Below are 72,089 nucleotides of genomic sequence, written 5' to 3'. Positions count from 1 at the left end.
GATACACTACGGTTTTGTGTAACAAATGCCTAACAACCCGCTACTAGTTAGTCACCAGTTTATATGAACATTACCAAATCCCCAAAATATTTTTTTCTTTTTGTAAATCAGTTAAAAAATGACTATTGATTTTTATTATCATAAACCGCATCCATCTCACCGATACCAACCTCTGCATTTATTGCAATAACAATTTAGAAACTACAGTGCATACCCTTGTTCGATGCCGAGTAGTTGTAACCACTTGGAACACCCTCCCCCCTCATCTCTTCAATCAACCAAAAACCACCCGTACTAATATCCATAACCACATATAGAAATCCTCCAAATATTACGAACAAAAGTATGTACTTATATCAGAACCTCATGTTGTTATGTATTTTGGACCTTGTGGATTGTCAGGAATGAACTAATTTATCACCAAAACAAACCCTGCAGGGGGCGCTTAAATTTTAGTAGAAGTTCACCAAGGAAAATGGGGCCTGCATCATGTGTTACCAGGTATGCCACCTATAATAACATGGTATACAAAAATTATCTCGGCAGGCTAGGTCACCCATAACCTAAAGTAGATTAAGATTAATATGGGCGGGCCGGTTAGGGGGAACCACGAACATGCGAGTGCAGATTTTATATTCAAGAATTCAACGTCAACTACTTCGGTAGTGACGACACAACTTGTTAGAGAAATGCTCGGTCGAACTCGCAAGCGTTGCTATCTCAAGCTTGTTTGTCAAGTTTAGTTGTCAAAACTATAAGTCTTGATTTCTAGTCTACTTATACCTATATTTCGTATTAGGATAGAATGTGTAGTTGAGATTTAGGCTTCACGATGTTCACCGATTGAAGATGAAGAACTACTAAGGGAATCTTGTGGAACTTTATCAACAAAAGGTATGTGGAGACTTGAACTCATCTATCACTCAGAAGTCTATTCCTTTTTTATCTCCTATTGAGACAAAAGTCGTATAACTATATAGACTTTACATTGTACACATTTGATATTTCGAGCTGAGTTTAACTCGCTTATATCTTTATCGAAATATGTATTGGTAAGCTTTCGATTTAACAAAGTTCATCTTTTATTCTTGACGAAAGTCAAAAGATGATCATGTGAAAATCGTCGGGTAACATCTTACATATTAGTGTGAGACAGTCATTTGATGTAGACTTGGAATGTTTTGTATTGATCATTTGATCACTTTAAAATTACTTTGAATCTAATAGTTTGTGTGAGACATCTATTCTCGTCTTCCAAGAATGTTACAATGATTGAAATAGGAGTTTAGAGCAATTAACCTTTGATTGGATATAGCACAGTATGCATACTTTTATGCTAACTGTTGCATGTGTATTCCAAGTCCGGGAATTTAGTAAGCATAACTGTATGCGTATTGATTCAACAGTTGAAGTGCGGAAACTATAGTATGAATACCCGTATGCGTACTGATTTCAACTGAGTTAGGTCATGAATGACAGTATGCGTACCCGTTTGCATACTGGAGAGCAAGACCAAGTCCGAGAACTTAGGTATGCGTACCCGTTTGCATACCTGAGTGGGTTAATTTCTAAAATCGGTTATATATGTTTACATACTCATGAAAAATACATTTATATAATAAGGAATGCAATCTTTGCAAACCGTGGCTATAGTGCTCATGAATCGAGTGAATCAAAAACCGATTTTGCATCAATTGTGTCTTGTATACTTCTATGAGAATATAAACAATTGAACAACTCTATAAATAGTTTCATTTGAGTCATTTGAACTAGTTGTGTTTAAGATGAACAAGGTTGATATGAAAGTGTTCATATGTCTAACTTTGGATAACTATTGTTGAGCCAACCAAGTGTACACGTTTAGGTACGGTTACCCATATCTAAATGAAGGCACATTTCATTTGTGTATAACAAGCTAACTCAATCTAACGGTTGAAAGATATTATCTTGATTCGAATCAGGTTTTCATCTAACGGTGAATATTGAATGCTTTGTTACCTAGGTAACATTGATTGCAAACCCTGATTTGAAGACTATATAAGGGAGAACCCTAGCAACTGGGAAAACAAATCGCCACACCTCATGAGTGATACTAGTTGCGACTAGAGTCGATTATCCTTTAACCTAGGTTTTTCCTAAAACCATTATAGGTTAACGACTTAAAGACTTTATTGGGATTCTGAATCCAGACCCAACTATTTTCTCTATAGTTGTGTATTCTGATCGTACTTTGTTCTATCATATTGAGTACTATCTTCTCTAAGATTTGCTCGAAATTTAATCTCCGATAGGTAAGATAAAAAGTAGTCAAAAATCTGTTCGTCTCATTCTTTGTGATTCCACAATATCTTTTTTCGCTACCATACGATTAAGATTATTGTGAGGTGATTGATATTACTAGGTTCGGGAATATAAGTCCGGTGTATCAATTGCTTCCTGTTCACCTTGATTTATCAAAAGACGGAACAAAAAATTCGTAGGTATTTATGTGGGAGACAGATTTATCTATTCAATAGATTTTTCTGTGTGAGACAGATTTGTTTATCAAGTCTTCGACTTTGGGTCGTATCAACTCTTGTGGGTGCGATCAGCTAAGGGAATCAAGTGTGTAGAGTCCTGCTGGGATTCATAGGCGTAAGGAACACGACTGTACCTTAATCAGTGTGAGATTGGTTAGGGCTTAACTACATTCCAGTCTGATGTTAACTTCTAGTAGGCTAGAGTCTGTAGCGACTTAATACAGTATGGTGTTTAAATCTGGACTAGGTCCCGTGGTTTTTCTACATTTGCGGTTTCCACATTAACAAAATTTCTGGTGTCTGTGTTATTTCTTTTCCGCATTAAATTTTCTATATAATTGTGCATAGTTCAATCAATTGGTGAATCCAACCTTTGGTTGTTGTTGGAAATTGATTGACGCTTGGATATTGGTCTTTGGTACCATCCAAGTTATTTCTCTTATTAATACGGTTCACAGATTTCTATCTGTTCGATTGCAGATTGATTTGAGAAATTGAGATATAACTCTTGGATATATTTTCCTTGATTAAGTATGACTATCTAGTGTATTCTCTTGGAATTTTATTGGAGTTAGTCCATACAGATTTCCCAAACGAAATATTGGGTGTGGTTGTTAAACTCCCGCTTTTTCAATTGGTATCAGAGCAGGAAAACACATTTATGACTTCATAAGTCTGTGTTTGTAGCAGGAAAACACATTTATGACTTCATAAGTCTGTGTTTGTTGAAAATGTCGTCTAAAATTTTTGATTATGCCAAATTGGTAGGACTCGAAATGATCCTAAAAATTCTAACTGCAAGTGCACAGTGTCGGCAAGCAACACAGGGCAAGCACAGGTCAGTTCCACAGGGACAAGGGGGTGCAAGTGCTATTTTTCTTATTGTAACCAATTTCTAACTGATTACACTAACCAGGGCAGATTACTAATCATGAGACTTTAAACAAGAACAACAAAAGTGACAGTTGAAGCAAGTTCAACACTGACAGTTGAAGCAACAACAACTGACAGTGAGGCAAGATGAATAATGGACAGTGAGTGTGTGAAACAAGTAAAGATTGTGATGTTAAGACACCACAGTGAGCATGAGGGGAAACAAAAAGTGAGCAGTGAAGGTAAAACAAGTGAAAGAAAACAAGAAAACAAAGCTAAACAGTTGAAGATGGAATTGTGGATGACAGGGAAGGTTGATGGCAAACTAGGGTTTAGATTCCACCTCTTAACCTAGACTAAGTCGGAAATTCCAATTGCAACTAAATTATCCTCCCAAAGTACTAGCTATCTGATTAGATCATAACTAGTCTAAGGTTTGGACCATAATCAATTAACATGGGCTGCTGCACTTTCAATCACAGGGGTATCCTAACTACAATGTATGCCTGACATACAATGTGAGAGCAAAGTGATGAGAGGCCAGAATTGTAGTCTCCTACACAGTGGAATTAAGGTTTCATCTTCACCCTAGTGGTGAATTAGAACATGAACAGAAATTGAAATTGAACTTGAAATTGCTTTGAAATGGAAATTGAAATTAACCCAATTAGGGGGTATCTCGGATGACCCAAGAACCCCTTTTACATCTCATACACATCCCCTTTTATAGTTTTACAAATCCCTAAAATTTCTACAAACCCTAATTTTGAAAACCCTAAATTGATTTTGGGGAAAATCAAATTTGACATACCAATTGGATGATTTCGACCCAACCCATGCTTTGTACTGGCTTTACGCTGCTCGAAATCCCCTATTCTTCGTCTTCTTTGCACTGCAAACCCTATCTTGGAGCGAAACCCTAAGCCTGCCTCTCTTAATCTTAGCACCTATGTGAGAAGAAGCTATGAGGGAGAGAGATAGACTAGGGGGTTCGATAGGTCTCTTGGTCGGCTGGTTGTGGAGGTGGTGATGGAAGAGATGGTGGTGGCAGTGGAGTTGCAGGCGGTGGCAGGACATGGTGTCTCTGCAAATGTCGGGGGAAGAAGAGAAATTTGGGGGAAATGAGTTTTGGGGAAGAAGAAGGTGGGTGTTTGTTTGGGTCGATGGGTTTGATGGCTAAGGTGTTGAGCGGGATCATCTGAAGTTGATGCGCAGCGAGGAGATCCGTCGGATGTGAAGATGGTAGGTGGATCTAACGGTGGTATGAGAGATGAATCACTTCGACCGTTGGATTGTGAAATACAACAAAGCTAACGGCGAAGATTGAGGTTAGGTGCTGTAGTGTTAAGCGGAAGTATCGAGATTTGATGAGCAGGCAAAGAAGCGACCGTAGGATCTAAATGTGATCTAATCTGAAGGCTTAGAATTTAGGTGCTATGGTGTGTGATAGGAGCTTCAGATTTTGATGCGCGATGAAGGAGCGACCATCGGATGATGAGATGGATCCAATCCGACGGCTGAAGATGGAGGCGGTTTTGGTTACAGAAAATGGGTTTGGGTAAGGGTTTTGGGACTTGGGTATGCCAAGCCCATATCTTCTTTAAGAACAATTCTTCCTTCTTGAGCCCATTTCTACCCTTTTGGTCTTGTGCACAACATTCTTCGCGGCTTCCTTGTGTAATTCCTCCCGGCTTTTCACTACTTTTCTGCTCTTTTCCGCTCTGCTATTCATCCAAACTTTATTTATTACCTAAAAATGCAAAATTAAGTAAGAAAAAATATTTATTCTTGAAAACAATGAAAATACAGAATATGGGATAAAATGTAGAATTAATGCGCAAAAGATGAGTTAAATGCCAACAAAAAGGGATAAATATATACAATATTTGGCACTCATCAAATACCCCCAAACCTGAATTTTACTTGTCCTCAAGTAAAACAAAACTAAGGAAATCCTAACTATACCACTGTCGCTGGTCTCTCGAATGCATTTAGCGTATGCACTAAGCCTTTTAAACCACTAAGTGTCCCTAGTGGACGAGTTGAAGTCTCGTGAAGGTTTACCAGAGGTGTGCCTACAAAACCTAAGGACAAAATATAAGCTCATATTCCATCAAATGTGACATGTGCAAAACAGTTTAAGCTCACAGCAAAATGGAGATGTCAATCTAGCTATCGAAGGCACAATCCTAGCACTGATAACAAAAAAAGACATGTGATAAGAGTGTAAAGTGTATCTACACATGTGTAAAGAAAGATCTGAAGTTATGACTACTAATCACCAAGAGATAGTTTCTCAGGCTAAGAACTGAGGTCGAAATCTAGCTAGCTGTCCGGACTTTACGAGAATTGTGAATGAGTTGGAGGTATTTCACAATTACTCGCGTTGTACATCAATGGCATACACCCTTCCTTGCTTATTACAAAAAAACAACAAAATAACTCTTTACATGACTCTTATTTACATTGACTATTCTCTTTTTATTTTTGGAACAAGAGATGATGGAATTGATAAATACTTGATTTTTTTTTGTATTTTTTTTTTTTTTTTTTTTTTTCTGAATATATACATCGTTTTTTTTTTTTTTTTTTTTTTTTTTTTTTTTTTTTTTTTGAATAGGAAACACTTTTGATACATATACAAAAGGAAACAAAAGATTACATGACACTTTGCAAGAGGTAGCCCTTTTTGATGCACCCAGTTAAATTCGATGGTTGTCTTTCTTAATGTAACCTCCACCTTCTATCCCAACCAACCAAAGAACAAGCTAGTCAAGTTTCGTTCAGTATTCTAAAGTGATTGGCAATCGTAACTTCCTATCAAACACCTTGAAGATCGAGGCCATACATGTATTGGTAGATCGTGCGCGTGCAAATTTCTTATCACTATGTGAATTGTGCTAGAATCAGGGTGCCTAAATATCTAGACTAAGACTCCTAATAAAAATACATATTTGCACAAGAGTCAACATTTCAAGGTAAATGAGCTCCATTTTTTATGATTTTTCATTTTTTTAAATTTTTTTTTGAATTTTGATTTTTCAATTTTTTTGGAATTTTTCATTTTTTTTTCAAAAAGAAGAAGGAGTTCATTTTCAATTATAGCATATTATCATGGTATCTACTCTATACCCCCAAACCTAAACTAAACATTGTCCTCAATGTTTCAAAATATGGAAAGAATTAAAATGCAACATATGGAAAGGGACATGCTGAGTAGAGTAAAAGGAGAGAGAATACCCGATTTCGGCGAAAGCAGAATTAAAACTCCGTTATTCAAGGCAAAAATCCAACATATTTCAGCCGAGATCATATTGGATTAGCAAAATATATACAAAAGAGAAAAAAGGGTTTTTAAAATTTTATCTACTGATTATATACAAAAAATTCACCATACACCAAAAGTCTAAAGAGTTGAGGATCAACCCAAAAGAAAAAGTGTAGACATAGAAAGTTTCAAAACACTAAAATTGGACTTAAATGGGAGTGAGAGTGAAAAACCGAATGAATCACCCCTAAACCTAAATTTTCAACAGGTTTACTTTTAAGCACAAAATCTAATTTTAGGGGTTCAGGATTCAAAAGGTCTAACTCATAATGGACTTTTTCGGGATGGGCAAAAATGCATTCCAACTGTGGCTCTTTAAAAGTGTTATATTTTGAAGCAAAATAGTCCAAGAGGACTTGGGAGGCACACAGTTCCAATCCTAGATTAGGAATTTTCAGAAAATCGGTTTGACAATATGGTACAAACCAAATCTAGGTTGGGTGGAAGGCCATCAGATTGTGACTTAGGTAGAAGAATAGGCATATCATTATCAATCAAATCAAAATCTTCTAACTCATCTACACATGTCACATCATGCTCACAATCATCAATCAAATTGGCAAGATCACAATCAGAATTATCAACATCATCAACAGATTGATTTATGCATCGGCAATCAGGGGAAACATCACATGGAATACTAGAAGAAATATCATGCATTAAGGTCGGGGCAGAGAAGCCTAATGTATTTGAACCCAAAGGTTCCATAACATTTTCAGTATAGACATGTTCTTCTAACATAACATCATAATCATCATCATCATCATGATAGGAATTTTGCAATCTAGGATAATTTTCAATCCTAAGGTCGGAGCTATTACAAGAATAAAACTCTAATTCATGGGGTGACTCATATCATGTGGTGTTGTTCCTGTTTCCCTAACGGATTCCCATTGATGGGTTTTCTCTGCAATCTCGGCTAAAAAATTCCATGCATCATCCACAGATTTATCAATAAACTCACCATTACACATAGACTCAACCATGGTTCGAGATTTAAAGTCTAGTCCCTCATAGAGGATGACGACAAGTCTCCACTTCTCAATTCCATGGTGCGGACATTCACTCAACAAATCATTAAAACGTTCAAAATAGTGAAAAACAGTTTCCTCATCCAATTGGACAAAACAATTGATACTTTGACGAATAGCGATGGTCCTATGATGTGGAAAAATTTTTGGAAAAATTGATTAGTGAGTTGTTCCCAAGTGGTGATTGATTGTGGTCTCAAACCGTAAAACCATGTTTTGGCCCTTTCCTTTAAAGAAAATGTAAACAAACGCAATTTCAGAGAGTCTTCGGACATATGATCAGGTTGCATAGTCCGACAAATTTGTTCAAACTCTCTTACATGAGTATAGGGGTTCTCAGAATCGAACCCTCGAAATATAGGAAGTATTTGTATCATGCTTGCATTTATTTTAAAAGGGTTATTGGTTTGAGGTAATACAATACATGATAATGGAATTTTTATTGACGGATACATGTATTCATGGAGAGCACGAGGTTGGTCCATTTTGAAATGACACAAAGCCCACTATTTGGTTTTAATGGGTTTTCAAAAATTTGGTTTTTGGGTTTGATTTTTGGGAAATTTGGTTTTGGTGGGAGAAGAAAATTTGGTTTTAAAATGGGAGAAAATAAATTTTTTTTTTTTTTTTTTTTTTAAATTATCCTAGCATAAATTAGCACAACCCATAAAAGAAAATAAAAACAACAATAATAATTACAAACCCATAAAAGAAAAAAGAAGAAAAAGAAAAATTATTACAAGCCCAAATAAAAAAAATAAAGAAAAACAAAAATTATTACAAGCCCACAAATTAAAAATGGAAGCCCACAGGTTGGGTTCTCTTAATGGGTTTAGGCTTACCTTTGAAGCACAGCCCAGCTGTTCAGTTAGGTTGCAAAAGCCCAGTTGGGCTTTGGATCATCCTAAGCTTTGGCTTTTCTGAGGCCCAGTTGGGCTTTGTTCAACTTGTGCAGCTTACAGCCCAGTTGGGCTTTGGTTCACTTTCTTCACCTTCTGCAGCTTACAGCCCAGTTGGGCTTTGGTTCAGCAAAGCTGCAAGTGCACAGGGTCAGTTGGCCTGGCACCAGGTGCAGCAGATTTGGTTCAGCAACAGGTGCAACAGCTCACAGGGTTCTTGGCCTGGCACCAGCAGGAGCACCACAGCAGCACAAGAGCATCAGCAGCAGCAACAGCAACAGCAGGTGGTTCAGTTCAGGGCTTGCAGGCAGGGCAGCAGCAACAGATTTTCAACAGCACCACAGCACCACAGCAGATTTCAGGCAGCAGCAGCAGTTCAGTGGCAGACTTAGCAACAACTCAACAGGAGTTACAGCAAGCAAAATCAGCAAGCAAGCATAGGAGTTACAGCAAGCAGAGTTCAGTAACAACCCAAAAGAAAGAAAGAGCAATTGCGCCGCAACCGAGTCCCCGGCAGCGGCGCCAAAAACTTGGTAACTCCTATAAATGATCCTAAAAATTCTAACTGCAAGTGCACAGTGTCGGCAAGCAACACAGGGCAAGCACAGGTCAGTTCCACAGGGACAAGGGGGTGCAAGTGCTATTTTTCTTATTGTAACCAATTTCTAACTGATTACACTAACCAGGGCAGATTACTAATCATGAGACTTTAAACAAGAACAACAAAAGTGACAGTTGAAGCAAGTTCAACACTGACAGTTGAAGCAACAGCAACTGACAGTGAGGCAAGATGAATAATGGACAGTGAGTGTGTGAAACAAGTAAAGATTGTGATGTTAAGACACCACAGTGAGCATGAGGGGAAACAAACAGTGAGCAGTGAAGGTAAAACAAGTGAAAGAAAACAAGAAAACAAAGCTAAACAGTTGAAGATGGAATTGTGGATGACAGGGAAGGTTGATGGCAAACTAGGGTTTAGATTCCACCTCTTAACCTAGACTAAGTCGGAAATTCCAATTGCAACTAAATTATCCTCCCAAAGTACTAGCTATCTGATTAGAGCATAACTAGTCTAAGGTTTGGACCATAATCAATTAACATGGGCTGCTGCACTTTCAATCACAGGGGTATCCTAACTACAATGTATGCCTGACATACAATGTGAGAGCAAAGTGATGAGAGGCCAGAATTGTAGTCTCCTACACAGTGGAATTAAGGTTTCATCTTCACCCTAGTGGTGAATTAGAACATGAACAGAAATTGAAATTGAACTTGAAATTGCTTTGAAATGGAAATTGAAATTAACCCAATTAGGGGTATCTCGGATGACCCAAGAAACCCCTTTTACATCTCATACACATCCCCTTTTATAGTTTTACAAATCCCTAAAATTTCTACAAACCCTAATTTTGAAAACCCTAAATTGATTTTGGGGAAAATCAAATTTGACATACCAATTGGATGATTTCGACCCAACCCATGCTTTGTACTGGCTTTACGCTGCTCGAAATCCCCTATTCTTCGTCTTCTTTGCACTGCAAACCCTATCTTGGAGCGAAACCCTAAGCCTGCCTCTCTTAATCTTAGCACCTATGTGAGAAGAAGCTATGAGGGAGAGAGATAGACTAGGGGGTTCGATAGGTCTCTTGGTCGGCTGGTTGTGGAGGTGGTGATGGAAGAGATGGTGGTGGCAGTGGAGTTGCAGGCGGTGGCAGGACATGGTGTCTCTGCAAATGTCGGGGGAAGAAGAGAAATTTGGGGGAAATGAGTTTTGGGGAAGAAGAAGGTGGGTGTTTGTTTGGGTCGATGGGTTTGATGGCTAAGGTGTTGAGCGGGATCATCTGAAGTTGATGCGCAGCGAGGAGATCCGTCGGATGTGAAGATGGTAGGTGGATCTAACGGTGGTATGAGAGATGAATCACTTCGACCGTTGGATTGTGAAATACAACAAAGTTAACGGCGAAGATTGAGGTTAGGTGCTGTAGTGTTAAGCGGAAGTATCGAGATTTGATGAGCAGGCAAAGAAGCGACCGTAGGATCTAAATGTGATCTAATCTGAAGGCTTAGAATTTAGGTGCTATGGTGTGTGATAGGAGCTTCAGATTTTGATGCGCGATGAAGGAGCGACCATCGGATGATGAGATGGATCCAATCCGACGGCTGAAGATGGAGGCGGTTTTGGTTACAGAAAATGGGTTTGGGTAAGGGTTTTGGGCCTTGGGTATGCCAAGCCCATATCTTCTTTAAGAACAATTCTTCCTTCTTGAGCCCATTTCTACCCTTTTGGTCTTGTGCACAACATTCTTCGCGGCTTCCTTGTGTAATTCCTCCCGGCTTTTCACTACTTTTCTGCTCTTTTCCGCTCTGCTATTCATCCAAACTTTATTTATTACCTAAAAATGCAAAATTAAGTAAGAAAAAATATTTATTCTTGAAAACAATGAAAATACAGAATATGGGATAAAATGTAGAATTAATGCGCAAAAGATGAGTTAAATGCCAACAAAAAGGGATAAATATATACAATATTTGGCACTCATCACAAATGTCCTGGGCTTACCTCAAAGGATAACTCCTTAGATGATTCTTCTGAATCCCGAGGTTGAAATTTTTTGCTATCAAATTCTGATATCACACGCTCTGATGAGACCATTGACACTATGTCAAAAGCTAAAATGGAACTCACAAGAACATTAAAAAAATCTGCTGAGATTAATGATTTTCAAGATTCTAAAATAAATTCTCTTGAAGGAAAACATGCTTAGCTCATTGATGAACTCGAGAAGTCTCTTGGTCGAGAACGAGAACTCTACAGTATTGTTGAGTCTTTCTCTAACAATATCGAAAAACTTTTTCAAGAAACTACCCTAGAACGTGAAAATATTAATGTTCTTGAAGATATTGTTAAAGAATATTCAATTAGAGAAAAACGTTTAATCGAGACTCATTCATCAGATCTGAACAAAATTCATGTTGAAAAAGAGAAACTTTTCGCAAACTGGTCGCATCTCTTCTCCTAGCCTGGGAGCAGTGCAATTCCTTGAAAAAGGAAAACTCTGTCTTAATGAGAAAATCTTCTTCTGTGCAATTTTCTATTTCTCATGAGGGATTACAGTACATGAAGAAAATTACTCCAAAGGAAGCGTCTGCTAATAAATGTTTACATAACTTGCAGTTTTCCAACATGGATATGAGTTTAAAACAGGTTCCTTCCAATGTCTCTCTTCCACGAACCTGTTCTTTCTGTGGGAAAAGAAATCATTATGACTCACATTGTTTTGCTAGAAAGAAATAGATTTCTGATATTCAAAATCTACTTTTTTTGTTGTTGTTGACAGAGTGAATTGTCTGACGGCATCTACAATGGATTTCATTCCTGCATAAAACCAAAATTCTCGTGCATAAGGTTTCCAAAGTCACACTTCTAGAAATCCTTACAGGAGTTGTCCCTCTTAATGGTGCTAATCTTTGTGCTACAAATGTACATATTTTCAGTGCTAATGAGAATAAGTCTGGTAGATCTAAGTCTAGAAAATTGATTTCTCTAAATCCTGACCTTCTGGAACCGATATCTAGAGGTCATAGATTTTTTCCTCAGAAAAATCCTTCTGATAGATGCTCAAAGAGGTTTATGTCTTATTCCTCTGGGATAAGAGACAACCGAAGGAAGGTAAGGAATATGAGGCTCAAATATTTAGATGGTATTTACACCCCATCTCTCAATATTCATGGTGGGATTACATATCACTTAGCTACCTAGATCTAGGTAACTTCATCCTTGTATCTAACTTGAGAGTTACAAGAATGAAATTTGCGAGATGCTCAAGTCTACTGTAGGTTACCATCTGTCTTGTGTTTGATTTAGTTGTCTTCTTCTTTTGTGAGAGACATATGAAAACAGAGTGTATTTCCTTTTCTTCTTTTTTTTGGATTTTTTTGTTGATCCATTAACCTTCCATAACTGGTCCATGAATGTCCGTGCTTAGGAGTTCTTCTAGATTTTTCTTAACAAGGTTTTCCGTATCTTGTTTATAAACATATATATAATATTATTATTTTCTTTCCTTATAAAAAAGAAAAATGGAGAACTCCTCAAGACCTCAAGAAGTGGTGAATCTTGAGATGAAAGAAGACATTAAAGGATGCGATTCAGTTCAAGAACTTGCATTGAAAAAGATGATTGCAAGGAAAGAGTACAACTCCTGGATTGGTGAATCTGTCAAAAATTTAGTTCTTTTTTTCATAATGACTCAAAGGTCGAATTTGCAAATCTTCAAATGCAAATAAATCAGCTCATTGATGGTCAGACCAAAACCTTTGATAATCAAAATGTCTTGATACGGAATCAGAAAAACTCATTGTGGACTGCATCAAAGATAGGCATCTTGCCCGTATTGTTGATCGAAAAGTCCATGTTCTAACCCATGAACATAGAGTCTCCACAGTCAAAAGAATCAAGGATATCAGCAATACCTTTTATGATGGAGCTTTCCAGAGGTATGAAGTTATCAAAGAAACTTGATGTTTTGTCTAGGAAACTTCTTATGAAAATTATTCTTGTATTTTAAGAAGGATAACTAGGGTTTGTAATAGCATATATTATGAGTACACATAGCTATTGCCAACGATTTTCATCTTGCAATGTTTTTAGATTTATTATTTAAATTCTAAAGTTTATTTGGAAGATGATTTTGCAGTATTAACCTTTATTGTATTTATATATTGCAAATAATATTATGGGATATGTGTGTTTACGTCTGTGAACTATGATTGTCCCATAAATACCAAAAGTAAAGTCTATTGTGTCATTATGCAAATATTGATGGAAAATAGAATGAATCTTTGAATATTCCGCAGTATTGATCTTTCCCTGATCCGCTTCTATGTGAAAGTATTGTACGGCTCCGTAAGTTATCTTATGTTGAGCATTTCCTATTAAATTAATCATTATGGTTCCTTTGTGGTTAATTTAATTGAGTTTTATGGACACAAATTCATGTTTCATGTGATTTGTTAATGTCCAAAGAATCCTTTTTTTCTTGCAAAAGTAAGGTCGCTCTTCTTGTTCTTTCGGGAATGACATTTTATGGGGGGAGAGTTCTTAATTGAACTTGTGCTTAACTGCCAAATCTTTATGGGGATTGCGGCTGTGGAATATTGTAGGAGTTTTCTTGTATCTTTATAAACTCCTTGATGAATACACTAAATTTCGACTATGTGAAATCATTGAAACAAAGTCGATATGTTCTCTTCTAGTCATGAAGTATATCTATGAGAATTTCATTATGATCCCGCTAGTTTTCGTACCTTTTCCAATTTATATTGACAAAAAGGGAGAGAATTATTATGTAGTTCACACTAGTAATACATATAGTTTAGGGATCATTATGTAAGGGGGAGTGGTTTTCATTTTCAGATGAAGTATTGACTAAGGGGGAGTGATACGTATCACCTTAGTATTATTTTCAAAGTTGTGATACAATTGAACTTTGATGATGTGTAATAATACTATGACAATGTATAACAATAATTGAGAACATTTGTTTTCTTATTGTTGTGGCTAGGATCTTCAACAACTATGATGGTGAGTTGAACCCGTTTAGAATCACTTGAGTACTTGGAAGTGACGAAGAAATCGACTAATGTTGAAGAACCAAGGAAATCAATCATTTGGATGAGAAGCTACAAATTTTATTTATTTTGTAATCCATATGTATTGATAGTTTTGTCACTAAAATTGACAAAGAGGGAGATTGTTAGAGCACTGCTCGGTCGAACTCGCAATTGTTGCTATCTCAAGCATTTTTGTCAAGTTTAGTTGTCAAAACTATAAGTCTTGATTTTTAATCTACTTATAGTTATGTCTCGGATTAGCATAGAATATGTAGTTGAGCTTTAGACTTCACGGCGTTCATCGATTGAGGATGAAGGACTACTAAGGGGAGCTTGTGGAACTTCATCAATAAAAGTTATGCGGAGACTTGAACTCATCCATCACTCAGAAGTCTATTTCTTTTATATATCCTACTGAGACAAAAGTCGTATAGCTATATAGACTTTACATTATACACATTTGATATTTCGAGATGAGTTTAACTCGTTTATATCTTTCTCGAAATATGTGTTGGTAAGCTTTCGCTTTAACCAAGTTCATCTTTTATTCTTGACGAAAGTCAAAAGATGATCATGTGAAAATCGCTGGGTAACATCTTACATAATTTGTGTGAGACAGTCATTTGATGTAGACTCAGAATGTTTCGTATTGATCATTTGATCACTTGAAAATTACTTTGAAGCTAATAGTTTGTGTGAGACAGCTATTCTCGTCTTCCAATAATGTTTCAATGATTTAAATGGGAGTTTATAACAATTAACCTTTGATTGGATATAACACAGTACGCGTACTTGCATGCTAACTGTTGCATGTGTATTCCAAGTCCGGGAATTTAGTATGCATACACGTATGCGTACTGATTCAACAGTTGAAGTCCTGGAACTATAGTATGCATACACGTATGGGTATTGATTTCAATTGAGTTCGGTCATGAACGACAGTATGCATACCTGTTTGCATACTGGCGAACAAGACCAAGTCCGGGAACTTACGTATGCGTACCCGTTTGCATACCTAAGTGGGTTAAGTTCTAAAATCAGTTATGTATATTTACATACTCATGAAGAAATACATTTATCTAATAAGGAATACAATCTTTGCAAACCGTGGCTATAGTATTCATGAATCGATTCGGGTGAATCAAAAACTGATTTTGCTTCAATTGTGTCTTGTATACTTCTATGAGAATATGAACAATTGAAAAACTCTATAACTAGTTTCATTTGAGTCATTTGAACTAGTTGTGTTTAAGATGAACAAGGTTGATATGAAAGTGTTCATATGGCTAACTTCGGTTAACTATTGTTGAGCCAATCAAGTGTACACGTTTAGGTACGGTTACCCATATCTAAATAAAGGCACATTTCATTTGTGTATAACAAGCTAATTCAATCTAACGGTTGAAAGATATTAGCTTGATTCTAATCAGGTTTTCATCTAACGGTGAATATTGAATGCTTTGTTACTAAAGCAACATTGATTGCAAACCCTGATTTGAAGACTATATAATGGAGAACTCTAGCAACTGGGAAACCAAATCCCCACACCTCCTGTGTGATACTAGTTGCGACTAGAGCAGATTCTCCTTTAACCTAGGTTTTTCGTAAAACCATTATAGGTTAACGACTTAAAGACTTCATTGGGATTCTGAATCCAGACCCAACAATTTTCTTTGTAGTTGCGTGTTATGGTCATACTTTTTTCTATCGTATTGAGTACTATCTTCCCTAAGATTTTCTCGAGATTTAATATCCGATAGGCAAGATAAAAAGTAGTCACAAAGCTCTTCGTCTCATTCTTTGTGATTCCACAATATCTTATTTCGCTACTATACGATTAAGATTATTGTGAGGTGATTGATATTACTAGGTTGTTCTTCGGGAATATAAGTCTAGTATATCAATTGGTTCCTGTTCACCTTGATTTATCAAAAGACGGAACAAAAAACTCGTAGGTATTTCAGTGGGAGACAGATTTATCTATTCAATAGGCTTTTTTGTGTGAGACGGATTTGTTTATCAAGTCTTCGACTTTGGGTCGTAGAAACTCTTAGTTGTGGGTGAAATAAGCTAAGAGAATCAAGTGCGTAGAGTCCTGCTGGGATTCTGAGGCGTAAGGAACGCGATTGTACCTTAATCAGTGTGAGATTTGTTAGGGCTCAACTACATTCTAGTCCGAAATTAACTTGTAGTAGGCTAGAGTCTGTATCGGATTAATACAGTATGGTGCTCAAATCTGGACTAGGTTCCGGGGTTTTTCTGCACTTGCGGTTTCCTCGTTAATAAAACTTCTGATGTCTGTGTTATTTCTTTTATGTATTATATTTTATATATAGTTGAAATATCACATGTTGTGCATAGTTCAATCAATTGGTGAATCCAAACTTTGGTTGTTGATTGAAATTGATTGACGCTCGGATATTGGTTTTTGGTACCATCCAAGTTATTTCTCTTATTAATCCGGCTCACAGATTTCTATCTGTTCGATTGCAAATTGATTTGAGAAATTGAGATATAACTCTTGGATATATTTTCCTTGATTAAGTATGACTGTCTAGTTGATTCTCTTGGAATTATATTGGAGTTAGTCCATACAGATTGCTTAAACGAAATATTTGGTGTGGTTGTTAAACCCCGATTTTTCACAACTTATAGACATCAGCACTGTACTGATGTAGCTGAGATATGGGCTTTGTTGATGGTATCACAGACAACAACATACAAATTTGTTAAATTCGGAATAGACTCTGAAAACTTGTCTCGGTTCAAAAAAATCTGATATTGAACCAAGCAGAAAATGTTACAAGTCTTACAAAGTACTATCCAACTTAGTTACATAAAACGAAATCAAGTGGAAAATGAATCGACGAATCATGTGACAAATGGAAGCCAATTATAAACATTTTAACTATACTATGAGACCATATATATGGTCTCATCTTTTTTAATTCAAATTTTATTAAAAAATCCAATATCCGAACAATTAAATTAAGAACGATGAAACGCCGATCATCCAAAAATCCCAAACCGACAAAATGTAGAAATATAATACACTTTTTTTTACTCGGCAAAAATATGAATTTCATTGAAGAAGAAACTTACACAAGTAAGCAGGGAGCAAGAAAACAAAGAGACCCAAAGAGGGGAGGAAGTACAAACACAACCAACCCCTGCCCAAGAAGAAGAAAAAGATTACAACAAAACAACAGGAGAAAGAAAAAAGAAGACTTTTTAAGCCAAAGAACAAACAGATCCTACGTTATAAAAAGCGTACCCCAATTGGCCATAATATAGTCTAGCCTGATGCCCTTTACGGATTCCAGGTTCCTGCACCAGTAGAAAGCTTGCGTCTTTACCATTTCAGTGGTTTTAGTAAAGGTCACAATCTCGTTATTAAAACGATGTCGTTTCTAACATTCCAAATGGTCCACGTAATAGTTGCAGGTAGCACTTGCCATAGAGATTTTGCTGGAGAATATAAATTATCCACTCGCCAACTTTTGATAATCGTGTCAATACTGTTTGGCATAACCCATTCAATTTCCACAAAAGATAGAAAATACAACCAGATATCTCTCGCAAAGGTGCGGTGGAAAAGAAGATGGGAGGTAGATTCTCCCTCTTGACAGCACAAAAGGCATCCATTGATTAGAAGTTTACCTTTTCCATATAGAACATCATGGTGGCTAGCTTTTAATGATAAACCTGCCAAAGAAAGAAACCTATCTTATGTGCCAAGATCTCAACCAGATACTTACGCTTGTAGGGTCCAATTGGTGCTCTTTTTCGAACCATGAATAAGCAGATTTCACTGTGAACATGCCTCCTTTATCGACTGAACACACGATAGTGTCTTGTTCAGGACCAACTGGTAAGTTTTCTAATAAGACAATAAAAGCAGAAACTTCCTGTATTTGGGTTTGAGTGAGCCTTCTGTCCAGACCAATGTTCCACGATCCACCATTAAGTAACGATTCAACACATTTTTGCACCGTCTATTTCTTTGTTTATGTGATAAAATAGATGTGAAGAAAATCCAAATACAAAGGTTGGTCGCCGAGCCAAGTATCTTCCAAGAATCTGATTGTAGCCCCATAATCCAAAAGAAGTCTTAATCATTGTTTGAAAGTCTTCAAATGAGCAAAGATATTTTTCCAAACTCCACACTTATTTCCTGGTTTTGGCTTTTTAGTCTCTCTATCCGAAAGAGTTGACTCATATTTGGAAACTATATCATTCCCCCACAAGGCGTTTTCTTCTTTGTTAAAGCGCCACCACCACTTTGAAATAAGAGCTTTATTCATACTGTTGACTAATTTGATACATAGTCCTCCATCTTTCAGAGGTTTACGACAATTCTTCCAACCCACATAGTGATAACCTTTTTTAGTATCCGAAGAATCCCATAAGAAATTTCTGATAACTTGTTCAGTTGCTTTAATAACCTTGGGAGGGGATATAAAGAGGGAGAGCATATAAATTGGAATGCTATACAAGACACTCTTAATGAGTGTTAAGTTACCGGCTTTGTTCAGGCAAGAACATTTCCAGGAACAAAGTCTATTCTTACATCTCTCGATAATCAAATCGCAATTCTGGGCTTCCATTGAAGCATCACCCAGAGGAAGACCCAAATAAGAAGAGGGAAGAGTTTCTGACTTGCATGCCAATATTACAGCCATAGTCTCAAGATTAGAAGCTCCTTCCACTCCAAAGATGTTGTATTTAGCGAAGTTTATATGAACCCCAGATAACATCTCAAAACCGAGGAGATAATATCTCAGATAGTTCATTTGATCCGTAGAATCATCGAGAAACACTAACGTGTCATCGGCCAACTGAAGATGGGTAATCACAATCCCATTTTGACTCATTCGAAACCGCCTATATGACCCTGTTCTTTCCCAGATTGCAGCAAGAGATGCAAGGCTTCCGCAACGATAATAAAAATAAAGGGTGAGAGAGGGTCACCCTGCGTCAATCTTTTGCCAGTGGTGAACTTTGTGTGAGCCGATCCATTGATTAAGACCGAGATAGGAGTATCTGAGATACAACCTTGGATCCACTTTATCCACAGTTCTCTGAAACCCATTTTAGCCAGCAGATCATCAACGAAATCCCAAGACACATGGTCAAAAGATTTCTCAAAATCTATCCTGCATATCACCCCTGGGATACCACTCTTGATTCGCGAGTCAATGCATTCGTTTGCCAAAAGAGCACAGTCAAGAATTTGTCTCTATTTTATGAAAGCAGATTGCTGATCTGAGATGATGTATGGGAGAGCAGATTTTAATCTTTCTGCTAACACTTTAGAAATCATTTTGTAGACGCTGCTCATGAAGCCTATAAAGCGGAAATCCTTGGGATCTTCTACAGTTTTTTCTTGGAGATGAGAAAGAGAAAAGTAATTTTAAATCGCCAATTCAAAGTTCCCCATTTATTGAAATCTCTGACCACCTTCATGATGTCGTTGCGCATGAAATCCCAGCACTCGCGAATGACCATGACTTGGAAACCGCCGGGGCCGGGGGCTTTGTTCTGACCTAATCCTTTGAGCGCCCGAACACATTCCATTTCAGTAATCGGAGCTTCAAGGTGTTGGGCCAACTCCCTACTGATCTGTTTAAATTTCATGTTCCCAACTGTAGGACGTGGGGAGTGTTTTTCTGTAAACAGATTAGAGAAGTAACCAGTGATTACAGACCTAATTGTTTGTTTATCTTCCGTCAACCGACCATTAATTGTCAGAGAATGAGTATAGTATCTTCTTTTCTGTATCTTAGCTTTTCTGTGAAAATAATTAGTGTTTCTATCCCCTCCTTGTCCCACTGCATCCCAGCTTAGAAATATAGTACACTACTGTTAACCTCTCTTACTGATGAAAGCAAAAATAACTTATTAAATAAAACATCACGTCCTCATGTACATGTTTTTTCAATTTTAATCATCATAGGACTGTTGAAGTCATGGTGATTGGTGACGGACATGCGACTCCAAATCATTAATTGACCGTATAAAGACCACATTCTTTTCCATTTACATTAGCTCACGATCACCATTCTAATAGTGATCATCACATCTACAAAATCAATTCATTACAACATTTTGAGCTTCGTCATCTTCCGAGCTGTGTATCTTTCCGTCATCATCACAAAAACATCAGTGAGTAAACATACTTAAACAAAGTTTATCCATATGAATGACAAAGATAAACAGGGGGGAATTTTCCTCAGCATAACAATGCAATTTTGTCTTTAAATACGATCTTTTTTTCATATTTCCAGGGGGTCGCCAGCCTCCCGCCATCCCTTTTTGGTTGACCCAATCTGACCAGACCAGTCGGTCTGAAGAAAACCTTAGTGCCAAAGCGGTCTATAGTACAACTTATACATCAAATCTCTCTTTCCAAAACACAGATTATATTTGTTTGTGATGACTAAAAGTTAGCTACCGTAAACACTGGAAGGTTATCTAACCGAAAACATTAATTGTTTCTTAAGAGCGTCCACAGTGGTACGATCAAAACCAAAGATCAAAGACCAAAACAAACGATCAAATTTGAATTTAGTCTGTAGTGTCACGTTAAGGCAGTGGAGTATATTTAGTCGGGCGGATGTATAATCCACGCTTGCATGTGGAGCGTTTGTATAATCTTCGTTTGGGCCGGGCGGAGATATAGTTAACGCTGGTTGTGGGGCGTTGGTAAAGAATACGCTGGTTGTGGGGCGTACATATAGTTCACGCTCGGAGAAGGGGCGTACGTATAATCAACGCCTGGTGTGGCGGACGTATAATCAACGCCTGAATGAAGCGTACGTATAATCAACGCCTGTTTTGAGGCGTACGTATAATCAACGCATGTTTCAGGCGAACGTATAATCAACGCCTCACTCAGGCGTACGTATAATCAACGCTTCTCTCTTCTCTCAGGCGTACGTATAATCAACGCCTCACTGTTCTCTCAGGCGTACGTATAATCAACGCTTGGTTTCACTCAGGCGAATGAAGGAATCAACGCCTCATGGCAGGCGTACGTATAGTGTTGGACTTGTATTAACACACGTATAGAGCACGTGTGGAATTAAAGCCGAGACAATCTCTAACCACCACGTATAGCCCACGTGTTCACTTGCCCTTTACCCTAATCTTCTCCGTCTTCTTCTTTTCTTTTCTACCTCCTCTTTGTTTCTACCGCCCACAAACACAGAAAAGAAAAAAACGAGATACATCACAGTAACGAGCAGTAAAAGAAAAGAAAAAAACAAGATACTTGATGAACCCAGGTTACAAAAGAGGTATGTTTTTTTTTTCTTAATCTCTTTTGTTTTATCGTTGTATAACTTATTTAGGGTTTTATTTGTTAAAATTAGTTTATATAAAATTGGGTTTTAACGAACTAATATGCATATGAAATTGTTTAAATTTAATTGGGTATGTGTGTTTTATGCTTTTTTAGAGATTATAATTTTTGGGTGTTTATATGAATATGAATATGGGTGTTTATATGAATATGAAGCTCTCAATTGGGTGTTTTAACTAATATGAATATGAAATTGTTTAAATTGTTTTATGCTTGTTTAATATGAATATGAGTGTTTATAAAAAACACTATTTGCTGCTTATGTAAATTTGGTTAAATTTTTGCCGAAAATAGTTATAGAAGATCTAATTTGTGGGCGGAATAGATTTATAATTTTTGGGTATTGTAAAAATCTGTGGTTATGTAGATTATGTGGGAAATAGTTCTCACCCTTCATCTGTTTCAATCAACCTATTTCAATTGAGAGCTTCCTTTTATTGTTTTTCTGCATGTTCTGTTGGTAATTAATTTTAGTGAATATGGTTATCAATAGTTTTAGTTATGTAAATTATTGGATTAATTTTAAAATTATTGGATTAATTTTAAATTATTATAGTTATGTAAATTATTGGATTAATTATTGCTTTTCTGCATGTTGTATGTGAATATGGTTACCAATAATTGAATTTGTATTGTTTTTTTATTGAATTTTGAGGTGATTAATTTTAGTTATGTAAATTGTAGTTATGTAAATTTTGGGAGTTACATATGTAGAAGAGCTAATTGCGTGAGTATGGAAATTATGGAATCTTGAAGTGATTAAATTGGGTTGTGGAATCTTGTAATGATTTTCGAAATGCATCGGTGACGATTTAATTTGTGTTTGTGGAATTATAGAATTTGGAATTGATATGGTTTGTGTTAAGGATTTATAGTATTTGGAATATAAATGGTGATGGACTAATAAAAATATTCGTTAATGAGGGTTGGTCTTTTAATAATGTAACTGCATCTATATTGTGTGTGCACAGATGTTGAACAAATTCACAGCGCGGTTCAATGGTCGCATGAAGACGAACAAGAAACAAAAATCTGTAGCCGAAGAGGATTATAACTTAATCCCTACTGGTACAATTAAGGAGGTTGATATTCCCCGGTTAGGGAGGTTTCCTATACTGCAAGATGATAAACCGCACGCTACTACGGACATCACATTTACAGGGGAGCACAAATTGAAGTATCAACATCGTGGATCTTTGGCATCGGTAATTCATCACTATCAAACTATTTCACAACACTGTCCTAGAGCTAAATATATTATTGAAAAAGCGGGATGGCAAAATTTACTGGACATACAATGTAGCGAAACCAACCATTCAATGGTTGATTATATTGCTGAGCGGTTTTGGGATACAACAAACACTTTTCACTTCCCATTTGGTGAGATGGGATTCACCCCCCTAGATTGGCTCATGTTGACTGGACTGAGTATCGGTGATGGGCCTGATGTTTCTTATGATTCGGGGAAGTACCAATTTGAACATGTTCGTGAGCATATCTTTCCGGATATCCAAGATGTCACGCTCTGTCCAAAAGCACCGTCGTGGGTTTCAAATTCAATTACAATTAAATATTTAAGGTCATATTTCTTCGAAGACAAGTTGGTTGCGGCTGAAAATGATAGCACCCTTGCTCATAGAGTAGCAATTGCCTTTTTCTTGTATGTTTTGGGACATTTTTTCTTTTCTAATGCAAAGACTTATATTGATGCTGGATGGTTAGCTGCTTTTGAAAATCTTGATGTAGTTTCCACGTATGACTGGGGTGGTGCCGCGTTTTCGAAATTGTATGCGGCACTCCGGTTATCTGGGAGGAGACAGAAGGCACTATGTGGTCCATTCCAAGTATTAGAGGTATTCTTTCAATCTAGTTATTTTTCCTCTCATTGTTTATTTTGTTGCTAAGTTATTAAATTGGCTAATTATTTTGATGGAGTAGTTTTGGGGGTATGAATACCTGGGCATATGTCGACCAGAAATCCCAGAGGCGAGTACAGAACAAAAATGGCCCGTATCTTCTAAATGGAATGTACCGAAGAATACAAATGATATTTTCCGTTGTAGGGATTTACTGAGTAAGCTTACTGCTGAACAAGTGACATGGCGCCCATGGGAATCATACAGAGAAGTTCTTGCATCTGATATGGGATGCACGGCTACGCGGCTATCAGACTCGAGATATATATTTTCTTACATGGGCATTGTGAGTACTTACTAAATTTTATTATATAACATACTTACATACTTTTTTTCTATATAACATACTTACTAAATTCTTATTCCCTTTCTAACTGCACAACACAACATGTATCTTGGTGAAAGTTGTTGGCGGCAAAAACATTGTACTTTCGCTGTTCCTATAAGACTACACACAGTTATAGGGGATATTGGCAATATTCAAGCCGAACGCCTAAAAAAAGAAGGTTTGGTCGATGCAACAGAGATAGTGCAAGTTGTTAAAGATTATGATATATATTTACAATACTGGAGAATGGTAACCAACTACAAAGATTATGTGACTCATCCTATTTGGGAAGCCCATACATATGGGTATGTCGGTGACTTGTATACGGAACCAATTGAACAACCTGCTGAACATGTACATATCCCTCCTCCACATCTATTATCCCACGTAAGTGTACTTTCGACTTTTTATTGTACGTTCGATTTTGTTGGTATATTTGTACTTATGTATTTTATTTTTTCTTGACAGCATGAAGCTTACACATTATTTCAAGAAAATGCTGATTTTAATCAACAATTTCGCGAATTTACATTAAAACAAACGAAGGAGAGGATGGACGTTATTATGTCGAAAGAAGCAGAAATACAAAGGCTAAATAATGCGAACGTTGATTTGCAGCAACAACTATCTCTTTTCCGTATGCCGCACACTGTCCAACCTCCCCTTGGATACGGTTCCTTTTCCCAAACAATGCCATCACAAGTTTGGAGTTGTATGAATCAAGGATCAGCTTCAACAATGTCCTCAGTCAATACCAATGCGAGAACGCACATGCCTTTTATGGCACCAAGATCGTCGACTTCGGATAATGATAATATGAAGGGTTAATTTGTTATGACTATTTAGATGACCTGTCTTTGGAGTTATCTTTTCTTATCTTATATAGTATAGTCATATCATATAGTATAGTCATCTATATAGTATTGTCATATCAGGTCACTGACAAACACTTTATCTTTTTTGGAAAACACATTTGCGTGAACCCAAAAAAATATCTATTTTGGTTTTTTTAATGCTCTTGAAAATGGGTTATAAATTAAAGACTGGTTTCACTCAATATATGAATAACAATACATCTCTTCTGCTTCATATAGTAATGGAACACTATGAGAAAACCGCTCATTATTGCTCTGTTTCTTCTTCATCTTCTTCTTCTAATAGTAGTTTTTATTCCTCGGATGATGATGCAATAGCAATTATGCAAAATAACATGGCCGTTAGTTTGGGAGTCCTTGTTACAAATTCAAAATGGCCTCAAACTCGTATCAGAATACCAAGAGATCGTGAGTCAGGGGCTGAACTTCTATGGAACGACTATTTCTCTCCGTACCCAAATCAACCACCCAATGTTTTTCGCAGAAGATTTAGAATGCGTCGACAATTGTTTAACCGGATAGTGGAAGGTGTTACCAATGCAAACAGATATTTTGTTCAAAAGCCCGATGCTTGTGGAGTTTTAGGATTAAACCCTCATCAAAAAGTAACAGCAGCAGTACGAATGTTAGCTTACGGATGTGCGGCAGATGCAATAGACGAGTACTTACGCATAGGAGAAACAACTGTGCTGGAAGCTACTCGTAGGTTCTGTAAGACGATTGTGAATGTGTATGGGAAAGAATATTTGCGTGAACCAACGGCTGGTGATATTGAACTGTTGCTCAAGCAAAACAAAGACCGGGGATTTCCTGGGATGCTGGGTAGTCTAGATTGCATGCATTGGAAATGGGATAATGTCCGTCGGCAGAATCTGGGGCTTACACCGCGTATAAAGGGAGCGAAAGTATCGTGTTGGAGGCAGTGGTGTCGTATGACCTATGGTTTTGGCATGCTTTTTTTGGTATGCCCGGCTCTAACAACGATATTAATGTTATGAACCGTTCATATGTTTTTCGAAGTCTTGTAACAGGAAAAGCACCGCCGGTGAGCTATGAGGTGAACGGACATTCATATGATATGCCGTATTATCTAGGTGATGGAATATACCCAGAGATTCCTACTATTATTATGGCCATTAAACATCCGGTTGGTAGGAAAAAGGAAATATTTTCATCGATGCAAGAGGGTGCAAGAAAAGATGTTGAACGGGGATTTGGTGTACTTCAACAACAATTTGGAATCATCAAACAACCTGCAAGAATGTGGAATCCAGATGTGCTTGCCTATATCATGAAAACTTGTATTATCTTACATAATATGATAGTCGAGGATGAGCGTCTACCCGGTGACTGGCCACATGTTTATGAACAACGTAGCAACGCAGCACCGGTTAATATATTAAGAGGCAATAGTGACGAGTTTTCCCAAATTAGAGCTCAGCAACGCCGACGTGCAATGCGTAACAAAGATGCACATATTCGCTTGCGTGATGACTTGATCGAATATATATGGGCAGAATATGGGAATTAAAAATTGTCGTTTGTCATTTCCTTTCTATGTTAAATTTGGTAATCATCCTCAAGTTTTCCCAAATGATTTTGCTGTACGTTCTATTATCTCTTTGTATGTAAACATCCTCAAGTTTTAATTAAGGTCGTATGTTTCAAAAAAGTAGAAATTTAATTCAAATCAACGGAAGTAAATTTAAAATCCAAAAATTACATAATAATAATGCTAATTGTTCAGATAATAAGAAATTTAAAACATAATAATACTAATAATACTACTAATCACTAAATAGGAGAAATAATTAAGGTTTGAACTATTCCGCCTTTGTGTTAAGATTGGTTTCTTCTATTCCGAACTATCTCCGCCCTGCGAAGTTGGAAGTACTCTTGTTGTACAGGATCCATTTTTTGAAGATCCATCATAATGATGCGAAATTCGTCGTCTTCAGCTTGCTTGGCTATTTTTGCCGCATGTTCAGCTTGTTTTGCTGCAAACTCTGCTGCTCTTTGTTCCATCTTGAATCTTGATTGTGCTTGGTAATGAGTATTGAAATTTTGTTGTTCTTTAATAATTATTCCCATCAATTCCTCTTGGTGACTGGATTTCTCTCTCCCTGTTTTCTTCAATCTTTTTGCTGCTTTTTTCCCCATCTTACGAAGATATGTGTTCTCTATGTCTCCCCCATCTGTGTCGTTACCGGTCTCTCCTTGAGTTGTTGTTTGCGGTCCTTCATCATCTTCCTCGTTATTCTCATAAGTGTCCAAATCATGCGTCGTATCGAATACAAAAGTCGATCGCCGATTATATTTTATATTTTCTAACACAATTGGGTAGCACTCTTCGTGCTTAAATTTTTTCCCATCGTTGCATTCCTTGAACCTCTTGTTAACTTCTTCAAAGCTGTTAATGTTTTTAAAAACACTTAAGTACATGGGCGCTTATTAAATATTAGAAAACAATTGTTCGAAAAATCAAGAATGCTTACCTTCTTTTCAGGACCCCATCCAGTATGATATTCACCTTCAACTTCTGCCTCTTTTGCCGAAAATAACGCCACATCTTTACTTATTCCCTGATATCGTTTTTGCCAAGAACTCCAAGACCGCTCTGGATTATTAGGTAAATGAAGTTCAATATCATCCTTGATACGAGTCCACAACGTCGCCTCTGATTGATCAGCTCCAACACTAGAATCTTGAGATATAGATAAATGAATTTTACACATTGTTACATCTTCGATTGTCGTAAAATTTGGACCTCGTGCTACTCTTGGTGCCATTGTAAGCGAATCCGTGAAAATTTTCCAAATGATTTGAAAGCAGAAATAATATTTCTTCTTATTGGTGTGATAGATAGTTTGAAGTATTAGTCATGGCAAAATGTCACAGGATCTCATGTGTATATATAGGTGTTTCTTACGAAATTTTCAACGTTCCAAAATGTCTTCCAAACTTTCCAACGTTCCATTTTCTTCAACGTTCGAATTACCAACGGTATAAAAAAATTTCAAAATCAATTTTGTCTAAGTATTTTAATTTTTTTTTAAACTCAAGCTTGAGGCGTTAACTATATAAACGCCTGGCGTGGGGCGTTAACTATATCAACGCCGGGATGGGGCGTTACTATATAAACGCCTGGCGTGGGGCGTTAATTATATCAACGCCTGTCTGGGGCGTTAACTATATAAACGCCTGGCATGGGGCGTTAACTATATCAATGCCGGGCTGGGGCGTTAACTATATATACGCCTGGCGTGGGGCGTTAAGAATATCAACGCCGGGCTGGGGCGTTTGTATAATCTTCGTCTGAATGGGGCGTTAATTTTATGAACGCCTGACGTGGGGCGTAAACTTTAGCAACGTCCCAACAGGCGAACATTTTATCAACGCCTGAACCGGGCGTAACTTATATACACGCCTCTTTATGGGACGGTGACTTTACGTACGTTTCACAACAGGCGTAGATTATATACACGCCCGATGCCAAACGGTGATTATACCTCCGCTCCACTATATATAGTTTTGGTCTTGGTCCCAAACCAAATATGGTCTGGAATTTGGTTTTGGTCCAGATTTTAGTCTTTACTCCGTCCCGTTGCGTCTCGTCCCTGGACCATAATTATAGGTTTGCTCGTCCACTACAGTTGCTCTAAGTAGGTGTATGGTCTGCACCGGACACGAACAAAAAATTTCTGAAACAAAGCGCGTGCTCGCGTGCTCTTCGCCTCTTCCTTATCTCCTCCAGAGTCCATACACGAACATAAGCAAAGCAAAGACTAGCCTTAAAGTTTAATTTGGTGATTTTGTTCTCATTTTCCCTACGGTTAGCTGCCAGTCCGTATATTCGGAGTGGTTAGGAAAATGGAGCTACAAAGCAGGTCCCACAGCTTATTATTGAAAATGCTATGTTTAATAGCCGTCGGATATCTGTAGCCATAATGTTTATCTGTTACATGGACCCACTTCCTAACGCCTCCGATTTTCAAGTTTTGGTGGACCTGGTCACAATTACGTCATATTATCGTTAGTTTGTACTGACTTTTTGAGGGAGAACATTTTTTTCGAAGAATTTTTTTTTTCTTTTTTTTGAGGGAGGTAAAGCAACCGGTAATGCATTTACACGGATGAAAATTATTTTGGTTATGTTTGACATGTTTAATTGGGTTTTTGGTGAGACAGTGCTACTTCGTGGGATGGTATGGCAGTAAAAGTAATAGCAGCGGGAAGAAGATTCGGGAAAAAGTTAAAGGTGGACCAATTTGGTAGATCAAAACTGTCCACCGTTGGATTAATACGTTAGGGTCCCACTAGTAAATTAAAGAAACATATTATTGGGGCGTCACATTTCAATAAAGGGATTTCATTTGGATTTCTAGTGACCAAAAAATTAGTTATGGAGTATTCTTGATTCAATACCAAATATCTAAATAACCTTCAACTAAAACTATCAAAACTTAAAAACTAAAACTAAAATCAAAACCTATTTCTCATGCAAAGATCTGCTCCTCTCCTTCATCAACCATAAATCATTCTCTCCTTTTTTTTTTCAATCAAAATCATTTCACCATGTTCGATCAATCGACGGTTCGAAAAACTTATAACCGTCGATTGAATTCTCTATTAAAGGTGTGGAAGAAGCATATTGATAGAAGTGATGGTAATTAACAAACCAATTGCATCTGAAATAGTTAGATTGATAGAAACAGTAGAAAAATTTATGTTTCAGAACCAGTTACAGTTGGGTTTTCCTCAAAAAAAAAAACCAACCGTAATTATTTTACAGTTGGGTTCGGCCAAAAAAAAAACCCATCCGTAACTGATTTACAGTTGGGTTTCGACCAAAAAAACCCAGCCGTAACTGGTTTAAAATTGGATTTCCCTAATTTCACCTAGTTACGGTTAGGAGCTTGTCATCACCTAGCCGTAAATTCGTCTTACGGTTGGCTACGAAGGAAAAACCCAACCGTAAACCGCTCTGAAAAGCTAAAAAATTCGATTTTTTTTACTTACTTTCATCAATTTTGATAAATAAAAAGAACATTGGTTGGGTGATTTAAAATCTAGGGTTTCAGGTAGAAAAAAATCTCCAAAGTTTCTCATTTTTTTCAACTTTTTCTTCCAACCAAAATCACTTAATATGATTTTTTTCACTAATTGTATAAAAAATCTTATCAATCTAATTATTAGTTAATTAGATTATTAGCACTAAGTATATACGGTTGTGTAATCATTATAAAATTATTTTAGATAAGGGATTTTTGAAAGGGTAAATTTATTAAATACTCTTAGTTTTGACACCCAATAAATATACCCTTATACAACAATACAAATACCCCTATCATTTAAATACCTTATCCATTAAAAAATAGATTACCTTAATACCCTCACTTACAATATTATTTTCCATTTAAAAATCTTTTCCATTAAAAAATAATTTTTTTATTATTTCACATCCACCAACAGCACCATTTCACCACCACCAACAGCACCGCCGCCACCACCACTCCACCACCACCACCACCACCACTACCACCACTTGCTAAATACAACCACCAATAATATTCCACCACCGCCACACACCACTACCATTGTTGTTGTTGCCGCCGCCACCGCCATCAATATTAGGTGTCAACAACTGAAGTTGATCCAAGAAATCAAAAGTTCAAAAATATTTGTCAAATTTGGTTGTTGATTCCATTTTTCTATTGTTGATACACAAACATTGGTTGTTGACTCCCTAAACTAAGGTCAATTTATATTGTTGATACACAAAAATTTGTTGTTGACTCCTTACACTAAGATCAATTTCTATTGTTGATACACAAATAATGGTTGTTGATTCTATTTTTCCATTGTCGATACACAAACATTGGCTGTTGACTCCCTAAACTAAGGTCAATTTCTATTGTTGATACACAAATATTTGTTGTTGACTCCTTACACTAAGATCAATTTCTATTGTTGATACACAAATATTGGTTGTTGATTCCATTTTTCTATTGTTGATACACAAACATTGGTTGTTGACTCCCTAAACTAAGGTCAATTTCTATTGTTGATACACAAATATTTGTTGTTGACTCCTTACACTAAGATAAATTTATATTGTTGATACACAAATATTGGTTGTTGATTCCATTTTTCCATTGTTGATACACAAACATTGGTTGTTGACTCCCTAAACTAAGGTCAATTTCTATTGTTGATACACAAATATTTGGTGTTGACTCCTTACATTAAGATCAATTTCTATTGTTGATACACAAATATTGGTTGTTGATTCCATTTTTTCATTGTTGATACACAAACATTGGTTGTTGACTTCCTAAACTAAGGTCAATTTCTATTGTTGATACACAAATATTTGTTGTTGACTCCTTACACTAAGATCAATTTCTATTGTTGATACACAAATATTGGTTGTTGACTACCATTTATATCATTCTTTATCATTCGAGCCTCACCACAACCACTATAACAACTTCCACTACCACCAGTACACCACCAAATAAACACAATTCACCTAAACCATTACCAGTAAATGATTGAAACACAATCAAAATCACAAGATCATTGACACCAATACTAGTGCAATCAAATTTACATTGAAAACAGATTCAGTCATTACCGTCAATAGTTGATGGAGTAGTATTCAGCAACTTGTCGTCCAACCTCACCATCACCACCACCGCCGCCAGCGGCGTACAACATTTCCAACACCACAAACAACCAGAATCACCATTATCTTCATGACCAACTTTAATTCATCATTCCAACCAGAACCAACACAATCTCCATCATCAAAATTCATCGTTCTAACCTCACCAGCATCACCAACACCACCGGCACATAGAATATCCACCAACACCACAACAACCATAACCACCACTATCTTCAAGACTGATTTTATTTCATCATTCGAACCTGAACCAACACAATCTTCATGATTGATTTTATCTACATACTACCACCACCAGCAGAAACTCAAACTAGAGAAAGAAGATAATCAATTGATAGATTGAAGTACATACCTCCTTCATCGCCATCGCCACCACCATCATTGTAGATATGGTATCTTCCTTCACCACCGCCACCATCACCACCATCATCTTCTTCTAATAAAACATAGATTTGATATCCTCCTTCACCACCGCCACGACCTCCACCTCTATTATTATCGTCATCAACATTAACTGACGCAATATTTCCAGATCTGAAACTAGAATCGATTCTTCAGGTAGATTGTTCTTACCGATTTCGTAATGAAACGGTGGTGATAGCAATGGTGGTGGCGATGGATGAAATAGAAATCTTCTTTCTTCGTTTCATGAATCTTAAGCGCAAAAACATTGATCTCTCTTCTTCACAAGTCGTCGTCACATGAGATAGTAGTGGTGGTGGCGATGGCTGGAAGATAATTTTCAGATTTGATTTTTTTTTGTTTTTTATTTGTTTCCACTATATTCTCTATTCGTAGTGGTGGTATGTGGTAATGGTGGTGGTGGTGATGGCACTGGTGTTGGTGTTGGTTGTGATGGCAACGGAGATGGTGGTGGTAGAAATGGAGACGGTGGTGAAGAGTTTAGATTTAGATTTCCCTCTTCTCTGAATGTTCGAAGAGACGGGCTTCACAAACGAAGAAGGAAGTTTAAAGGAAGAAGGGAAAATGCGGAAAAAAGAAAAATGTTGATGGACCCCTGATGGGCTTGTAGCTGGAGAGCGGTATTTTTATTGTCTCATGAGGGTATTTGTGAAGCCCGTCAGAATTGAGGGCATTTATATAATTCCCACTTTTTGAAATTACGTATGGGTGACCCGTTTTTGTCCTATAAGGTGAAGACCCTGTATTGGAATGTGACACCCTCATAATAGGCTTCAAATTAAAACCCCTACCCCCTTCCAATCCTGTGGTGGAGAAGCATGTCCATTAATTAGTCCACCCCAATTGATACACCCCTAGACAAGTCGGAAGATTTATCAATGCTTCCCTTTACCATTTGGTGAAGTTTATGAGAGAAAAAAAATGTTCTTGTTTTTTTTTGCCTAAGAAAATGATTATGATGTAAATGATAAAATGTTTTGCGATTTGCAAATATAAAATGATGTTAGACAAATGTATATTTATGATGATCGCTTTAATACTAAATTGTTCGAGTGTTTCTCTCTTTAACTCTAATTTGTAATTGGGATGTTGGAATTTATGAGCTCATACCTTTTGATTTAGTCGGTCGTTGTTTAGATCCATAAAACTTCTGATTTTGTACTCTTTCTATCACATTGTGTGACTATCTTTTCAATTGAATTCACTTTTTATGTTACAAGAGGTCAATAAAAGAAAAAAAAGGTTGAATACTTAATTCTGCTGATTTATTTTTTATTCTTTTATCTTTTTGATAAAGGTTATTTTGTGTTTGATACTTAGATTTTGTACAGTATTAGTGTTTGGTCTAACATTTGACCAAGTTAGGGTTTGGTACCTAGAAATAACATTGACTATCTTTGACCGTTTATGGCCAAACTTTAATTAATTTTATGTTATATATATTACCGACTTTACAAATATAACCTCAAGTGGGCTTAAGATCCAACGGTATTGATGAAACCATTTAACTAACGGCGAGAGATCTAGTGTTCATTAACCATTTATCCCTAATTCTCCTGGCTTCGCCCCCTCCGACGATGTGGACAGAGAATGAGATTTGTAAGGTTTGGTTTTCTCAAACTCGAGTATGAAGCCGAAAATACAGGGAAGAAATGGATACTTGTTGTGTGATTAAGAGAAGTGCTAGAGTTTTAGGTAGACTACTGAGTTGAAAAACAATTTATGAGATGTTTCTACTGCCGTTGAAACCTGGTGACGGATGCACCCATATCCTCAGATCCATAAAAATCTATAATCTTTTATATTGTTCTTCAACATCAACAATTATAATCCCCTTCTCTACATTTTCTTTTAGATCTCAAAATCAATCAAATTTTTCCACCCAAAACTTCAGATCCTCAAATTTTTTGTGTGATAATATATGATATGATCCATAGAAATCAGAGAGAAAAGGTTTAATTATCAAGGGAAATGAAAACTTATAAAGCAAGAAGGAACAGGAGAAGGGTATGTTCGAGTTGATACAAGGATTAGGATTGGGTTTGCATCTATGAACGAGAAATTAGTTGTGAAAGTCTTTACTGTCGTTGGTTTACGGTCATGAATAGTCTGTAATGAGAACTGTCTCGGTGTTTTTATGATTGAGAAAACATAGGATTGTTTTATATTCTCAAGGAACTCACAATTTGGAGCAAGCCATCCGACCAAATGGACAGAACAAGACCAACATTGGAGATACATATCAAGTGCTCGACAAAAATTCTCAACGAATTCGGCCCAAGCTTTGTAAATGGTTCAAAATTGTAGTTAAAGATTCTATCTTTTATAGTTCAGTCGATAAATTAGGTGTGGCAGTGGTGGTACGGGGTAACTGATGGGAGGACTTTATGTTCTAAGTGACGATGGTTCATGGTAATGGTGGTGACATGGGGTTGACGGTTGCCGTGGTAGTGGTGATGTAAATGTTTAACTAATGAAGGGTAGAATGATAAATGGATAATTATATTTGATTTTAAATTAATTAAAATTTGACTAAACACAGTCAACGGAAGTCAACGTCATTTCCAAGTACCAACCGTAAGTTGGACAAATGTTAGACCAAACACTAACTCTGGACAAAATATAAGTACCAAACACCAATTAACCCTTTTGATAAAAGAAACATATATATTAAAGTTATGGAAACAAAGATACAATGTTAGGGTTACATAACTTATCTATCCGCAATGGTATCATAATAGGAAAGACCTAGTTGCTTTTCCCACCACTCACTTCTCCACTATAGCCACTATATCCAAAATTCCCCTTATACTCGTATCAAGCCAATTATAAGCAGACAATGAGATACTAATTAAAACCCTTGTGAAAAATGAAGTTATTAGCATTATTAAGAATCTATCTGGGTGGAATGCACCGGGATCATATGGTTTCCCTGCTGCATTTTTGGAATACAGTTGGTGATGATATTACAGTCATGGTGCAGAATTTTTTCAGCACTAAAACAATTCCAGCACATCTTAATCAAACTATTACATGTTTGATTTTTAAAACTCAACACACCGTCACTCCAAATGATTATAAACCAATTGGTCTTTGTAAGTGTTCTTATAAAATAACTCAAACTATTATTCTCTAGAACGAAACCCTTTAATGGAAAATATATATTAATGACAACATTGTCAATTCTTAAGGAATTTGTGGACTTGTCTGGTCTGATTATTAAGTTTGCTAAATCAGTGGCCTTCATCGCAGTAGACTTGTCTCATGAAGATAAATAAACATAGTAAATACTTTGGGGGTAAAACATGTTCATCAAATAAATTAGGTTTGCCATCTTTCTTGGAAAATTGAAGACTAGTTCTTTAAACTCAATTCAAAACTAATCTCTTTTGAACTTCATTCCTGCATATTATATGAGCAATTTTAGATTGCAAAAAAATACATTGAGACAACTTGACACTATTCAAAGAAGATTCTGCTGGAGACAATATAAGGATGGTATTAATCTAGTAGCTTGGGATTCTCTGTGTTTTTCTAAAGAAGATGGGGGTCTTGATTTTAGGAATTTAGAATAGTACAACAATGCTCTAATTACTAAGCTAGCTGGAGATTGTGTACAAAATCAGAGAAACCTTGGGTGAAGAATATGAAAGAAAAATACTCTCTTATTGTGAATTTATTCACTTGCAGGATAAACATCAAAATTCCTCTTGGATTTGGAAATGAAAAGAGCAAGGATTAGAAAATCTTAAAAAATTTCATGCATGAGATATTAGATGTGGCAGTAAAATCCTTGTTTGGTATGACAAATGGATTAGAGGCCTTGATACTCCACCTACTCCTAGCGACACCTTTATAGATTCAGCTAAATAATTTATGTGTTAGATCTCATGCTTCAAAATCCTAGAAATTGGAATGCCTCTCTAGTTCAGGCTATTTTCTGTAACCACGTAGCTGAATTGATACTTCAGATGCATATAGTACGATATGGAGAGGATAAAATTATATGGGAACCAAATAGAACTGGTGAGTTTTCAGTTAAGTCGGCTTATAAATCTTTGACTTACAATGCTCATGTATGGAAGGAACTCTAGAATCAACAAAACCAATAGATTCCAAAAGTTGCTTGGAAACAACACTTTGGAAAACTAGGGCTTCTCATATAGTAAAGTTTTTCATTTGGAAATGCTTGAAAAATGATTGTTTTGACCAAAGAAAAGTTAAGTCATTATAAGAGGAATATAGATAAAAATTGTCCTCATTATCATACACATGAGGAAACCTTACAGCATCTCCTAATTAATTGTGATAACTCAAGATTTATTTGGTTATCTATGAATGTTAATGTGTTTAGCATTCAGTGAGGAAACCTTACAGCATCTCTCATGACTAAGCATTCTGTGTTATGTAGTTTCTTGGATGATCAGTTGGTTTACCCATATGCAGAGTATAGAGTCAGAATCTAGAACCATTTAGATTCTCACTTTAACGTGTACGGCCTGGAAACCCTGGAAAAACAGATGCATGAAAGCCTTCCAAAATAAAAGTATGAACAAATGGCACACTATTAAAAGTATTCAGAACTTGGTAATTAATGCCTCTTAGATCCTCAATGTCAGGATAATGAGAACATAACACATAACACAGAAACTTGGTACCCTCTAGAAAATAATCAATTTAAAATGAACATTGATTCCTTTTCTGATCAGTTTATAAAAGATATTGGTATTAGTCTGGTTATCAGAGATTCTACTGGTATAAGATGGGGCATCACAGGCAGATGTGTCCATGATGGACTAGATGCAGAGCTCGCAGAATGCTTAGTCATGAGAGAAGCCATCATGCGGGCCAAAGACCTGAAATTGGATAATTTAGTCTTCTAAGCAGACTGTCTGAATGTAGTTAACTCTCTCAACAATGCAACCTTTTTTAAATTGGATGACCTAAGGGATTGTGGTAGAAATAAAGCATATTGTAGCTACCAAATCTAGAGTTAACAAATCCACTTTTGTTTTTTGGTATAACATCCCAGAGGAATATGATAAAATTGTAAGGGATGATGGGATTATTAGCACGAAGTTATGTAATTCTCACTTATGAATGAAGCTGTCCTTTTACATCAAAAAAAAAAGAATTATCTAACCACATAGCCCTCTGGAAATACATATTATTAGAATTGCTTAAGTACTTACTTAGCTAATATATCTATTAATTTAGAAACAAAATTACTTCCGCATCGCGAGAGCATACTTGATCTTGCATAATGGTAGGAGTCCAATCTACTAGGATATGACGTCATGTAACTGTGAGGTAACCACTAACACCAACATATAGTTTAACCAAAAGAAATAAAAAATTATCACCTTTAACAACTACGCCAAGCTTCTCTGTCTCCATTGAAGTTTCTTTTATTTGATAAGATAATTTCTAAAGATTGAATTTTTCTGGCGAAAATAAATAAGGTTATAATGGTAACACATTTCTACAAAAGTAGGGAACCAAATATTCATTAGCATGGATACGTCGAATATTTAGTGAAGAATTACAGTTATCTCACAGTTAACTGACCTTATATCTCAGTAGATTGGACGTCCATGATTGTGCTAGTTTAAATATGTTCTCGTGTTGTAGAAGTAAAAAATATTCCAATGCATTCCGCTTCGCGGAAAATTACCGCATCTTCAATGTGTAGTTATTCTTCGTACTATTTATGAAATTTTGATCGGTATAAGTTTTTCCCATTAAAAGGATGTATGAAGATTTTTCCACTAAAACTTAAGTTTTAGTCAAATGATAGTGATGGACAAATTGTAATTTGTTTCTGGACCTAGTTATACATGTAATTGAGTATTAAATATCCTGGCATTTTTAGGGGACCCTAAAAGAATTAGGAGCGACACAAAAATACAAAAAATGTCATCCAAACGTAAAATGTAGGCATAACTTATCTCCCATTTTTTTAATGGCCAAAATATCCTTTACAATCGGTAGATAACTTTACAATCGGGAAGTTAATCCACAATCGGGAGTCAATTTAGTTTACATAACTTCTGGATGTAAAGTATCCCCAAAGTAAAATTGTTTATCTTTTGAATTTTGATTATCCAATAATCGGTAGTTAATAAAATTATCTTGACTCCCGATTAAAGTAGACCTTTGGCAAAAATACTACCATAATCGGTAGTTAATAAAGTTATCTTGACTCCTGATTAAAGTAGACCTTTGGCAAAAATACTACCATAATCGATAGTCAAAATAGTTCATATAACTACCGAATACGGAGTTACCCCAAAATGAGATTTTGCAAAAATTCTCAACTTTTTGAATTTTGGTTGAGCCTATAATCGGTAGTAAATGAAGTTATCTTGACTTCCGATTATACAGTTTGTAAATATCCTACCATAATCGGTAGTCAAAATAGTTCATATAACTACCGAATACGGAGTTGCCCCAAAATGAGATTTTGCAAAAATTCTCAATTTTTTGAATTTTGGTTGAGCATATAATCCATTGTAAATGAAGTTATCCTGACTTCCGATTATACGACGGCTCTCTTTCCCAATATCCAACCATATTCGGTAGTCAAAATATTTCATATAACTACCAAATGTAGAGTTGCCCCAAAATGAGATTTTGCAATAATTCTCAATTTTTTGAATTTTGATTGAGCCTATAATCGGTAGTAAATGAAGTTATCCTGACTTCCGATTATACAGTGGCTCTCTTTGCAAATATCCTACCATAATCGGTAGTCAAAATAGTTCATATAGCTATCGAATACGGAGTTGCCCCAAAATGAGATTTTGCAAAAATTCTCAATTTTTTGAATTTTGGTTGAGGCTATAATCGGTAGCAAATGAAGTTATCCTGACTTCCGATTATACAGCGGCTCTCTTTCCCAATATCCAACCATAATCGGTAGTCAAAATATTTCATATAACCATCGAATACGGAGTTGCCCCAAAATGAGATTTTGCAAAAATTCTCAATTTTTTGAATTTTGGTTGAGCCTATAATCGGTAATAAATGAAGTTAACCTGACTTCCGATTATACAACGGCTCTCTTTCCCAATATCCAACCATATTCGGTAGTCAAAATATTTCATTTAACTACCGAATGTAGAGTAGCCCTTAAATGAGATTTTGCAAAAATCATCTACTTTTTGAATTTTGGTTGACCCTATAATCAGTAGTAAATGAATTTATCATTAACTTCCGACTGTGATAGAAGTCAGATACGCATTTGGCACAAATTCATAACAATCGGTAGTATCCGTGCGTTATTTAACTACCAATTTAATATTAACAATCGGACGCAAAATAACTTCCGATTACGAAAGGGCATTAACGTATTCTATTACCCTTTAGAACATCTCTTAACCTTGTATAGGTCGGGAATAAAAAAATCGTCGTGATTTTTTCGCGGTCGCCCCTAAAAATAGCACGTTAAATATACACATGACAAGTGGAATCGATTGAAGAACAAGACTGTTCCGGTTCAAATGGAACAAATCATCGGATAATAGTCAAATGGAATATACATATAGTCAGCATTAGAAAAGGATTTAGCAAAGTTCTCAAATGAACAGGTATTATTGGTTGACATCTTCGTACTCAAGTCAAATGTACCCATAATACGGATATTCCTACATTTCTTCTTACTACGCAAACCCATCCATTGTCATTGATCAGACAAATAATCCATAACTATGCAAATATAAAAATACGCAGTACGGTAATACCTAACACAAATTAGAAAACAATGAATTGAGATATCAACGGGAATGCATATGTATATATATATATAGTCACCGACCAGCCGGCTAGTCAAGAAAGAGTGCTGATAAGGGTAATCTGGCAATGAGAAAATGAATATAAAAACTTCAGCAATGAGGAGGTGTTTTAATTTATCTTTTTGAGAAAATAAATGGAAGCTTAAACAAGGAACCTAAAAAGCGGTTCCGTTATTCTTTGCGAAACTAGTAGCTTCATCAGACTACATATCCTAGTAAAAAGTGTTCCCAGTTCTGGTCGCAAGAGTGTACACGGGTTTAGCTGTGATCACCGTTGATATCTTATTCGCCTTCTTGTGTAGCTAGGAGTATTTTATTATTATTTATCTAATTTATATGAAGTCTTGGCGGTATTTGTCTTCGTGTAACTGTTCACTTTTGTAGAAACTTAGACTCGGGGATAGGGAGAGTCAGAAGTCAGTCCTTGTGCTGTAGCAGGAGGAGTAGTTCTTTCTTTCTTGCCATTATTCATCGAGTCCTAAACCGCTTTATCTTGGGTTTTTCTCAAGTAGAGAAAGAGAAAAGAAACACTAGCAAAACGGAGTTTGTCCTCATGTTTTTGCATTTGATTCGAGTTTCTATCTGATTCATTTCACAATTCTCTGTGTATATACACTTCTTCTCTCTATATCATCTCTTTACCTCTTACATCTGTTAATTGTATTTATATAAATCAATAAAACCTACTTTTTTTAATTTATCTCCGTGACCATGATGATGACCAGATGATTCTATGATCTCCATTAATTTTAATGGTTTTTCTTTACAAGAACCGTCCTTGATCAGAGGAAAAGACTGTATTTTGAGATTATTCCATGGATACTACTAATAATAAGGGAAACAATAACAACCATCAAGTTCAGTTTCTCCAACAACAATTACAAGTAGAAGAGCAACATCAACAACAACAACTGCAACAGATTTCGTACGGGATGATGATGCAATCTACAACACAATCATCACCTACTGCAAATTTTATGTAATAGCTAGCAGAATTGAAAAAAGAAATGAAAACCCCATACTTTGAATTTCCATATTATCACTTGAAATTTTCAAAAATATAGAAAGCTGATTTTGTAATGATCCTTATTTAGTCTTTTTGTATTTGTTTGCTTTGTCAACAGAAGTAGCGGTAAAGATACTGGTGGTAATAATCATACTACTGCTAGTACTACAGGAGCTTATGATTTGGGTGAGTTAGATCAAGCTCTGTTTATGTATTTTGACGGTCATGATCATCAGAATCAGCATCAACCATCATCAGCCCAAGAACAAAGACGTGAGTTTCTCTCTCATATAATCCACTTGATTTTGCTTACATATATATATATATATGGTCTATACTTTTCTTTTCTTCTAGCTAGTTCATCGTAGGGCTCTTGATCATAATTAATTAGTTTAAACTTGTTTATGAGTACTTCTTTTTAACTAAAAGATTCTTGGTTTGAATTTTATTCAAAGGGTTTCTCTTTAGGAGGTTAGGAATCATGAGAAAAGCGTGGACAGGAGAGGATCATAATCTCTGATGTTCGTACGTACAATTTTATGAACTTGATATGATTCTCTTTTGCAACACAGAAATGAAATACAACTTTGAAAACAAGAAAAAAATTCAGAAGAAAGGAGATATTCTTTATTTGAATAAGGGTTATCTTCTTTTCTTTTTAGAGTTCAGACCGTGACATGTAACAGAACTAGTCATCAAGAATTTCTTGCTCATACATGATCCATATCTCTCTCTCTATCTCTCTCTCTCTAGCTGTTGTGTACTGAAAAAGTTCATGTGTACCAAGAGAGTATCAGTTTCTTCAACTTTCTTATTCTCAAATATTCTCGTGGATTTTAAATTTTTTGGTTCCTTCCACTCCTTTTCTGTTTTGGGGTGGCACAGAGGAATAGAGTTTCAAATGCATGATGATGAAGAATTTTCATTTATAAAGCCAAGTGTTCTTATTTTGCCACCACCTCCATACTTCAATCTCATCAGCTTATTGTTATTCTCTTTCTATCTCTGTTCTAAACATGGGTTAGTCTACATTTACTTTTTCATGTTGTTGTTTTTGATGATTTACACAAATGACTTGGTGATAAGAAACTGTATACTATTTGCAGATCAGAACTCAACACCTGGGATCAGACCTCCAACTTTGAACATTTTTCCTTCTCAACCAATGCATGTTGAACCTTCTCCTACAAGAGTACGCATCTGTCTCTCGCACACTCTTTCTCTATCTCTATTATTCTCTCTGCTTGAGTAATATTGAAATGCATGGTTTTCTTTAATGACCAGCCAATTGGAACAAGTAATTTAATTTCATCAAAAAGCAGTGGGGTTGGTGGTGCCAAGAGACCATCCGAAGTACCATCCATGGAGTTGAATAACACGAGTTGCAGAAATAATAACGATATAGCTTCAGGAAATAGCGAAGCATCTAAAGTTATAAAAGTACGTATATTTTCCACCTTTTTTTTTGATCGCCTTTTTTTTCCTTCTTCTCAAGGCTTCCTGTAACATTAATTTTGTTTGTTGATTATTCTATATTTTCTATTTTGTTTTTGCAGCGAGAAGGAATTCGAAAGGTTGCTACATCAAGTAATTCAGAACATGAGGGACCTAAAACACCAGACCCTAAAGTAAGTTGAGTTGATTTAGGTTTTTATTATATCTAGGGCTATGTTTTAACGCTTCAACAATCTAGTTAGCTAAATATCTTGATGGTGTTGTTGTGTTGGGCGCCAGACATTAAGGAGGTTAGCTCAGAATAGAGAAGCAGCTAGAAAAAGCAGATTAAGAAAGAAGGTTAGTCAACAACTCCAAATAATATATCAAAATGATTCGGGTTTTTTCATGAACTTGCCGGTTACTTAATTTCAAACAGTAATCGAATCTACAGTAACAATTAATTAACTAAGGAAGCTCATCAGCTTCTCTTGTTGTGCTTGATTTCAGGCTTATGTTCAACAGTTAGAATCAAGTAGGATTAAATTAACTCAACTCGAACAAGAACTTCAAAGGGCAAGAGCTCAAGTGAGTATTACACGGTGGATAGGTTTCCTACAGTAACTTAGTACACTGCTCAAAATGATACTTTGACATAATATCTTGCAATTAACTATATTTAACATAGGATTATTGTTGGTTAATTAGGGCGTGTTCTTAGGGGGAGGAGCTCATCTTCTAGGAGATCAAGGTCTTCCTGTGGGTATCAGTAATATCAGCTCAGGCGAGTCCATCTCTAAACCCTAAATCCACTGGTTACATATATAAACACGTATCGTGCAGTGCCAATTAATTTTTTGTAATGTAAGACTAGCTAACACGCCTAATACATATATAAAAATTTAATTGATCAGAAGCAGCAGTTTTCGACATGGAATACGCCAGGTGGCTTGAGGAACATCACAGAATCATGTGTGAACTTCAAGCAGCAGTTCAGGAACACTTACCTGAGAACGAATTACGACTATTTGTAGAAAATTGCTTAGCTCACTATGATGAATTGATCGGCTTGAAGAATATGATCGTTAAAACCGATGTTTTTCATCTTTTTTCTGGTATGTGGAAAACTCCAGCTGAGCGTTGTTTCATTTGGATGGGTGGATTCAAACCATCGGAGCTTATTAAGGTACGAAACTTAACCAAACTACTAATTTAAAAGTTCACCGAAGAAATAATTAAACAAACCGCAGTTCTGCATGATTTCAATACTGAAACTTTTCATACTAAATCAAACAAAATTAAAGACATAAATGTAAGTAATCAGCTGAGTTCAGTTAATATTAGATCACTCAATTACCCATCACACGCAGAACTAGAGACGTGTAAATAACGCAAACATTTTTTGTTCAAGCGAATCAAATGCCACGATCCCCCCCCCCCCCCCCCCCCCCCCCCCCCCCCGGAAGAAAGACACCCTACTGGCCTACTCTTACACGCTTTAGCTGGAGATGACTGGTTCTTGTTTATGGCGAGGTTGGATTGGTGATCTCCAGACACCAAGTACATTATATACCGAATTTGACGTGTTTCGATATTTCCAAAACTTATTTTCTAAGTAACTTTTTAAATGTACAATATAAAATTCTGCACATAATTTTTTTGTTTTTGCTCGGTTGAAACTCTGCACATAAATAATGGAATAATCTGATCAATGAGTTCATTTCAAGTTTAGTTGTTACAGTTGCTAGTGTCACTATTTGAAGCACAGAGATATTTAGTAAATTTAAAAGCCCTATAATAAAAAGTACGTCTCCGTTCATCACAGAACTCCTGCATTCGGAATTAGTTACACATGCACAAACCTATATTATCTTATGAATTATTAGCAGAGGCATGGGGTTGAAGAGATGATGCTGATGAAATAGTGAAAGTGATGCACTAGCTGGCTAGATAGATGATATACAAGAGCTGGATATGCATGGGATACGAACATGCATATGATGATTTCATTGAAATACAACTAAACAAGGAAAAGGAGACGTAAACTGCATGGAGTTGAGATGTTGTCGGGGCATTACTATGAATGTGAAGATTTGGTAATAGTAACAATATTGCTTTATGGTAGTCTACGGATTTGAGAGAGAGATTCATCAGACAAAAAAATCAAAGAAGAATGACGAATGAGAGAAGGAACCTAATTAGGTATGAAACGATATGAAAGGAAGAGAAAAGAAAGGTTGCCATTAAAGGGATGAATTGTGGTGTTTTTCTCATCCATCTCACAAGCTTTGTCTTTTTTTATACGATGCTTTCGATCGATAAAACAAAATAAATAAGAAAACAACTCTTACTAAAAAGTAGGTGACAGATTCAGATTGAGAGCTCAGATTAGACCGCGAGAGGAAATAGCTTGCTTGCACGTACTGTTCTCTCTCACACATGTAATGCAAACAATACTGCTACTGGTCTTCCCTACATTCCAGTTATTCTCCAGGGACAAAAATAACAAAAAGACGTGGAAGTAGAGATAAATAAAATTTGATTACAAAAATGAAGACAATTTACTATTTAAAAAGCTGGTTAAAATTTAGTTAAGCTTCTAATTTAACCAATATTACTCAAAAAAATCTATTTATGAAATTTATAAAGTGAAACTATATGCATTATTTTATTTTTATAGTGTCTTAAAAATTATTTGCTAATTTTAGAGTCATATTCATTTAATTAAGCGAATTACGTAAAGAAGTTAACATTTTGCATGCATAATGGATATATGTATGAGAGAACTGTTGTAGTTATTTGGTTGAAGCTAGCTATATATGGTGTTAATACGGTGTTGAACATTGTATGTGATGTTTAGATGCTTTTGAGTCAAATCGAACCACTGTCAGAACAACAGATCTTGGGTATATGTGGGCTCCAACAGTCAACACAAGAAGCTGAGGAAGCTTTAAGTCAAGGGCTTGATGCGCTACATCAATCACTCTCAGACACCATTGCTTCTGATGCTCTGAGTTATCCATCTAACATGGGTAACTACATGGGTCAGATGGCTGTTGCCATGAACAAGATCTCCACTCTTGAAGGTTTTGTTAGACAGGTACGTGTGTTAATTTAAAGAACATAAACCTAAAAAATTACTATGTCATGATGCCTCCTTGTATATTAATTGGAGCACCACTGTTGGCTCTATGTTGCCATTGCTGAACGATATACCTAGGTGATCAAAAAGGCCAATCCGTACACTTCACTATTTTCTATTCAATTATTATAAATGCAATTCTCAGACGCTAGATATTTCTATAAATATAATAGTATAATGTGGTTGATGAACAAACCCGACATTAATGTAGAAGGTGGCCAACCTCTAATTGATCACATGGAGTTGTTAAGCCTAAACATATATAGTTTTCTTCTAAGTTTTATATCTATCAATTGGTTTTGACAAATACATACTCCCTTTAGTTTCTTTGATCATTTTTAAAATAATGACACTTGTTTCAGCTAGCCATCACAGAAATGTTTTTGAACAACTAAATGTTCATGTACTCATTTTTCTTATAAATCTCTAAACGACTTTTTTGATTTTCTATTTTGGAAAGAAACTTTTGGAGTTTAGTGCTTACAAAACAGTGGGTATTGCATGCTGTAATTACAGGTTCGAACAAAATACAAATCCCTACCATATAAGGCACATGTTTGATTCGAAAGGAAAAGGCATTGGTGTCTCATTAGCATTATACATTGGAAATATTCATAGAGCCCACTCTTGATTTTGCAGTGGAATATTTCAGAAACTCAGTATGGCCCACTTCTCATCCCTAGTTCCACATTTTATCACCCCTGACGACCTTTTTCATGATTCAAGTTTCAACCGAACCAGTCCACTACAGTACAGTTGATAAAACCAAAGAAAACAAGATTTCATGCACTACCCACTCGGTCACTCACACCAACAATTAGTTGATCAATTTACATATGCATGCATGGAGTTCGTAAGCATTAGGAATGGTATTTGTTTATCAGATTAATTTGGTGCTTACCAGATTGACTATCTGAATTATATGTACGTGTCGAATGCATTGAGCTCACATTTTACTTTTACTGTCTTCGGAAATGACCTTAGAGTTGTGCACATGATCTCCTACCTGTAGCCAAACTAACAGTAAGTTAGGGGTCATCAGGACTAAATTAAGTTTGTGCACAACATATTTCTCGACTCTTTAAGTGCTAGGGGATAAGGAATTCATTGATTTGAACTTAACTTGAATTTGCAGGCTGATAATCTGAGGCACCAAACGTTACATCGGCTGTATCAATTGTTGACGGCTCGGCAGTCTGCAAGATGTTTCTTAGCCATTGCTGAATATTTTCATCGCCTTCGAGCTCTTAGTTCTCTCTGGCTCTCTCGTCCCAGACAAGAATAGTGATATCGATCGATTACACAATACCATTTCCATCCATACCCATTAATCAACCTATAATTCAATATACTATTTTCTCTTAAAGTTCTTCATTTGCTAATTGTTGTTTTTCTTCTCTGCTCTATCTTCTTAACTACTATTTAAGGGATACTGGATTAGGTATATGATGGCATGCAGATACTTAGTTTTCTCAACATCAGCAGCAGCGCCACTAGCTAGTACTCTTTTGTTTCCAGTACTTGTTGTATACATAACTTAGTGATGATAGATGTAAAGAATGAAGGTAGTGTTGAAGCCACTCTACATTAAACAAAACTGACTCTCTCTCACTGAGAAGAATGCGATATCCGCGTATTTTCTTGTTAATAGGAAGTAATATAGAATGTTTTGAAATTAAGATCTACGAAGAATTCTGATCATCTTTGTTAGGTTGAGTAAATAAGAGAGATCTTGAAAGGCATACAGAAGATCAAGAAAGAATAGAAATTGAAATGTTAAAGAACAATACAACTCAGAAGAAGATAGCTAGGGGGAAGAGGAATGTGTCTAAATTCACAGTAGCTTGTAGGCGAGCGAGAGATAGATAAGGGGAAGGAGGAAAGAAGAATGGAGACGAGTGTGCTTGTGGAAACGTCCATGTGGCTAGCCATCGGATGAAAGCATGCACATCATATTGAGTATTTATTTTGAAGGATAGGATTATTGTTACTAGTGTTCGCATTGCGTACATCACGAACCTCTGGTAAAAGAGTGGGTAGTGTATAAAAAGGCTAATTTTCATCTCGTTTGACTATTATACCCTCGTATTATTTATTTCTCATCACTTGTATCGGCACAAAATAGGAATATTATCTAAATGAAATTTGCAGTTTCATAATATTGTTTATCTAAGGTGCCTAAGGAGTATTCCTTTTATATAATAGGATAGATCTGGGTCATAATATTATTTATTTACGGTGCCTAAGGAGTGTTTTCTTTATATAATAGAACAGAACTGGGATCTCCAGTGTTGTTTAGAAATTAATTTATTTTTTAAAGTTAAATGTGGGGTTAGATGACATCACAAAACACCATGATGGTGTTGCTAGATCAAAAAAATTTCCTTGAGGCAAACATGTAAATATTTTTTTTATTCTTTTTTTTATTTTTTTGACGGAAAAAGAAAATTTATTTATGAAGAAAGGATGGCTACGGTTGGTTTATCCATAAGGATTGCATCTTCAATATCATGAGGAACCACCTCATCATACTCAAAAACAGACATAGTCCTTCTGTCTTTTTTTGCCAAGAAATCTACTACACCATTTTTAAATCTCCTAATAAGATTAGATGACCAGTCAACATGACTTTCCAAAATAAACTTTATGTTGAGAATTAATCCATAATTCCTCCAATAAACATATGATGTTGGTTCATTGATAGATTTAACTAAAGCCTCATTATCAGACTCACACACTATTGATGCTAATCATTTGCTCACAGCCCAACACACTGCACCATTCATAGCAAGGCATCTCAGCTATTCCACTTCATGGTTTTCAATCAGCCCTCCATCAAAGCATCTTCTTTTTGCTCCTTTGCAATAACCTGCAAAATTTCTCATAGTTAGAACAATGCCACCCTTAAGAGTTTCCTTGACAAAAGAGGCATCTATGTTAATCTTGTAGCAACATATGGTTGGGGGATTCCTAGATGGTACCTTCAAAACAAGGGGCTAGAAGATACGTCACAATTATTAAGAGATAAACAATAACTACTTAGACTGAGGATTCTTTCAATAGAGAGATTCCAAAGGCTACACCTATCTTTCCATATAAACCAAATAGTTATCATCAAGTGGTAAAGCTTTTTCAAAACACCACCATTCCCACCTACCTGCTGCTGAGAAGCAGTATCGAACCAACTCAGAATGCATTTCAATAGATTATCATGCCTAGACAGAACATTATTCATATTCACATTAATACATATTCATACAGATTTAGCATATTGACATTCCATAACGAGATGATTAGATGTTTCTAAAAGGGAATTATAAAAATGACAATGAAGTTAAAATATCATTTTTATATCTAGAGATCTTACTTATAGTGGGAACAATGTCTTTCAAGCATTTCCAAACAAACAGTTTAACCTTATGTGGGAGCTTAGTTAAATCTATCCACGCAGAACTGGGAATTAGATGATTTCTAACAATTTCATTAGTTCTACTACTAAGGATTTTATAGGCGCTCTTAATAGAGAAAACTCATTTTTTTTGTCTGGAGTCCATATGAGTGTATCAACACCCATCTGAGGGACATGCATAGAGAGAATTTAAGAAGCATTTTTAACAAGAAAAACATTGTTGATCAAAACATCATTCCAAGTTCGTATACCAACTATAAAAAAAACGGAAACCACGATAAGAGATTGAGTGATAGCTAAACATATAATTGGAATAGGAGGAAAGTCCAACCCAACAACCCAGCAGTCTAACCAAATATGGATCTTGGTGCCACATCTAACACATCAAAAACTATTTATTTTTTGATAATGTCTCTGCATTTATGTATACCCGTTCAGATCCAAGAACTTGTGTTATTAATGTTATCTTAATTTAGGAAACTAACATCTCTGAAATATTTAGCCTCCATGATTTGAACCCGTCGCTCATCTTTTTCATTACTGAGCTAGGTCAGCTTACAAATAAGACTTGGTTAAACAATTCTAGATTTCTTAAGCTAAGTCCACCTAAATCTTTAGATTTGTTCAAATTAGACCAAGTAATGAACTTAATACTTGAAAAAGCGGGGTATAACAACCACACTCAATAATTCGTTCGGCAATATGTATGGACTAAACTCCAATATAATTCAGAGAACGCCAACTTAAAAACGAGACTCAATCAAGAAATATATCAACGAGTTTTTATCTCTTTCTCAATACAATCAGCAAATTGAACAGATAGAAATTCGTGAGCCTGATTAATATCAGAAATAACTTGGAAAGTACCAAAGACCAATGCCCAAGTGTCAATCAAGTTCAATCCAACAATCCTGGTCGGATTTATCAACTGATTGAAGTTCCCACAACCTATGATATTTCAATTATATAAACAAATATAATGCAGAAATGAAAATAATACAGACACCAGAAGTTTTGTTAACGAGGAAACCGCAAATACAGAAAAACCCCGGGACTTAGTCCAGATTTGAACACCACACTGTATTAAGCCGCTACAGATTCCAGCCTACTATAAGTTAACTTCGGACTGCAAATGTAGTTGAACCCTAACCAAGTCTCATATCGAGTACGATACATGCGTCCTTACGCCTCTAAAACCATGGCGGATTATGCGCACTTGATTCCCTTAGTTGATCTCACTCACAACTAAGAGTTGCTTCGATCCAAAGTCCAAGACTTATAAACAAATTTGTCCCCCATAGATATGTCTATTATTTATTCTGTTTTTGTTCCGTCTTTTGATACAAAGATCAAGGTGAATAGGAACCAACTAATAATCCGGTCTTATACTCCCGAATAGCAGCTTAGAAATATTAGTCACCTCACAATAACCTAACTGATTAACATAAAAAGTTATTGGCGGAATCATAAGAGTCTGAGACGAAGAACTGTTGTGATTACTTTTTATATATTACCAATCGGAGATAAATCTCGAGTAAATCTTAGAGAAAATAAAACTCAATATGATAGAACAAGTAAGATCAGAGTACGCAACTATAGAGAAAATAGTTGGATCTGGCTTCACGAATCCCAAATGAAGTCTTCGAGTCGTTAACCTAATAATGGTTTTGGAAAACCTAGGTTAAAGGAGAATCGACTCTAATTTGTAATTAGGACACATAAAAGTGTCGGGATTTGGTTTTCCAGTTGCTAGAGTTCTCCCATATATAGTCTTTCAAATCAAGGTTGCTTTCAGTCAAAGCTAAGATAGCTTAGTAACAAAGCATTCAATATTCACCGTTAGATGAACTCCTGATTCAAGATTCAAGCTAAGTCTACTTAGAAATTAAGTAATTAATCTCCACTATTAGATGGTCTTAGCTTGTTACACACAAATGAAATATATTTGTATTTAGATATGGGTAACCGTACTTAAACGTGTATATTGGGTTGGCTCAATAACAGTTAACCGAAGTTATCCATATGAAAACTTTTGTCTTGGCCGTATTCATCTAACACTTCTAGATCAAATATGACGATCAATCAATCATGATAGATAATCAAATGAATCTAATTGTGTTTCAAATAGAGTTGTTCAATTGTTCATTATATCATAGAAATATACATGAACAAATTGAAACGAAATCGGTTTGATTCGTAATCGTACAAAGTACTTATACAAGAATCAATTCATGAACATTAAGCCACGGTTTGCAAAGTTAATTTGCATTCCGTAAATCATAAATGTTTTAGTTCATGAGTATGATAATCATACATTACTGATTTTAGAACTTAATCACTGTATTTGCAAACTTGGTACGCGAACAGCAGCTCCGGACCTTGGCATAGAAAAGTCGTTCGCAAACCCGGTTCACGAACAACCGTTCCGGACCAAACTCAGGTAAACCCGCTCGCATACTAGGTACACAAACTAGAGTTATGGACCTTCTCAGATAAATATGTTTGCATACTGGGTACGCAAACAAGAGTTCCAGACCTGAATCATCAAAATACAGTTCGCATATTGGGTATGCATACGGTGTTGTATCCAAACATGGGTAATGGTTCTAAACTCTCATTTCAATTATTGAAACATACTTAAAAGACGATAATGGTAATCTCACACATACCATTAGCTTCAAGTAATTTTCAAGTGATCAAATGATCAATATGAAACTTCCTGATCTAATATCAAATGATTGTCTCACACAAATCATATAAGATGTTCAAGGTAATTTTCACATGATCATCTTTTGACTTAATATTTAGTTTCCAACAAATAGATTGTTTCCAACTAAAATCGTCGAGAATAGGATGAACATAACTAAAGCAAAAAGCTTCCAACACGTATTTCGAGAAATAAATAAGCGATATAAACTCATCTTGAAATTTCAAATGTGTATAATGTGAAAGTCTATATAGCTATACAACTTAGTCTCCTTAGACGATATAATAGAATAGAATTCTGAGTGATAGATAGGTTTTAGTCTCCACATACCTTTTGTTGATGAAATTCCTCCAAGCTCCTCAGTGGATCTTCTTCTTCAATTGGTGAATGTCATGAAGTCTAAAGCTCAACTACATATTCTATCCTAATCCGTGACATAACTATAAGTAGACTAGAAATCAAGTATATAGTTTTGATCAACTAAACTTGACAAACAAGCTTGAAATAGAAACGCTTGCGAGTTCGACTGAGCAGTGCTCTAACAGTCTCCCCCTTTATTAATTTTGGTGACAAAACTATCAATACATATGGATTATAAAATGAATAAACTTTGTAGCTTCTTATCCTTCATGCTTGATTTCCTTGGCTCTTCAACTTTCCTTGAATTCTTCGTTACTCCAAGTATTCCAGCGATTCTGAACGTGTTCAACTCAGCATCATTGTTATTGAAGATCCATAGCCATAGCAATAAGAAAACAAATGTTCTCAATCATTGTTATACAGTGTCATAGTATTATTATAGAGAATCAAAGTCCAATTGTATCACAACTTTGAAATAATACTATGGTGATATGTATCACTCCCCCTTAGTTAATACTTCCATCTTATAATGAAATCCACTCCCCCTTACATAATGATCTGTAAACCATATGTATGTAGTATGAACTACCAAATAATTCTCCCCCTTTTATCAATATGAATTGGCAAAGGTACGAAAACGACGGGATCATAATGAAATTTTCAAAAAGATTCTTCATGACTAAAAGAAAACATATCAACTTTTGTTTCGATGATTTCACATAGTCGAAGCTTAGTGTATTCATCAAGGAGTTTATAAAGATACAAGATAACTCCTACAATATTCCCCAACCGCACTTCCACAAAGATATGGCAATTGAGAACAAGTTCAACTCTCCCTCATTAGATGTTCTTCCCAAGAGAACAACATGAGTGACCTTACTTTTACAAGAAAAGAAGTATTTCTTTGGACATTAACAAATCACATGGATTTGTATCCAGTAAACTCGAATAAATTAATCACAAGAAGACCTTATTGGTTAATTTAATTGGAAACAATCAACATAAGAAAAATTACGGAGCCACAAAGTACTTTCACATAAAAGTGGATCAGGGAAATAGCAATACTGCGGAAATTTTCAAAAGTTCATTCTATCTTCTATCAATATTTGCATAAAGACCTAATAGACTTTGAGCATATATGAGATAAGCACAGTTCATGAACGTAAACACATATATATCTCATAAGCAATTGCAATATATGAAATCAAAAAGATTAAATACTGCAAAAATCATCTTCCAAATAACTTTATAATTTAAGTAAATAATCCAAAAAACATTCCAAGATGAAAATCGTTAAAATAGCTATGTGTAATCACAATAATTGCTATTCCAAACTCTAATTCTCCTTCTTAAACATAAGAATAAATTCTCATAAGAAGTTTCCTAGACATAAATAATGACAAGAGATAAAGAAGCTAATCATCATCGGATCTATCCAAGAGCTTGAACTTTATCCATTTCTTCCTTAATTTTGGGAAATTTTGTATCAATCACAGATAATTGTTCTTGCACACGTTTTACCTTGGAAATGACCTTACAAATACCCTTGTGAATTTTTTGAAGAAGACCCAAGGTGGTATGATCACAAGAACCGTCAAGAGTATCACATCTTTTTCTTTTGTAGAAATTCATCTTCATACATTTAATAGTACTTGGACGAACTAGTTTGGGAGTTCCAATAGAGTTGCCAATGGGAACAATCGAATGCGCACTATATATTTTTACAATTAAGCATGAAAAACCTAACTTCTTGTTGGATGACGTCATCAACATGTAAGGACCTGCCTTACAAATTAGCACAAAAGCTAATCTTGATCTCTAACGATAGAGATAGATTGGGGATAACAGAATTTTTGAGGGAAAAAAGATACTTTTTCTGATTAATTTTCATAATGAATTATACAAACAGAGAAGAAAATATAAATGATAAGGTTTGGTGTGCACGTGTGCCACTCACACACACACTCTACTAACCCTACTTAGCAGCAACTATTACTTAACTAATCACGATTAATTAACTACTAATTATACTGAACACATTACTAGACCCCTATAACTCAGGTGGCCTTTAACTGAACTTGTCAGCCCAAGATGGGTCTTGACAAATCCCACTCCTTCGAATTATCCTTGTCCTCAAGGATATGAACTGAGCTCAACCATGAAGAGAAGAAATTTCATCTCCACAACTTCAACACCCAGGTCCATGAAAAATAGGAACCATTCATCTGAGGTTTCTGAGCTGCGGGCATCAAGCTTGGTTGTAGTGCTTCACAATTAGTCGATGCTCCACCTTTCAGCGTCAGAGGACTTTCTCTACTACCAGTTGAGGCATAAACAAGCTTTTTCATATTAACTTCTTTGCAAAATGAGCTTGTATGTGAAGACGTGGTCTTGAACCCGCCTTCTCTATTAGCACAACAATTTCCACCTGCAAATTTTTTTCTTGGGAAGATAACTTCTTCCTTGTTAGTCTTTAGCTGCTTATAGCCCTTCTTAGCAAAATGGTGGTTGTGAGCAAACTGGTTGCAATATGGTTCCCTTCCAGAGTCACTCCTGAACCCATGTATACAAAATCAAGTACTCGAAAAGTTCCACAAAAGACTGCTGACTTAATCGCTTCCTGGTTGTAAACCCACACATAACACACTTTCATCTTCTTAGTGACAGCAACACATTCAAAATTGGTGTAGTAAGTCAGCTTTATATTGATGCCAATTAATTGATCTGATGAGGAACTTGGCTTCAAACTCAACTTCCCATATTCAATCTTGTAGTAAGAAGATAAAACCACGACAAGGAAGAATCACACCAGGCCATTGCATGAGATGGAAATATTTATTTCCTCCATCGAATCAGTTGTATGAGAGTAGTGATTTGTACAAACTTGAATAGAAGTAGCTATTGTGGTGTACAACACTCCAAGCTGGAGCATACCGACTTTAGTGATGTGACATTTAGTTAAATTAGAAGGTGAATTTCAGTATGGTACAGATCATATGGTACAGATCACCACCTACCACAACTGACTGTGAAGGAATCTCATACTACCAGCAATCCTTGTATCATATAACTCTCCTTCATAAGTTGCAAAGTCTGGAGCAAAGTCTGACACTTTCCAACTTTCATCAGCAACACTATATGAACCTGAAATGACCAAGCTGAATGGGATAACTGGGCATAAAATAGTTGATGCTGTCCAACTAATATCCAAGAAGACTTGCGATGATAAGAACGATTCCTGTAAATTCAACCCCCCTTTGTACACCCCAGAGAACTCCATTAACTTCTACGAACTTGCCCTGGATTCTCACTCTCCATTCACAATTTTCCACTGCTCTATGATGCCTCTCTCGAATAAGCCAACTCAACACTCGACTATGACAAAGACTGAGCGAGAATAAATTCCTCTTCAAGAGCTGACAATAACTCCTAACAACAAACAGAACCACCATAAGATGATATACAAGGAGCCAAGGAACACCAGCTTCTAGTTTATACACTGTGGTAACTTGTGAATACCACACAACTGCTGAATGCTTGACCTGCTTAAGGAACTGACCTAGCCTGCCCTCATGAGTGGAAGAAAACCAAAAATTTGGATTGAGCATATGTTGTGCATTGCTAAGTTCATCATCCCTTGTCGTATGAGGTCCCAAAACAGTACTGAGATTAACTTGTTGTAAAGTTTTATAATACAAAGAAGTCCCATTGTACTCCACCATCAATTTTGACAACTTGAAAACTAACATGCTAAGAGCAAGAGTATCCAGGCAGAAATTAGGAGTACTTTAACTCAACTGCAGCAACCTTTCTCTATCAATTACCCATCCGGCGCAATCCTTGCTACTAAAGAAACACCCTTCACAGTTCGAACTTTCCATTTCACTAACAGACATTCCAAGTCACCTATATCTCAGCTTCACCATAACCATCGAGTGTGCTATGACAGCAATCAGCGGGTCACCATCTTCACTATCTCCTTGCGATGTTTTCACTAGTACTGGAGCTGCCTCAATCACATAACTACTTGCATTCAAATGAATCATTTCATAATTATTGCTTCTTATGTAGTTAAGTAATCTCTGAGATAAATCTGAACTTGTTGCAACTAACACCTCCAAATAAGAATTCCGCAAACTGGTCTCACACATTTTACCACGATCAAACAACCTTCGACCATAACTATAACTGGTGACACCACCTCTCTATAACCTTTTTACAAACACTTTGTTAACATAACAACTCTCACCATCTTTAACAATTAGAAACGCACTCTTATTCACCAACAATAATTCGAACCCGTACACATGAACAGAATTCAACGCATATGCGTATTCATTCACTAAAATAAACCAATTAAATACTCTTCATCTATCAAATAAGAACCGAGTATACTGAGCAATAGACATAATATTACCCATAGAAGTAATCTGAGTTAGGTGAGTAATGAGATACAACCTGATAAAATTAATGGAATTGGGAGAAATCGATTATCTTCATCAATAATCTTCTGATCCTCAAACTGACGAAATTCATCATTAAGATCCAGATTTAACATATTGCTTCCATTTACCTGGTGAGCTGCAATTCTTTTACTTTGAAAATTCACTACAAATTCAATTCTAGGAATGAAGGGTTTACCTTCTTGGTAAGCTAGAAACGTTGAACCACCATTGAATTTCTGGATTTCAGCTACAGAACTGGCTTCATCCACGTTAGAGAAATGAATTTCGGTTGTAGTTCTACACTTTTCTCCATCTGCTAGATTTGAATCTATAGAATTTGAAGAATGCAGGGTGAAATCAATCACTGATTTTGACTCAATAGGAATTACTTTCAAATTTGAGTCGATTTCATGTGTAAAATCAGATGAGGGTTTAAGTTCATGTGGTTTCATCTTTTTTACACAATCAACCACATCCTTATACTCAGCAGTGAGAGCTTCCAACGCAACCTTCAAATCAGCAAACAAATTCTTTACTGCAGCTTCAAATCCAACCTTCAATTGAATTCTTCACTTCAGCTTCAAACTCAACATCGTTGATCATCATTGTCACTCGTTCACACAGGAATCGAGTGATCTGATACCAATTGTAAGGACCTTCCTTACAAATTAGCACAGAAGCTACTCTTGATCTCTAAGGATAGAGATGGACTGGGGAGAACAGAATTTTTGAAGGAGAAAAGATACTTTTTCTGATTAATTTTCATAATGAATTCTACAAACAGAGAAGAAAATATAAATGATAAGGTTTGGTGTGCACGTGTGCCACTCACACACACTCTACTAACCCTACTTAGCAGCAACTATTACTTAACTAATCACGATTAATTAACTACTAATTATACTGAACGCATTACTAGACCCCTATAACTCAGGTGGCCTTTAACTGAACTTGTCAGCGCTAGATGGGTCCTCACGAGACCATTTGAAGAATGATAAATCCACAAATATCAAGACCTTGAGCACCCATTTCAAGGAAATAGACCAACTCTGCAAAGTCACGACTCCACCGAGAGTTCTCAATCGTGGAGGGACAAAGATTAGAAATGCCATCCGAAGATCCTCAAAGCAATACTAAGATCTGTGGTAGGAAATTTCCCTTCTATCCAATCAAACTTCATGCAACAAAGACCAAAAGAAATGGCTTTATAGGATGGTTTTTCTCCTTTTTGTTTAGGAAGACAAATATTACCCAAAGGAATTTTAGTAATCTTTGAAATCAAATCTCTATCAACTAGAATCTTTTTCCTATTTATCATAGTCTTGAATACCAAATTATCAAGATTAATATCATGGATGTCAGCATAAAATATTCTTGTGAGAGTGTCAAAACCTTCACCAAGACCATTGAAGATGTTACCAAGATTATGCTTCTCAAAACACACCAAATCTTCTTTACGGCCGCTTTCCTTTACCAATTTTTTTCTAGTATGAAACCACTAGAAGAAATCTTTTCAAAGATCTTACTACTAGAATCATTGATGAATACAATTCTAATAGAGTCTTGGTCACTTGGTATACTCATACTCATAAGAGTAGAAGAGGCAAGGTTCTTAGACAACCTTTTTGAGTTCTCACAAAAATTATTGAATTTCCCCACAAAAAATTGAAAGAGGTAACAAGAAGAGAGTCTTACCATGATAAGCTCCTTTGTAGATGATGACAAACCTTGCACTTATTAGACCTCCAATTTTGGTTTTTAATGGAACTGGTACGCGAACCCTAGAGTAACCCCTGTTCACGTACACGGATGAGGTGAGAAGGAAGAAAGGTACGCGACCATAACCTTAATTTCTCCTTAAGAGGGATTGGACCCGTGCAGTTATCCTGGCCCGTGAAGCAACAAGATTCCTAGATGGTTCAAGACAGACCAAGAAGAAATCTCGAACCATGAGGTTCGGACACTGAGAGAATTTTATAACGGTGTGATAAGATAATCACTTTATTCTTAGCTCAGTGAAAATTTCAAGAACATTCAAAGTACAGAAATTATTGATAATTTCATCGAGTCACAATGTGGTAAATAAGATAGTAGAAAACTGATAGACACATTTTTGTGTATACGTTGTCCTTAATTTCATGTATTGCTGGTACTCGATTTTTGTACTAATATTGTGTTTTTATGTATTTTTAGGAAATAAACATTTTCGGAAAAATTGGCTCGAAAAAGTGTTAAAGGCAACCCGGAGGACATTTACTATTCGGAGCTGCGTTGAGAGATTATCCTGTCACGAGTTAGAATCAATATATTTCGAGAAATATGCATGTTGGAACACGTCAACACTAAACAGACGCGTGATAAGCTAAAACAGGGAACAAATATATTTTCGTTTCACTTACTGTTGGTGTTACTGTGGGAAATATACGTGCAGAAAAGAAAAAAATAGGAAATTATTCCCGAGAATAATATTCCTTCACTGTGAAGATTTTGAGGAGTAATTGGAGATATTTTACAGCTCATTCATGCGTGCATAAAAGAAAAAAATAGGAAATTATTCCCGAGAATAATATTCCTTCATTGTGAAGATTTTGAGGAGTAATTGGAGATATTTGTGGTTACTGCTGGGTTATAAATAGCTCTTGAGATGTAAGAGAAGGGGGATGAGTGATTAGGGAGTGACTAGGAAGTGATTAGGAGAAGAGTTTTAAACACCCGATTTTCATCATTTTCTCTCCATTTTATCTTTGTAAACAACTTTTGAAGCAATGAACAAATATTTTGAGCGTGTTTACACAATGATGAGCTAAACCCAATCCTTGGGGCTATGCAGGAAGCCGTTGTTTCGGTAAAAGTGATATATTTCTATTAATTAATTACAACAACTCTATTATAATTTTTGCATTGAACTAAAAATTGTTTATATGATTTTGATTAGTTAGGTGTATTTTCTCTTGATAGAATATGCTTGCTTCAGGGTTTTGATATTCTATGCTTGGATTAACATCTATTCTTTTGGAAATCTACATGTCTAGGCAATACTATTAGAATCAATTTGAATGTTGAGTTGCATAATTATTGTTTTATTAAATCACTAATATCAACCAATGGTGGAATCCTAGTCCCATTCTCTCCATAATTTTCACAACATCTTTTTAATTTAGTTCCCTATTTTTATTTATTAAAAAAAATAATCTAAAAATCCGCTTTCACAAGTCTTGAACGAATCATACTACTACAACAACTTTGAAAACACATCAAAAACTACATAACATTATTTAACCTCAGGTGGGCAGAAATGGAAACTTTGAGGAAAGTACTCCTAGTCCTTTGGTAGTGCCATAAATGGAAACTTTGAAAGCTTTGCTAAACCCAACTAGGACCTCTCGACCGTCTGGTATCAAGTTAGCTGAAACCGAGGCAAATTATGAACTGAAACCTGGGACTTTACAGATGCTCCCAATGTTTTTAGGGAAGGAGAATGAGAACCCCTATTTTCACGTTAGGGAATTTGAGGAAGTTTGTAGTACTCTGAAAATTAAAAACCTAAGTGATGATGCGTTGAAACTTAGGTTATTCCCATTTTCCTTAAAAGATAAAGTCAAATCTTGGCTGTATAGTTTGGACTCTGAGTCAATTGAAACCTATAACCAACTTACTTCTGCCTTTATACATAAGTTTTTCCCAAGGCATAAAACATCGTCTATTAGGACACAAATATGTACTTTTGCCCAAAAAGAGGGAGAATCTTTATATAGGTACTTAGAAAGGTTCAATGACTTGATATCTCAATGTCCTCATCATGGTCTGGAGAAGGTTAGGTTAGTTCAGATCCTCTACGAGGGTTTAGATTATTCAACAACAACCATGGTTGAGTCCTTATGCACAGGTGGGTTTGAGAATAAAACTGTTGATGAAGCGATGACATTTTTGAATGAAATCGCCGATAAGACCCAACAATGGGAAAATAGTAGGGAACCCCAGAAAAGAATTCTTCGAAGTAGAGGAAATGTTAATAGGGTAGAAGGATATGATGAGTCAGATGCCAAAATAGCAGCTATAGCCAAAAGGTTAGAATCCTTAGAATTAGGTCATTCTAGTGGTAGTAGTGGAAGAAATGAGACTTTTTGGGAAGGTCATGTTGTTGAAGAGAAAGCCAATGCTCTTTATAACAACACTAGGTTTGATAACCAACAGAAGTTTGACTCATATTCAGAAACCTATAACCCTGGCTGGAGAAACCATCCAAACCTTTCTTGGTCCAAGGGCCAGAATCAAGGTCAGTCTAGTAATGCTCAGGTTCCCCCAGGTTTTGGCTATACTAAGAATCCTTCAGCTCCGGCACAGTTTCAGAACCCTTCGGATAAGAAGATTATGAGTTTAGAAGAGTCTCTTGCTTTGTTAACTCGTAACACTGTGCAGTTTCAGCAATCTGTTGCTCAAGGTTTAGAAGAAAATAAGAGAGTAGGTCATGCTAACTCTCAGGCTATTTCTGAGTTGAAAACCCAGGTTAGTCAGATAAATGAGACATTGAGAGAAAAAGGAAAGTTTCCTAGTCAACCACAACCCAACCCTAGGGGAGTCCATCAAATATCTTTAGCTGGTGAGAAATCATCAAACCATGTGAACTCGATAACAACCCTTAGGAGTGGTAAACCGGTAGACAATAAGGTAGCCATGCCTAGTGAACATACTGTAGTTCCACCTTCTACTTCCCAAGAGGAGCCCGTAGACGAGGAACCTGAAACAGTCTCTAAGGATTCCCAAGAAATTCCTGATAGGTCTACCTTTGTGCCTAGAGCCCCATATCCACATTTGTTAGCCCCAACAAAGAAGGAGTCGACTTTCAACGATATAATGGAAATATTTAAGCAGGTGAACATCAACATTCCGCTATTAGAAGCAATTAGGAAGATGCCTGCTTATTCCAAGTTCCTTAAAGATCTTTGTACACGAAAGCGTAAGCTTAATGTCCATAAGAAAGCTTTTTTAGATGGTCAGGTAAGTTCCATTCTTCTGAACCAAACACCCCCTAAGTATAAGGATCCTGGATGCCCCACCATATGTTGTGCGATTGGTAATCACATGGTCGATAAAGCTTTACTTGACTTAGGAGCTAGTGTTAACTTACTCCCGTATCATGTATACACCCAGCTAGGTCTTGGTAAGTTGAAACCGACTAAAATGACACTACAATTAGCTGATAGGTATGTCAAAGTCCCTCGTGGTGTCATAGAGGATGTTCTGATTGAGGTTGATAAGTTTATTTATCCTGTGGATTTCGTTGTTCTAGACACCCAGCCTGTTCAGGACCCAAGTCGTCAAATCCCAGTGATTTTAGGTCGCCCATTTTTAGCCACAGTTAACGCTGTCATCAACTGTAGGACTAGGCTTATGAACATATCCTTTGGTAATATGACCACTGAACTAAATGTCTTTAATGTTACTAGACAACCTTATGAGAACGATGATTTAGAAGAAGTGAATATGATTAGCACTTTAGTTCAGGATTTGGTTCAGGATAATTGGCTTGACACTTTACTGGTAGATTCTTTAGATGATTTTGAGGAAACTATTCTCTTAGATTAGATATGTGATCAATCTTTAGAAGAAGCTCTTGAGTATTTTAAATATTCTATGAACCCAGAAATTCAGGCAATAGTGTTAAGTTTTTCGGAGAATAATGATGACCCTAAGTTTGGGGGTAGAGAACTAGAAGAATCTCTTGAGTATTTTAGGGACTCTGAAGATCCGGAAATTCAATAAATAGTTAGAGGTTTGTATGTGAACCCTAAGTTCGGGGGTAGTGATGGTTCTTGTGATTGTATCGTATCCCTAATTAGAGTCCCTAACTTGGGACTCGATCCTTGTACATCTGAGATATTACTTGAGTCTTTTCAGACTCCGCAACCCGATCCTCCTGATATTGTCCAGGAGGTAACCCAGGTATTAGAGACCCGTTTTTCGGATAAATCTATTTATCGAGACACACATATGAAGTTCAATTACGCGTCGCGGATAAACCCAGTTGTCTTGACAGAAACCTTAGATGAGGACGTGCTCCTTCTTTTCATTTTTCTGAATCAGTGTAGTTGTCTCATACTGGTGTCAGCTCTGTTTGGTCTTATGGACCCACAATTGTTTCGACTATTGATATATGACTTGGAAGGTTACAATCCTTTTTGAGGTATTTGATGTCTAGCTAAAGACTTTAAATTTAGCATTTCCTGGGAGGTACTCATGCTTACGGTAATATCCTTTCTTATTTCTCTTTCCATCCATCAAGTGGTAACAGTTTCTTATTGTTCATGCTTTTAATTTCATCTTTAGAACATTGAGGACAATGTTAGATTTAAGTTTGGGGGTGGGGAAGAAACTTTTTGTTAGCTCTTAGCTGCAACAAATAAACTCCAGAGCCTAGAAATTTATGCTTATTAAGGTTGGCACTAACCAATCTAAGTGGATGGGAACATCTTGGTTGTAGGAGTTGAGGAACCAATCTGATTAGATGGAAACATCTAAATATTCTATTCATAAAAGCACAGAGCTCGGGTGTTAGGGAAAAAAAAAACATGATGGTTTCGCCATATCTCGTTGAATCTTAATCCTTCTGTTTTTATTTTTTAAGTGATTTGGTGGGGCACACGATTCAAGTTGTTACCTTTGCTAGGGTGAAATAGAGTAATTGAGATACCAACATCAAAAACAAAAAAAACAAAAAAAAACAGACCATTAGACCAACCAGAATAAATTCAATAAAGTCGACCACTGGTGCCCTTGTATATGCCAGTTGTGTTGACCTAGAGTTAGGTTTATCGACCACTAGTCCCCTTGTATATGCCAGTTGTGTTGATATTAGTCAGACCGGTATCTCAGTCCATTAGGATAGGTTCATCTTGGCATAGGTCTTCAGAAAGATATGGGAAACGCCGTTCACTTTTAACCATCTCTTTATCCATCTTCTTAATCTTTCCATGTGATTGGTTGACTCCGGTTATGATGTACAGAAACTATCTGAGTAGAGCTCTGTCACTTATATATGAATTTTAGTATGTTGAGTGCAAACTCGTGTACATCAATTGGAATTTCGCATCAGGGTACTTCCTCCTGTAGTCAATGAGAGTATGCCAACCAAGGAGATTCATTAGTGCCTTCCAAGGTTCTGCGTAGATAGCTAGGGTCTGGAGTAATGGTTTTGTGGGCACACCTCTGGTAAACCCTCCATAGACAACACTCCGCCGCTAGGGCCACCTAGCGGTTTAATGGCTTGTTGCACGTGCTAAATGTAGTCATTTTATTTTCTAGATTAGTTTTGCTCGAGGACTAGCAAATAATAAGTTTAGGGGTATTTGACAGACACATTTTTGTGTATACGTTGTCCTTAATTTCATGTATTGCTGGTACATGGATTTTTGTACTAATATTGTGTTTTTATGTATTTTTAGGAAATAAACATTTTCGGAAAAATTGGCTCGAAAAAGTGTTAAAGGCAACCCGAAGGACATTTACTATTCGGAGCTGCGTTGAGAGATTATCCTGTCACGAGTTAGAATCAATATATTTCGAGAAATATGCATGTTGGAACACGTCAACACTAAACAGACGCGTGATAAGCTAAAACAGGGAACAAATATATGTTCGTTTCACTTACTGTTGGTGTTACTGTGGGAAATATACGTGCAGAAAATAAAAAAATAGGAAATTATTCCCGAGAATAATATTCCTTCACTGTGAAGATTTTGAGGAGTAATTGGAGATATTTTACAGCTCATTCATGCGTGCAGAAAAGAAAAAAATAGGAAATTATTCTCGAGAATAATATTCCTTCACTGTGAAGATTTTGAGGAGTAATTGGAGATATTTGTGGTCACTGCTGGGTTATAAATAACTCCTGAGATGTAAGAGAAGGGGGATGAGTGATTAGGGAGTGATTAGGAAGTGATTAGGGGAAGAGTTTTAAACACCCGATTTTCATCATTTTCTCTCCATTTTATCTTTGTAAACAACTTTTGCAATGAACAAATATTTTGAGCGTGTTTACACAATGATGAGCTAAACCCAATCCTTGGGGCTATGGAGGAAGTCGTTGTTTCGGTAAAAGTGATATATTTCTATTAATTAATTACAACAACTCTATTATGATTTTTGCATTGAACTAAAAATTGTTTATATGATTTTGATTAGTTAGGTGTATTTTCTCTTGATAGAATATGCTTGCTTCAGGGTTTTGATATTCTATGCTTGGATTAACATCTATTCTTTTGGAAATATACATGTCTAAGCAATACTATTAGAATCAACTTGAATGTTGAGTTGCATAATTATTGTTTTATTAAATCACTAATATCAACCAATGGTGGAATCCTAGTCCCATTCTCTCCATAATTTTCACAACATCTTTTTAATTTAGTTCGCTATTTTTATTTATTAAAAAAAAAATCTAAAAATCCGCTTTCACAAGTCTTGAACGAATCATACTACTACAACAACTTTGAAAACACATCAAAAACTACATAACATTATTTAACCTCAGGTGGGCAGAAATACTCTAACATAGAAGGTGTAAAACAATAGGAGTTTTCTCAACACATTGAGTCCATTCAAATGCCAGATATTTTCCCTCAAGGAGATTTTATTATTATGAACTAAACATAGTTTACTCTCATCCGTTATTTTATTTTTAAAAAAAAAGCTAACCCAAAATAATACAAATTCACAAAGCTAACTGAATTGTTACTTTCCCCATCTCAAGCTATATACAGAAGGGGTGAAGCCACATCTTATTACCAAGAGGCTAGATGGGTAGGATACTGCTCGCGCACCATCTCAGGTTGATAATTGTGATATGTACCAGTGATATAATTGAAAAAACGGGGGTCTAACAACCTCATCCAATATTTCGCTTAGCAATCTGTATGGACTAACTCAAATATACTTTCAAGAGAATCAACTAGACAGCCAAACTCAATCTTAACAAAATGTATATCAAAGAGATATATCTCAATTTCTCAATTCAATCCGCAATCAAACAATAGTAATTTGTGAGCCTGATTGAATATAAGAGAAATAACTTGAGCGGTACCAAAGACCAATGTTCAAGGATCAATCAATTTCAATCAACAACCAAAGGTTGGATTTACCAATTGATCGATTCAACACACAACCTGTGATATTTCAATTATATAACAAAATATAATGCGGAAAAGAAATAACACAGACACAAGAAGTTTTGTTAACGAGGAAACCGCAAATGCAGAAAAACCTCGGGACCTAGTCCAGATTTGAACACCACAATGTATTAAGCCGCTACAGATACTAGCCTACTACCAATGAACTTAGGACTGGAATGTAGTTGAGCCCTAATCAATATCACACTAATCAAGGTACAGTTGCGTTCCTTACGCCTCAAGAACCACGCCAAATTTTGAGCACTTGATTCCCTTAGTTGATCTCATCCACAACTAAGAGTTGCAACGACCCAAAGTCGAAGACTTGATAAACAAATTTGTATCACACAGAAAAGTATATTTTATAGATAAATCTGTCTCCCACAGAAATACCTACGAGTTTTGTTCGGTCTTTTGATAAATCAAGATGAACATGAACCAATTGATAAACCGGACTTATATTCCCGAAGAACAGCCTAGTATTATCAATCATCTCACAATAATATTAATCGATTAACGAAATAAGATATTGTGGAATCACAAACGATCAGACGAAGGTGTTTGTGACTACTTTTCAATCTTGCCTATCGGAGATAAAATCTCGAGCAAATCTTAAATAAGATAGTACTCAATCACGATTGAAAATAGCAAGATCAGAACACGCAACTACAGAGAAAATAGTTGGGTCTGGCTTCACAATCCCAATGAAGTCTTTAAGTCGTTAACCGACAGGGTTTCGTGAAAAACTTAAGGTTAAAGGAGGATCGACTCTAACTTATGCAACTAGTATCACACAGGAGGTGTGGGGATTAGGTTTCCCAGTTGCTAGAGTTCTCCTTTATATGGATTTCAAAGCAGGGTTTGCAATCTAAGTTATCTTGGTAACAAAGCATTCAATATTCACCATTGGATGAAAACCTGATTAGATTCAAGCTAATATCTTTCAATTGTTAGATTGAACTTAGCTTGTTATACACAAATGAAATGTATCTTCATTTAGGTTTGAGTAACCGTACCTAAACGTGTACACTTAGTCGGTTCAACAATAGTTAACCAATGGTTAGCCATATGAGCACTTTCATATCAACCTTATTCATCTATACTATAACTAGTTCAAATGACTCAAATGAAACTAGTTAGAGAATTGTGCAATTGCTTAGCTTTTATAGAAGTATACAAGACACAATTGAAGCAAAATCGATTTTGATTCACTCGAATCGATTCATGAACATCATAGCCACGGTTTGCAAAAGATTGCATTCCTTATTATATAAATGTTTTAGTTCATGAACAAGCCGATTTTAGAAAGTAACCTACTTAAGTATGCAAACGGGTACGCATAACTAAGTAGCCGGACTGAGTTTGGTTACGCTGGTACATGTACGGGTACACATACCAATTCACAATTCCAAACTCCAGCAGAAATTCATGGAACCCAAACTTCCGCCAGTACGCGTACGGATACGCATACCTTAGTTTCGGACTTCCAACAACCAACCAGTACACGTACGGGTACGCATACTTAGGTTCCCGGTTTGGATTTTACACAAATGTGAATACACACTATGTTTATATCCAGACATGGTTACTTGTTCTAAACTCTCATTTCAATCATTGAAGCTTTCTTAGAGAATGACAATAGTTGGTATCCACAAACTATTAGCATCAAAGTGATCTTCAAGTTATTGAAATAATCAATATGACTTTCGTCAAGAGTAAAGATAAAATTTGTTAAAGCGATAGCTTACCAACACATATTTCGAGAAATAGATAAGTGAGTTAAACTCAGCTCGAAATAGCAAATGTATATAATTGAAGTCTATATAGCAATACGACTTTTGTCTCAAATAGGAGATTGAATAGATAGACTTTTGAGTGATAGATAAGTTTAAGTCTCTATACACCTTTTGTTGATGAAGTTCCACAAGTTCCCTTGAGTAGTTCTTCATCTTCATTCGATGAACGTCGTGGAGTCTAAAGCTCAACTACATTTACTATCCTAATCCAAGACATATCTATAAGTACACTAGAAATCAAGACTTATAGTTTTGGCAACTAAACTTGAAAAAAAAGCTTGAGATAGCAACGCTTGTGAGTTCGACCGAGCAGTGCTCTAACAATAATCATAGTAATGATGATACATATGGTTAATTGATCTTCTTGACTCCTCTTTATTATGATTAAGGGTGCAACTTTTCGATATTTGGATTTCACATCATGAGTGCATGACTTGACAGAATCGGAACTAACACCAAGACAACCTTTTTCCTTAATCGAATAAAGTCGCTCGAAGAATTTGAAAGTATCTTCAAAAGTTTTCAATTGATATATCATGATAGTATTCCTCAAAAATAATTAGTAACAATCTATTGGGGTTCCATATCCCTGAGCTTTTGTTCACTTATTTCTTGCAACGAATTTTCTTAGAGGTGCCTTTTTCTTTTCTTTTAGATTGTTTTCCATCAGCTAAGTTTTTTGTCTTAGTTGACTCGAGATTATCTTGGGAGACCAGAGGTCTTGTAAAAAATAAACTTTAAACAACCTTTAAGTATTTCTGGTGTGCGTCACATATGAACAGAACAAGTTTCCCAAAGTGATTTCTCATTAGGACAACTTTGAGGATCAAACAAACACAAACTTATCAGGTTTATCGTGTTTGCCTGCTCTAATACTAATTGAAAAAGCGGGGGTACAACAACCATACTCAATAATTCGTTCGGCAATCTGTATGGACTAAACTTCAATATATTTCTGAGAGCACCAACTTAAAAGTGAGACTCAATCAAGAAATATATCAACGATTTGTTATCTCTTTCTTAATACAATCATCAAATCGAACAGATAGAAATCGTGAGCCTGATTGATATGAGAAATAACTTGGACGTTACGAAAGACCAATGCCCAGTTATCAATCAAGTTCTATCCAACAATCAAGGTCGGATTTATCAACTGATTGAACTACGCACAACCTGTGATATTTCAGTTATATAAACAAATATAATGCAAAGTAGAAATAACACAAACACCAGAAAAAAAATTTAACGAGGAAATCGCAAATGCAGAAAAACCCCGGGACCTAGTCCAGATTTGAACACCACACTATATTAAGCCGCTACAGACTCTAGCCTACGACAAGTTAACTTCGGACTGAAATGTAGTTGAGCCCTAACCAAGTTTGATACCGATTAAGGTACAATCACGTTCCTTACGCCTCTAGAACCACGTTGGATTCTACGCACTTGATTCCCTTAGTTGATCTCACCCACAACTAAAAGTTGCTACGAGCCAAAGTCGAAGACTTATAAAAAAATCTGTCTCCCACGGATTTGTCTATTCTTTATTCCATTTTTGTTTCGTCTTTTGATACAAAGATCATGGTGAACAAGAATCAACTAATAATCCAGTCTTATACTCCCGGATAGCAGCCTAGAAATATTAGTCACCTCACAATAACTTAACTGATCAACAAAAGAAGTTATTGTGGAATCACAAGAGTCTGAGACGAAGAACTGTTGTGATTAGTTTTTATATCTTACATATCAGAGATAAATCTCGAGTAAATCTTAGAGAAGATAAAACTCAATACGACAGAACAAGTTAGATCAGAATACGCAACTACAGAGAAAATAGTTGGATCTGGCTTCAGGAATCCCAAATGAAGTCTTCAAGTCGTTAACCTAATTATGATTTTGAAAAACCTAGGTTAAAGGAGAATCAACTCTAGTTTGCAACTAGGACACGGGAAAGTGCCTTGATTAGGTTTTCCAATTGCTTGAGTTCTCCCTTATATAGTCTTTCAAATCAGGGTTGCTTTCAATGTTCACCGTTAACAAAGCATTCAATGTTCACCGTTAGATGAACTCCTAATTTAAGATTCAAGTTAATTCTTCTTAGAAATTAAGCAATTAATCTCCACCATTAGAAGGTCTTAGCTTGTTACACACAGATGAAATATACTTATATTTGGATATGGGTAGCCGTACCTAAACGTGTATATTGGGTTGGCTCAACAACAGTTAACCGAAGTTAGCCATATGAAATTTTTGTCTCTTAGCCATATTCATTTAACACTTCTAGATCAAATCCGATGATCAATAAATATTGATAGATAATCAGATGTATCCAATTATAGAGTTGTTCAACTTTTCACTATCTCATAGAAATATAAATGAACAAATTGAAACGAAATCGGTTTGATTCGTAATCGTACAAAGTACTTATACAAGTGTCAATTAATGAACATTAAGCCACAGTTTGCAAAGTTAATTTGCATTCCTTAAATCATAACTGTTTTAGTTCATGAGGATGAGAATCATACATTACTGATTTTAGAACTTAACCACTGTCTTTGCAAACTGGGTACGCGAACAGCAGCTCCGGACCTTGGCCTAGACAAGCCGTTCGCAAACCCGGTTCGTGAGAAACCGTTCGGGACCCAACTTAGGTAAACCCGCTCGCATACTAGGTACACAAACAAGAGTTCCGGACCTTCTCAGGTAAATCCGTTCGCATATTACTATACACGTAAACAAGAGTTCTGTACCTAAATCATCACAATACAGTTTGCATACTGGGTCTACATACCTTGTTGTATCCAGACATGGGTAATCGTTCTAAACTCTTATTTCAATCATTGAAACATCCTTATAATACGACAATAGTAATCTCACACATACCATTAGCTTCAACTAATTTTCAAGAGATCGAATGATCAATACGAAACTTCCCGAGCTAACATCAAATGATTGTCTTACACAAATCATATAAGATGTTCAAGGTAATTTTCACATGATCATCTTTGACTTAATATTTAGTTTCGAACAAATAGATTGTTTCCAACTAAACTCGTCAAGAATACGATGAACATAGCAAAAGCAAAAAGCTTCAAACACGTATTTCGAGAAATAGATAAGCGAGATAAACTCATCTCGAAATATCAAATGTGTATAATGTAAAATTCTATATATAGATATACGACTTAGTTGCATTATAAGATAGAATAAAATAGACTTCTGAGTGATAGATAATTTTTAGTCTCCACATACCTTTTGTTGATGAGGTTCCTCCAAGCTCCTCAGTAGATCTTCTTCTTCAATTGGTGAACGTCGTGAAGTCTAAAACTCATCTACACATTCTATCATAATCTGAGACATAGTTATCAGTAGACTAGAAATCAAGTATATAGTTTTGATCAACTAAACTTGACAAACAAGCTTGAGAGAGCAAAGATTGCGAATTCGACCGAGAAGTGCTTTGAAAATACTCTTATTAGCTCTACGACCCCACCAGAAATTCTTCTAGAATGAATCCAATTTCTTTATAAAATTAGATGGGATTTTAAAACACCCTATTTGATAAGTTGGCAGGGAGTTAAGGAAAGACTTAATCATAGTGAATCTACCAGCCTGGTTTAAAGAAACACTTGCCTAATTTTTAAGTCTAGCTTCAAAGGATTGAGCAATTGGATCAGAAAACTTCGGTTTATAGCGATCAAGTAAAGAGGAGCTCCTAAATATTTTTCATAATCATTAAAAATAGTCATACTAAGATCTTTAGCTAGATGATCACAAGCTTCAGGACTAATATTACCACGAAAATGCACACTAGATTTATTAAAAGTTAATAGTTGACCAGAATACTTACCAAAATTATGCAAAATATCCAAAAATAACTATCAATATGATTCATACTAGCATCACCTAAAATGAGGATATCATCTGCAAAAAATAAATGGGTTATATGAGAAGCTCTCCTAACAACTTTCACACCTCTAATGACACCATTTCTCTCAGCATGCATAAAAGTTTTAGATAAAAATTCCATGGACATGATGAAAATATAAGGAGACAAGGGGTGTCCTTGTCTTATATTGTTGACATGGGAGCCATTGAGAAGAATACTAATACTAGTGGTGGAGACACACTAAAACATCAGGTTGCAAAAGGTTTTACTATGACCAAATTTTTCAAGGATTTTAATAAGAAAGTCCCATTCAATCCTGTCAAATGCATTTGAAAGATCAAGTTTTAAAGCCATAATGCCAGAAAATCCCTTCTTACGTTTCATGGTATGAATAATTTCAAGAGCAACAATAATATTGTCATGAATAGCCCCACCTGAAACAAAATCATCTTGATAAGGAGAAAAAAAATTCTTCAACAGAGGCCTAATCATGTTAGCTAGAATGTTAGACAATATTTTGTAAGAAACATTACAGAAACTTATATACTGGTCCAAAATCAGGTGGCAATTTAGGATCCTTGGTCTTAAAAATGAGAGAAATGTAAGTTTTATTCAAGCTTTTAGGAATAAAACCACATTTAAAGAATTTTTTAACCATATCAATGACATCTCTACCTACCAGATCCCATTGGGATTGATATAATCCATCTTGAAACCCATCAGAACCTGGAGAGCTCCAAGCAGGCATATGCCAATTATTCAATTGACAGATTCCTACCGTTATATAACATATACCAATTATTCGACGCCTCCGGATTGTCTAATATTGAACGACAAACAACATCTGTCATTTTCCACGAACACCAAGTGCCCTAAAAACCTTTGGACTAGTGCATACGCTTCACAATATTTTCAATTTCATTATCAGCAGGCATTGTAAAATAAATTCTTAATAGTTAAGACTAACATTTGTTAGCTAACTTGACCTTTTAGTTAACTTCGCTATGAATTTAATTTGGCCCGAATCAAATGTTAGATCACCATTTATTTTTATGATTTTCAGATATCTTAACCTGTTTTTAACTTAGATA

The 72,089-nt window shown here is 35.9% G+C and overlaps 1 protein-coding gene across 2 annotated transcripts; it reads left to right on the top strand.

Annotated features, from left to right (window-relative positions):
• The first annotated feature begins 40,064 nt into the window (after window positions 1-40,064).
• LOC113320136 (bZIP transcription factor TGA10-like) lies at window positions 40,065-46,879 on the top strand. Of its 2 annotated transcripts, none has more exons than XM_026568075.1 (11): window positions 40,065-40,628; window positions 40,777-40,928; window positions 41,762-41,847; window positions 41,940-42,095; window positions 42,212-42,283; window positions 42,390-42,449; window positions 42,600-42,677; window positions 42,798-42,873; window positions 43,004-43,275; window positions 44,950-45,189; window positions 46,367-46,879. In XM_026568075.1, exons 1-11 carry the CDS (start codon window positions 40,465-40,467, stop codon window positions 46,514-46,516), a joined length of 1,506 nt encoding a protein of 501 aa, XP_026423860.1. In that variant the 5' UTR covers window positions 40,065-40,464; the 3' UTR covers window positions 46,517-46,879. The 2 variants fall into 2 exon arrangements, with proteins under 2 accessions (XP_026423860.1, XP_026423859.1); XM_026568074.1 differs by having other exon boundaries at window positions 40,774-40,928.
• Window positions 46,880-72,089: the final 25,210 nt, after the last annotated feature.

Source organism: Papaver somniferum, chromosome 11 (genome assembly GCF_003573695.1).
Source record: "Papaver somniferum cultivar HN1 chromosome 11, ASM357369v1, whole genome shotgun sequence".
In the NCBI taxonomy this organism is placed as follows: Eukaryota; Viridiplantae; Streptophyta; class Magnoliopsida; order Ranunculales; family Papaveraceae; genus Papaver; species Papaver somniferum.
The sequence above is the reverse complement of the archived record's forward strand: the minus strand, read 5'-3'. Positions and strand labels throughout refer to the sequence as shown.

What these genes read in the sequence shown, in the direction of transcription:
- LOC113320136 (XM_026568074.1), top strand. Translation starts at nt 40,465, where the DNA reads ATGGATACTACTAATAATAAGGGAAACAATAACAACCATCAAGTTCAG. An exon ending in TCACCTACTGCAAATTTTAT is followed by an intron (nt 40,629 to 40,773) that starts GTAATAGCTAGC and finishes CTTTGTCAACAG; the next exon opens with AAGTAGCGGTAAAGATACTG. An exon ending in AAGCATCTAAAGTTATAAAA is followed by an intron (nt 42,096 to 42,211) that starts GTACGTATATTT and finishes TTGTTTTTGCAG; the next exon opens with CGAGAAGGAATTCGAAAGGT.